This window comes from Pleurodeles waltl, chromosome 1_1 (assembly GCF_031143425.1).
Source record: "Pleurodeles waltl isolate 20211129_DDA chromosome 1_1, aPleWal1.hap1.20221129, whole genome shotgun sequence".
Lineage (NCBI taxonomy): Eukaryota > Metazoa > Chordata > Amphibia > Caudata > Salamandridae > Pleurodeles > Pleurodeles waltl.
Window position 1 is genome coordinate 78,642,525 of NC_090436.1, and position 72,089 is coordinate 78,714,613.

Below are 72,089 nucleotides of genomic sequence, written 5' to 3' on the forward strand. Positions count from 1 at the left end.
TTGACGGCTCAGGAGAAGGACGTGACTATGCAGAGGGTGATGGACCACATGAAGGCTCATTGGCCCCCTATCCGGAACTTGCACGGGGCACTCAGAAGTTTCCAACAGATTAGTCCCGAACTCACCATCGAAGGCGGCTTTGTGAAGAGACACGAGCTGTTTGAACCTCCGGAAAGTTTAAGAGACAAGCTAATCAGGATTGACCATAAAGGCCACCCGGGCAACACCGCTACAAAGAATCTCCTCAAGCAGTACTACTGGTGGCCAGGGATGTGCAGCGATGTCAGCAGATTCATTGACCGGTGTGGACCGTGCTTAAGGGCCGATAAGCACTGGAAGACGACAAAAGGAGAGTTGCAGCTGGTGGACATACCTGCCGGCCCGTGGAACAAGATTGCCATTGATTTTGCGGGCCCATTTACAAGGCTACCTGACGAGTGTAGACATCTCATCGTCCTTACGGATTACTTCTCCAAATGGATTCACTACAAGTTCGTCAGGGAAGTTACCACTGAACGAGTGATCAAGGCATTGACGAAAATTTTCGCGATTGAGGGACAGCCGAAGATCATGGTGTCGGACAACGGCACCCAGCTAGTGTCCAGGCGGATGACGGATTTTCTGTCCAGGTTGGGGATTAAGCAGGAGAAAACCCCGCTGTACAGCCCGAAGAGCAATGGGCAGGTTGAGCGTATGAATAGATTCCTCAAAGAGGGCGTGCAACAGGCGATCGCTTCCAACATGAATGTGAAAACGTTTCTGGTGGACAAGGTGAACACTTTCCATAACACGCCCAGTGAGGTTACTGGACACACTCCGTTTTATTTGATGAGAGGGAGAAGATGCATGAGTGAGCTTACCCCCAAATTCAATAAGTGGTATGACATGAACCGGGAAATTGAGGCAGAATCTGATGAGAGATTGAGAGTCAAAGCAAGAATAGTGGCCAAACAGGAAAACAATAAGAGGTACGCTGACATGGTGAATAGAGCCAAAACTAAAAATATAGCGCAAGGGGATTGGGTATTGGTGAAGAAACCCAACAGGGTGATGAAGGGGGAGTCTGTGTTTCAAACCCCGGTGCGTGTGCAAGGAGTGACAAGAGGGGCAGTCTGTCTGGAAGGAGCGGGGTGGCGGAGCAAGGACGACATAGTTAGGCTCAAGGCTGGGCAAGAGAAAATCATCATGAAAGATGTCCGTGTGGATGGGGCCGAAGGCACGGATGATGTTGACGAGTGGCAGACTCACGAAGCCAGGGATGTAGTCATTGATGAGGAGGAATGTGTGAATACGCCTTCCAGGCCAGGAATAAGTGGACAGGGGAGTGCGGAGCGATGCGAGAAGGCATGGCGTGGCTTGACGGCTGCCTCAGGACAGAATGGTTGTAGGCCCGAATCTGTGGAGAGCGACAGTCACAATGTAATGGGGTCAAGCCTAGAGGATGCGTGCGCCGTCAAGGCGAATTCACTTCAGTATGTTACCCCGAGCAGGCCAATTAGGCGTATCCGAGCACCCAAGAGGTTTGAAGATTTTGTTATGAGGTGAAGTTCCTTAAGTTTCTTGTTCTGTTGAAAAAGGAGATGTCGTACGTGAGTTAACGCACGAGGCCGGAGGGACAGAACTAGTCTGTCCTCTATGTTTAGGCGCCTCATGACGCCACGACCAATCTGTAACGAGGACGGTCGTGACGTCAGGGGGCGGCGCGGCGTTAAGGCAGAGGCGCGAACAAAGCGCGGTGTGGCGGCCGGCCGGCTGCTCGTGGGCCTTATTTCTTGTGGCAAGAATAAAAGATATTAACATGAAATCCGTCTCCCTTGCATCCTTCATACTTGCCACTACAGGCATGTTGTGGATTTAGGTTTAAAATGAACTGCAGCGCGTGTAAAGAGAAAACGTAAATGTGCCCTACAAAGAAGCCAGCTGGCATTGCTATGTTAATTGCCATTTTCTGTGTTCACTGTAGTTTATGTCTACTCTTAGTATCACCTTGTGTAACAGTAAACTCACACCATGTACCTCTGCAGGAGCACTAGCTCAATCAAAGGTACTCTTGGTTTTCCAGTTACTGCAAAGGTCACCAGTTCAGTCGGAGGTGTCTGGTCAGAGCCCAGTCAGTTTGCAGGTACACTCAGCCTTAAAAGAACACAGTCTGCTGAAACACACAGAATGAACAGCAGCAGTGTTGCTCAGTAGGGTAAAACAGATGCAATTATGGAACTCTAGGAATAACCTCCTGCAACCTTTGCAGGTTTGTTGCATTTCCAATAGGGTTGCAGTTTCTGCCCCACATAGCCTGGAACGGGTTGGGGAGTTCTAGGGAGTTATCCTTCATATGTATATAAAGGTGTTGTTTGTATGCAGGTGGGGGTGCTTTACCACTTGGGGGCCTATTTATGAACTAATCACTCAGTGCAGCAAGTCCCCTTGCTGTGCTGCACTGTGTGACAGGGAAAGGGCAGGAATGCACCATATTTAAAGCTATACGCCCCTTCCGTCCTGCCTTGTCCTCTTCGTTGGCACCATTTTGGCAGCCTAGCGCCAATGCAGGCATCCTGGCACCATGGTGCCAGGGTCCCTTCGTTGCACGCATGATTGTTTTTGTTTAGGAAACGACACCTTCCTGCACAAAAACAATCCTGATATGCATATTCCTCTAACTATGTGTGCTGCAGAATGCAGCACACATAGAAAGAGGAAGTAACAGGGAGAAATAATGCTATTTCTCCTCGTTACACCTCTCCTAGGAAGACATATCTTTTAGGCACATTCCCAGGTTTACCAGTTCTGGTAAAAACCATGGGAGTTGCATGGGAATACTCATGCAACACCCATGGAATGCCGTCCCAGGGCAGACTAAGGCAACGCAGCAATTTGAGCTGTGCTGCCTTACTCTAGATTTATGGAGCCGCTCAGGGCCATGCAAAGTGGCCTTGCGTGACTTCATAAATCTGACCAGTTCGTAACTAGGCCCCTTGCCGTACAGCCAGTGATGCTCACGTTAAGTTTAGTCTGGATTCTTTGAACCTCTGGAGTGTTTGTCCTCACTCTTGGGAAGCTGTTTCTACTGTGCTGCACGTTATTGTAAGGTGCGGACCTATTTTCCGATGAGACCAGTGTAACAGCTGACCTCCTCAGTCAACCTGCTGCATTCAGATTTTGAGTGCATCCCACATGGGGATTCCAGATGAACTCCCATGAGAGACCAGGATTGATATATGATGGCAGCGATGTGTGGCTCAGCTGCCTGTGAGCACACTCTATGATGAGAACATCCCAAATAATCACCTCAGGTGAGTGCTGCGCAGTGCCTTGTGCTTTGTTGTCTTAAGGTTCACTCACTAGGTCCACAGAGCAGAGTTTCATTGCCTTCCACAACTGAAAAGGGTCTTTTTCCCCCAGAAAAGGAAAAAATATATGAGATTTGTTAGACCTGACAGCCTTAGGGTAGTCACCCCTAACTTTTTGCCTGCCTCCCTCCACTTTTTGGATACTGTTTTTGCTGGTTTTTAGACTCTGCGCACTTTACCACTGCTAACCAGTGCTAAAGTGCATATGCTCTCTCCCTTAAAACATGGTAACCTTGGATCACACCTGATTGGACTATTAATTTACTTATAAGTCCCTAGTAAGGTGCACTCTCTGTGCATAGGGCTGGTAGATTAAATGCTACTAGTGGGCCTGCAGCACTGGTTGTGCCACCCACTTAAGTAGCCCCTCTTCCTTGTCTCAGGCCTGCCATTGCAAGGCCTGTGTGTGCAGTTTCACTGTCACCTCGACTTGGCATTTAAAAGTACTTGCCAAGCCTAAACCTCCCCTCTCTCCACATATAAGTCACCTCTAATGTGTGCCCTAGGTAACCCCTAGAGCAGGGTGCTGTGTGGGTGAAAGGCAGGACATGTATCTGTGTAGTTACCTGTCCTGGTAGTGTAAAACTCCTAAATTCGTTTTTGCACTACTGTGAGGCCTGCTCCCTTCATAGGTTAACATTGGGGCTGCCCTCATACAGTATTGAAGTGGTAGCTGCTGATCTGAAAGGAGTAGGAAGGTCATATTTAGTATGGCCAGAATGGTAATATAAAATCCTGCTGACTGGTGAAGTTGGATTTAATATTACTATTCTAGAAATGCCACTTTTAGAAAGTGAGCATTTCTTTGCACTTAAATCTTTCTGTGCCTTACAATCCACGTCTGGCTGGGCTTAGTTGACAGCTCCTTGTGCATCCACTCAGACACACCCCAAACACAGGGTACTCAGCCTCACTTGCATACATCTGCATTTTGAATGGGTCTTCCTGGGCTGGGAGGGTGGAGGGCCTGCTCTCACACAAAGGACTGCCACACCCCCTACTGGGACCCTGGCAGACAGGATTGAACTGAAAGGGGACCTGGTGCACTTCTTAGCCACTCTTTGAAGTCTCCCTCACTTCAAAGGCACATTTGGGTATAAAACAGGGCCTCTGCCCTACCTCATCAGAGACACTTGCTGGAGAAGAAACCTGAACCATAAACTACATCCTGCCAAGAAGAACTGCCTGGCTGCTCAAAGGACTCACCGGTCTGCTTTCTACAAAGGACTGCTGCCTTGCTGTTGGCCTGCTGCCTTGCTGAACTCTTGTCTGGCTGTGAAAGTGCTCTCCAAGGGCTTGGATAGAGCTTGCCTCCTGTTCCCTGAAGTCTCAGGACCAAAAAGACTTCTCTTTTTCACTTGGACGCTCCGTGCGCCGAACATTTCGACGCACAGCTTGTTCCGCGGCGAGAAAAACGCCGCACACCGACGCTGATCGACGCGACGCTCTTGGGACGACCGAAAATCCGACGCACGGCTTCGCAAGGACAACGCCGCACGACCTCTAGAGGAGAGATCGATGCGACGCCTGCCGTGAGATCGTAATTTCGACGCGCAGCCCAGCAGAACGACGCGCAGCCGGAAAACAAGCAGGAAAATCCACGCACAGACCCGGGACATCTGGTAATCCCCGAGATCCACAGAAAGAGACTGTCCGCGCGCCGGAAAACGACGCACGACTTCCCCACGTGGAAAATAACAACGCAAGTCCGTGTGTGCTGGGGAGAAATCAACGCACACACCCTTTTTCCACGCACCTCTTCTTTTGTGGCCCCCTGAGGAGATTTTTCCACTCCAAACCAGGTACTTGTGCTTGAAAGAGACTTTGGTGGTCATTCTAACCCTGGCGGTAAAAACCGCCAGGGCGAATGACCGCGGTAGCACCGCCAACAGGCTGGCGGTGCACCGCTGGGCATTCTGACCGCGGCGGTTCAGCCGCGGCCAGAAACAGAAAGTCGGCGGTCTCCCGCCGACTTTCCGCTGCCCTTCAGAATCCTCGCGCTCCGCCGCCATGGGGATTCTGACACCCCCTACCGCCATCCTGTTCCTGGCGGGTCTCCCGCCAGGAACAGGATGGCGGTAGGGGGTGCCGCGGGGCCCCTGGGGGCCACTGCAGTGCCCATGCCAATGGCATGGGCACTGCAGGGGCCCCCGTAAGAGGGCCCCACTTTGTATTTCAGTGTCTGCATTGCAGACACTGAAATACGCGACGGGTGTCACTGCACCCGTCGCACCTTCCCACTCCGCCGGCTCAATTCTGAGCCGGCGTCCTCGTGGGAAGGCTGTTTCCCACTGGGCTGGCGGGCGGCCTTTTGGCGGTCGCCCGCCAGCCCAGTGGGAAACCCAGAATTACCGCTGCGGTCTTTCGACCGCGGTACGGTATTCTGTTGGTTCCCTCCAGGCGGGCGGCTCCCGCCGGCCTCAGAATGAGGCCCTTTGTCTATATTCTAAAGACTTAAGACACTTTATATCACTTTTCAGTGATATCTCTACAATTTCCCATTGCAACTTTATTCTTATTGACCTACAATTATCCTGATAAATATTATATATTTTTCTAAACACTGTGTGGTGTATTTTTGTGGTGCTATATGGTGGTATTGTATGATTTATTGCACAAATACTTTACACATTGCCTTCTAAGTTAAGCCTGACTGCTCGTGCCAAGCTACCAGAGGGTGGGCACAGGATCATCTTGGATTGTGTGTGACTTACCCTGACTAGAGTGAGGGCTTTTGCTTGGACAGGGGGTAACCTGACTGCCAACCAAAAACCCAATTTCTAACATTGGTCATCAGCGGTGAGGATAGGACTTGTATTTGTGCAGTGACATACAGTAGCTAAGTATTTCACTACCTACCCACAGTTGAAGGTCAACTTGGTTTTTATCTCTTTTTGCAAATCTGTTTTTTTTCCTGACAATTTTCAAAAACTAAATCCTCACTCAACATGTCTCTGATTGGGTCTCAGACAGGGGACTTTGACCTAGTCCAGTTGGATACATATACGGTCAAACAACTAAGAGGATTCTGCAGGGCATTGAGGGTACCCACCCAAGGGGCCTCCAGAAAGGAGGACTTTCAAGTGGCGCTGAGGGCCTGGGCAGAAGCCCATTTAGAGGATGATGAGGAAGAGGAGCCAGAAAATGGCCCCTCAGAGGAATTTTCACTATCTGTGGATGGTATTACCACTGCAATTGTGCCCCCTTCCAGACCAGGGAGCAGTGTCTCTGTGCAAAGCCTGACCGCAGAGGAAAGGAGAGAAGAAAGGGAGTTCCAATTGCAAATGGCAAAACTGAAAATTGAGGCTCAACAGGAGGAGAGAAGGGCAGAAAGAGAAGCCAAGCAAGCTGAGGCTAAAAGAGCAGCCAAATAAATTGAAGCTGAAAGAGAAGCCAAACAAGCTGAAGCTGAAAGAGCAACCAAACAGGTGGAGGCTGAGAGAGCTTTGGCTGAAAAGAAACTATTGTTGGCTCATGAACTGAGTCTCAAGGAGCTGGAGATCAAGGCGAGACAGTCTGAATCCAGCAATAATGGTGGCAGCATACTGACAGGACCTGCTGGAGAAAAGAAGGTTCGTATACCCAAAAATGTGGTGCCCAGTTTTGTGGTGGGAGATGACATAGATAAATGGCTAGCTGCTTATGAAGTTGCACTAAGGACTCATGAGGTTCCTGAAGGGCAATGGGGGGTAGCTATGTGGGGTTATGTACCGCCATTGGGGAGGGATACACTCCTCACATTGGATCAACCTGCTCAAAACACATACCCACTTCAGAAAGCCACTTTACTTGCCAAGTTTGGGCTGACCCCTGAGGGATACCGTCAGAGGTTCAGGGACAGCACCAAACAAACCACACAAACATGGGTAGATTTCTTTGACTTCTCCAGTAAGGCACTGAATGGATGGGTGCGGGGCAACAAAGTAGCTGATTATAAAGGTTTATATGACTTGATTCTAAGAGAGCATATGCTTAATACTACTTATACAGAGTTGCGCCAGCACTTAGTGGATAGTAAGCTGACTGATCACAGGAAGCTTGCTGAGGAGGTGGACCTCTGGGTTAGCACCAGAGTGTCCAAGAAGGTACCTGGGGGGGACTCCCACAAAGGTGGTCAGGGTTCCCAACAGAAGAAAGAGGGGGGAGATAAACTTGCAGATAAGGAACTCTCCAAAGGCCCCCAAAAGAATTCCCAGGGAGGGGGTGGCAACCCTTCCTTTTCCAGATTTGGGAAAAAGCCAGGGACATATGACAGGTCAGGGAAATCTAACCCCAAATGCATGGAGTGTTACCAGTATGGTCACTATAAAGACGATCCCCAGTGCCCCAAGAGGGCACCGTCCACTACCGGACAGGCACCTGGGTTGACTAGTGTAGCGCTCGGGGGGGAGATGGACCCAGATAGATTTGGGGAACAGGTAGAGATTTCCCTAGTGTCCCTGGGAGAAGGAGAAATGGTGCCCAAGGCCCACATGCCCAAAAATACTTCCAAGTACCGGCAGTGGGTCACCATTGATGGGCTGAAGGTGGAGGCTCTGCGTGACACAGGAGCCAGTATGACTACTATCAAGAGTCAGCTGGTGTCAACAGAGCAGATAGTCCCTAATACATTCCACCAGGTCATAGTCGCTGACAATCGCGAGAGTCACCTACCGGTGGCTCTGGTTCCCTTTGAGTGGGGGGGGGTCTCTGGTACTCTGAAAGTAGCTGTGAGTCCTGCCATGCCTGTAGATTGTCTGTTAGGCAATGATCTTGAGCATACTGCTTGGAAAGAAGTGGAGCTCAAGTCTCACCTGGAGATGTTAGGGTTACCTGAGTGGGTCTGCATGACCACACGGTCCATGGCTGACCGAGAGGGAAGTCAAGGGCGTCTGGAGCCTGGAACGATGGCCCAGAGAGCTGCCAAGAGGAGGGACCAGGGGCGCGGGAAACCGGCCCCAGAAGTTCCCGCAGTGGCTGACGGGGCTCCTGAGGAGGAGGCTCCCGAGCCAACTGGGGAAGACATTGCCACCCTAGGTGACTTACCTGAGCTTGCTGGCTGGCAAGTTGAGGGTGGACCCACCAGGGAGGAATTCTGCAAGGCGCAGAAAGAATGTCCCACTCTGGAAGGTCTGAGAAAACAAGCCTCAAACCAGGCGGCAGGTGACGCCTCTGGCGATCACCACCTATATTGGGAGAATGATCTCCTATACAGTGAGCTTAAGGTTCCGGCCTTTGGGGCAGCACGTACGCTGGTGGTCCCCCAATGTTACCGAACCTTCCTACGGGGTCTGGCTCACGACATTCCCCTGGCAGGACATTTGGGGCAAGGCAAGACCTTTAACAGGCTTGTCACCCACTTTTATTGGCCCAAAATGAGGACACACTCAGATAAGTTCTGCAGATCTTGTCCTACCTGCCAGGCCAGTGGTAAAGCAGGAAAAAGGGTTAAAACCCCCCTGATTCCACTTCCTGTCGTTGGCACCCCCTTTGGAATGGTGGGCATCGACATTGTTGGTCCCTTGGACCCCAAAACTGCCTTAGGCAACAGGTTCATCCTGGTTTTGGTGGACCATGCCACCCGTTACCCAGAGGCAATCCCTCTGAGGACCGTAACTGCACCGGTGGTTACCAGAACTCTGATGGGGATATTTACCCGTGTGGGATTCCCCAAGGAGATAGTGTCTGACAGAGGCACTAACTTCATGTCTGCATACATGAAGTCTCTGTGGGATGCGTGTGGTGTAACCTACAAGTTCACCACACCCTATCACCCCCAGTCTAATGGTCTTGTGGAGAGATTCAACAAGACCCTGAAAGGCATGATTGGTGGCCTCCCTGAGGCCATGAGGCGTAAGTGGGACGTCCTCTTACCATGCCTTCTCTTTGCTTACAGAGAGGTCCCCCAGAGGGGGGTAGGGTTCAGTCCCTTTGAGCTTCTCTATGGGTACCCTGTCAGGGGACCCTTAAGCATTGTCAAGGAGGGATTGGAGAAAGCTCCAAAGGCACCCCCTCAGGACGTGGTCAGCTACATGTTGGCCCTCCGCAACCAGATGACCCGCTTCTGGAAAGAGGCCCAAAGTAACCTTGAGGCCAGTCAAGAGGTAATGAAACACTGGTATGACCAAAAGGCCACCCTGGTAGAGTTTCAACCTGGAGACAAAGTGTGGGTAATGGAGGCAGTAGAGCCTAGAGCTCTCCAGGACCGCTGGTCTGGCCCATTTGAAATAAAGGAGCGGAAAGGGGAGGCCACTTACCTAGTGGACCTCCAAACCCCTAGGAATCCCCTAAGGGTGCTCCATGTGAACCGACTAAAGGCTCATTTTGAGAGGTCGGAGATCAACATGCTTCTGGTCACAGATGAAGGAATGGAAGAGGAGAGTGAACCTCTCCCGACCTCCTCTCTGCCCAAGAAGGTGATGGGTCAGTAAGCGGGGTCATTCTTTCTGACTCCCTGACTAAACCAGAAAGGAGACTGCTATGAGCTGTTGGAGCAGTTCTCCCCCCTGTTCTCCCTTACTCCTGGACTGACCCACCTCTGTGTTCATGATATTGACACCGGTGACAGTCTCCCTGTGAAGAACAAAATTTACAGGTTGTCGGATAAGGTGAAGGCCAGCATCAAGGAGGAGGTCTCCAAGATGTTGACTCTAGGGGTTATCGAGAAATCCAGTAGTCCCTGGGCCAGCCCAGTGGTGTTGGTCCCTAAGGCTACTGCCCCAGGTGCGAAGCCAGAACTCAGGTTCTGTGTGGACTACCGGGGTCTCAACTCAGTCACACGGACTGATGCTCACCCCATCCCTCGAGCTGATGAGCTCGTTGACAGGCTGGGCGCTGCCAAGTTCCTGAGTACGTTTGATCTTACTTCAGGGTACTGGCAGATCGCCCTGACTGAGGGGGCTAAGGAAAGATCCGCATTTTCAACCCCTGATGGCCATTACCAGTTCCGGGTGATGCGGTTTGGATTGAAAAATGCCCCTGCTACCTTCCAACGGTTGGTTCACGGGGTCCTAGCTGGCAAGGATGCCTTCTGTGCAGCCTACCTGGATGACATAGCTGTCTACAGTTCCAGCTGGGAGGAACACCTGCTTCACCTCAAGGAGGTGCTTCAGGCCCTGCAACAGGCAGGCCTGACCATCAAGGCTAGTAAGTGCCAGATTGGGCAGGATTCCGTGGTGTACTTGGGACACCTAGTGGGTGGTGGCAAGGTGCAGCCACTCCAGGCCAAGATTGAAACTATCAAGGCCTGGCAACCACCTCGAACGCAGACTGAGGTGAGAGCCTTTTTAGGCCTCACAGGATACTACTGCAGATTTGTCAAGGGCTATGGTACCATTGTGTCACCCTTGACAGAACTCACTTCCAAGAAACAACCTTGGTTGGTGAATTGGACAGAGGCTTGTCAGAAAGCCTTTGACGCCCTGAAGGAAGCCATGTGCACGGCCCGTGCTCAAGGCCCCTGACTACTCCCAGGAATTTATCGTGCAGACAGACGCTTTAGAGCATGGCATAGGGGCAGTCCTAGCACAGCTAAATGAGGAGGGCCGAGACCAACCGGTAGTCTTTATTAGCAGAAGGCTATTACCACGGGAACAGAGGTGGAGTGCTATTGAGAGAGAAGCTTTTGCTGTGGTCTGGGCACTGAAGAAGCTAAGACCCTACCTGTTTGGGACTCACTTCCGGGTTCAGACAGACCACAGTCCCCTCAGATGGCTCATGCAGATGAGGGGTGAGAATCCAAAACTCTTGAGGTGGTCCATTTCCCTACAGGGGATGGACTTTACGATGGAACATCGCCCAGGGGTTGACCACGCCAATGCTGATGGTCTCTCCAGGTACTTCCGCCTTAGCGATGAGAGCTCCCAGGAGGTCGGGTAGCTCTCCCCACTTTCAGCTGGGGGACACACATGTTAGACCTGACAGCCTTAGGGTAGTCACCCCAAACTTTTTGCCTGCCTCCCTCCACTTTTTGGACACTGTTTTTGCTGGTTTTTAGACTCTGCGCACTTTACCATTGCTAACCAGTGCTAAAGTGCATATGCTCTCTCCCTTAAAACATGGTAACCTTGGATCACACCTGATTGGACTATTAATTTACTTATAAGTCCCTAGTAAGGTGCACTCTCTGTGCATAGGGCTGGTCGATTAAATGCTACTAGTGGGCCTGCAGCACTGGTTGTGCCACCCACTTAAGTAGCCCCTCTTCCTTGTCTCAGGCCTGCCATTGCAAGGCCTGTGTGTGCAGTTTCACTGTCACCTCGACTTGGCATTTAAAAGTACTTGCCAAGCCTAAACCTCCCCTCTCTCCACATATAAGTCACCTCTAATGTGTGCCCTAGGTAACCCCTAGAGCAGGGTGCTGTGTGGGTGAAAGGCAGGACATGTACCTGTGTAGTTACCTGTCCTGGTAGTGTAAAACTCCTAAATTCGTTTTTGCACTACTGTGAGGCCTGCTCCCTTCATAGGTTAACATTGGGGCTGCCCTCATACAGTATTGAAGTGGTAGCTGCTGATCTGAAAGTAGTAGGAAGGTCATATTTAGTATGGCCAGAATGGTAATATAAAATCCTGCTGACTGGTGAAGTTGGATTTAATATTACTATTCTAGAAATGCCACTTTTAGAAAGTGAGCATTTCTTTGCACTTAAATCTTTCTGTGCCTTACAATCCACGTCTGGCTGGGCATAGTTGACAGCTCCTTGTGCATCCACTCAGACACACCCCAAACACAGGGTACTCAGCCTCACTTGCATACATCTGCATTTTGAATGGGTCTTCCTGGGCTGGGAGGGTGGAGGGCCTGCTCTCACACAAAGGACTGCCACACCCCCTACTGGGACCCTGGCAGACAGGATTGAACTGAAAGGGGACCTGGTGCACTTCTTAGCCACTCTTTGAAGTCTCCCCCACTTCAAAGGCACATTTGGGTATAAACCAGGGCCTCTGCCCTACCTCATCAGAGACACTTGCTGGAGAAGAAACCTGAACCAGAAACTACATCCTTCCAAGAAGAACTGCCTGGCTGCTCAAAGGACTCACCTGTCTGCTTTCTACAAAGGACTGCTGCCTTGCTGTTGGCCTGCTGCCTTGCTGAACTCTTGTCTGGCTGTGAAAGTGCTCTCCAAGGGCTTGGATAGAGCTTGCCTCCTGTTCCCTGAAGTCTCAGGACCAAAAAGACTTCTCTTTTTCACTTGGACGCTCCGTGCGCCGGAAATTTCAACGCACAGCTTGTTCCGCGGCGAGAAAAACGCCGCACACCGACGCTAATCGACGCAACGCTCTTGGGACGACCGAAAATCCGACGCACGGCTTCGCAAGGACAACGCCGCCCGACCTCTAGAGGAGAGATCGACGCGACGCCTGCTGTGAGATCGTAATTTCGACGCGCAGCCCCGCAGAACGACGCGCAGCCGGAAAACAAGCAGGAAAATCCACGCACAGACCCGGGACATCTGGTAATCCCCGCGATCCACAGAAAGAGACTGTCCGCGCGCCGGAAAACGACGCACGACTTCCCCGCGTGGAAAATAACGACGCAAGTCCGTGTGTGCTGGGGAGAAATCGACGCACACACCCTTTTTCCACGCACCTCTTCTTTTGTGGAGGAGATTTTTCCACTCCAAACCAGGTACTTGTGCTTGAAAGAGACTTTGGGGGTCATTCCAACTTTGGCGGGCGGCGGACGCTGCCCACCAAAGTAACCCCGTCGAAAGACCGCTCCGCGGTCAAAAGACCGCAGGGGTCATTTCGACTTTCCCGCTGGGCCGGCGGGCGACCGCCAAAAGATCGCCCGCCGGCCCAGTGGGAAAGCCCCTGCAACAATGAAGCCGGCTCCGAATGGAGCCGGCGGAGTTGCAGGGGTGCGACGGGTGCAGTTGCACCCGTCACGATTTTCACTGTCTGCAAAGCAGACTGTGAAAATCCTGCTGGGGCCCTGTTAGGGGGCCCCTGCACTGCCCATGCCAGTGGCATGGGCAGTGTAGGGGCCCCCAGGGGCCCCACGACACCCGTTCCCGCCATCCTGTTCCTGGCGGGTTTTACCGCCAGGAACAGGATGGCGGGAAGGGGGTCGGAATCCCCATGGCGGCGCTGCAAGCAGCGCCGCCATGGAGGATTCCCCCAGCCGGGGGAAATCCGGCGGGAAACCGCCGGACCCGGCTGGGAGACCGTGGCTTTACAGCCGCGAACAGAATGCCTTATGTAGCACCGCCAGCCTGTTGGCGGTGCTTCAGGCAAACTCCACCCTGGCGGTCATAGACCGCCAGGGTTGGAATGAGGGCCTTTGTCTATATTCTAAAGACTTAAGACACTTTATATCACTTTTCAGTGATATCTCTACAATTTCCCATTGCAACTTTATTCTTTTTGACCTACAATTATCCTGATAAATATATATTTTTCTAAACACTGTGTGGTGTATTTTTGTGGTGCTATATGGTGGTATTGTATGATTTATTGCACAAATACTTTACACATTGCCTTCTAAGTTAAGCCTGACTGATCGTGCCAAGCTACTAGAGGGTGGGCACAGGATAATCTTGGATTGTGTGTGACTTACCCTGACTAGAGTGAGGGCTTTTGCTTGGACAGGGGGTAACCTGACTGCCAACCAAAAACCCCATTTCTAACAAGATTGATCAAAATAAATGAAGGCCCATATTTACACCCAGCATATGAAGTTTCTGTGCTGCATTGCATGAGTGGGAGAGACCAGAACTGCATCATATCTACACAATATTTACAAAGATGTGGCACTGTTCAGCTCTCTCGGTGTGCTGGCCCACTTTGTGTTGTCATGCACCAACGCAGATACCCTTGCACCACTGTGCAAGGGAGTCTGCTATAGTGATCAGCATAGTTTTCTGCAAAAGAAATCCTTTCGTACACAAAAACTATGTTGAAAGACAGTTTCCTTTTAACATTTGGTCTGCAGAATGCGGGTAGGTACAGAATTTGGGCTCAAATCCATGCCTACATGTCTTTATAGATATGAATGTGTGTCAAAATCCATGGGTGGATCCATGGGGACACCCATAGAACACCTCCTGCTCGATGTAAAGTAACACATACCACTGCATGGCACTATTTTGGCTTACAGTCCAACATTTTGTGACAGGTCTGAGTGAAAAAACGTAACACAAACCCAATACAAAGTGTTTGTAAATCGTGCCTAAATGTTCACATAAATTAGATGGCTCAGTAGCATGGAGGGATGTGCATTTTGTCCAGGAAGGGCATGCCGCGCAATATTGCATTCAGCGCGTCCAACATTAAGTGAATTGGGTGATTCAGCCTCATCTAGAGATGTGCAGTTAGTTCCCAAACGTTTGGGAAAGGCACACCTGGAAAAATTGTATACTGGCCATTCAACTTTTGGGGGAAAAAATGAGATCCAAAAATCCTGCAAGCCCTGGGGCATTTAAGCCAGTACCTAGAAGCAATCCAACTACTAGATGGTAATAATGACTTGGGTACAAAAGTGGACACAACTGGTATGTCTTGCACCCAACATAGTGTGTTTTTTAATCACAAGATAATGACATGTCACATGTCTTATGTGAGTCTCATATGTCGAAATGGAAAACATGTAAATTGATTTACAGTCAGGTAAAGTTATGCTCACATGGTATCTTTGAACAAACTGCGGAGGACGATTCTTTGTTAGTTTATCAGCAAAAAGATCATTGCTGTAACAGATCATATTTTGTCATTTTAAAAATGTAACATAACCTTATCAGCTTAGCACTGACCCACTACATGAATATTGTGTTGTCCTTTCTGACCTAATGCCATCAGGGGTTGGTAGAACAAATTGGTTACAACAGAACCATTGTGAAAGAATGTAATACAGGGTGCTAGCAGGAAGGACCTTGAGATGTAGCAAAAGGCTTCCTCTAGCGAGTTCTTCAAGAACAGTATGACATACAAAAAATAAACAATTCACATTTCGCTGCATGTAGTGTCAAGTGAAAATTATAAACACAGAATGAACATCATGATTCAGCATCCATTTTAAACAAGATGGCTTCGATGCCTAGTTAAATCTAAGCCAGGAAAACACACTTTAACACATCATAATTAATATGTTTCAACTGCAATGGCCCCATGTTAATATCCGAGTGTGGATTCAAAGGTAGAGGGACTAATATTAATGTATTTTCAGTGCAATTGTAGAAAGCTTCAGTGAACTGTAGTATTTACAGCCACCCCAAAAGCCAGCCCCAAGCAGAACAAGTCATTGTAGTCAGATACTCAACCAATGGATGCCCAACAACTCAACATTCTAGAGGCATGCTCCCATAGTGAAGTGAATCTGGATACATTGAACCTTTGAGAGTGTTTGTTTTCATTCAGGAAGCTGTCTTCATTGTGCTGCACACTATCGTAAGGCACTGACTTTTATTCCAGTGAGACCTTTGCGACAGCTGAACTAATTACTCATCAACTTGCAGCATTCAGATTCCGAGCACATCCCAGACGAAGTCTTATGAGAGACCAGGATTGATATACAATTGATATACGTCTCTTAAATTGAAATTGGTAACTGTATCTGTTCAGTGAAGTTTTCTTATGTTGATAAATTAACTGGTGTATGAAAGCGGACTATTATTTGAGGTGGGCACAAAATTACAGTTCTTGTCAGGGTGAACCCTAAAAGTCACTTAATTAACTTGAGCTCAACCCCCCGGGAGCTATGGCACAGAACAGACAGGCTTAACTATGGACAATGTGTAAAGTCTTTAGGCAACAGTTATAAAGTCAAAACACCAAGTAGCAAAAATCCCACATGGAGTTAGACTACTAGAGTAAAGTGTAATAAACAAAATTACATAAAAATGGCAAATTTCAAAGAAGGGGAACTGGAGATATGAATTTTTCAGGTTTTTGGCAAAAATTGTGCCTATGACAGCCTATTGAAGCTCTCCAATGAAACCTAGTCATGATTTGAGGCTGACCACGATAGACTCTTGGTCAGATACACCATGTGGACTGGTCAATAAAGTTGGAAAAAGTTTCCAAGTCCCAATACAGAAAGGGAATCTGTTACTTTTTTTGAAGAAAAGCATTAAAATTTCTTCTACATCCCATGCAAAATGGAATGTTGTTTATTGTTTAAGAAGAAAAATCCTCCCCACACGGGTTCCTGCTGAAATGGTAGCCACGCCGTAGAAGCAAAGGCAAGATACCACAAGCAGGTTGGTTCGTACTGGTGCTTTGGAGCTTTGGAGATTTCATACTAAAAATTTGACATTTTCTAACACAGAAGGGGCCTAGCCATTTTTTCAGTACAGTTCAGAGTTGTAAAAGGAGCTTTGAATGGAACTAAGCTGAAATCCAATCCAGCGCTATGGAACTGCCAGTTGGATACTTCATCCTGTGGCTCTCACTGAAGCTCTAGAGGCAAAGTTTTCAAACTTTCTTCTGGTGCCGAAAATATCCATAAAAGAGCAATTTTAGGCTTCCAGGACATCAAGGGAAGTCTATTAAAGTATCTTAGGATGTTAAGTAGAGGCCAACAGTAAAGTCCAGTCCATGTTCAGTTGCCACTGGTCAGCTGAGCACTTCAAGGAAACAACCTTTTGCAGCTTGTTGTGTCCCTGTAGCCACACAGAAGGTCAACCAAGTGAATCCACGTCATCCTACATACAAGTCGGAGCAGGTCCAGTTCCTCAGGAATGCTCCCAGTACACAGGCAGTAGGTCTGGTCTTCTTCTGACCTTTCACAGGTTCAGAAAGTGTTTTGTGATTGGTGCCACATTTATGGCTGCCACGAGCTAGTGGGAACAGGTAACTCCTGGTCACTACCTAACCAATGGGATAAAATTCCTGGTGGAAACCCTACCCACCTTTTAAAAAATCGAAGCTGGGGAACCCTACTCCTCTTGTTCAGAGTCTGTGTGTGTACTCACAGATGTGGCCAGGGAAATGAGCAGTCCTCCCCTCTGTGGCCACTCAAATCCAGTTCTGAGGGTAGCTTTCTTCACGCTGGGTTTGGTCTCAGCCTGGCTATGAGGACAATGGCTGGGGCCTTTATAGGTGTCACCTAACATTTACCTGTAGTAGGGCAAGACACTTTGAAGTTAATTAAGTTGCTGGGCTCACCCCAACTGTTCTTCCTGCCAGTGGTAGAAAACACCTGCCTCTCCCAGGAATTGTCCCTGCTTTGGGAGCAGGGTTCACACCTCTTTCACACCTTATTCAGGCCAAGTACAGGCTGGACAGTGGCTGGAGTGCTACTACAAATTAGCCTCCAACACATTCTGGCCGAGTAAATGTAGCTTTCTAAAAGTTGCATTTCCAATATATTTTAAATTAAACGCTGATTTCACCATTAGATTGGATTTGTATTAGATATAAAATAAATCCTTGGGTGGAGACTGTAGCTGGTACAGGTCAAACGTTATAGATTAAAGTGTATGATTTATACTTTGACTTTACCTATTTGTCACCCACAGCCTGAGAAGTGACAATGTAATTTTGGGCCTAATCACTGAGGGAACATGCCATTTATAATGTCACACATGTTCAACTTTTAAATATTATGGACCTTACCTTGTGGGCAGTAAGGTGTGCTTAGTAATGACTTAATTAATATTTAAATCAGATTTTCATATTTGTCAAAAGGGTTATTTTGATAGCTCTGTGCAGGAAGGTTCACATTGCTGCCGTCAGACTACACATGCTATGACTGAAGCCATGTCTTCCAGACCCACTCTGTGGATGGCACAATTGGTGCTTTAATCCTTGGGTGACAGTTAACTTCCAGGCCGCAGGTATACTTTTCGTACCTGTAACAAGGTACTTACAGGCACGTTAATTAAGTCAGTTAGGCATCTTGTGTGTATAAGTGGTCTGAATTATGTGGGGGCCTGATTCTACTTCCAGAATTTTTTAGAGAGAACAAGATTTGGTCGTAATGAGTTGGCTACTAATCAGTAATCTACACTGATCGGAGAGTACTTCTTTCTCATCGTAGTTTCCACTATACCTCCAGTCAGCTTCAATCATACCTTAAGTTTTAGTGCTTACTGAGTCAGTGGTGAATGAGTATTAACGGTAAGTAATTGAGCCAAGAATGGTACTCCGAGTGGCTTCAAATTATTATTTTTAAAGAAATTATGGAGCCTCTCTTTTACTGTAAGAATTCCAAAAGAGGACAATACATGTCCTGTATGTTAAAAGGCTGAGTTCCCCAGTGAACCATGTCCTTCCTCACTTTCTACCATTCAAACAATTCCAGTCTTCATCTAAATACCCACACATTTGATACCTCTTTGCTGTAATTAAAGATTCCTTCTTGGCAAGTAGGGGTCAGGAAGTCGGTTCACGTAGGTTAGAGGTTGTAGATTTATTTAAAAGGTTATAGGATAAGTTACAAGTTACTTAAACCCTATCAGAAGCAGCATCCTTTCTCCTCAGCCCACTCTCTCTAACTGTCACACCCCTCCAGTCACTCACCAATATTCCATTACACCACACACTGCCTGAGCGGAGCAGAGAACAATGGAGGTGTGCACAGAATGCATCACAAGCATAACAGATTATAATGCATCTCCTTTAGAAAACAAGAAAATGAAACAGGAAACATTAGAAAGTAACAAAATAGAACCAACGAACATAAGAGCTTCCATAAGTCCAATAAATTATGCAGATCCTATAAATTATTCACACAGTGGTCACATCCGACCACCATCCATCCAAAACTAAAAGCACATCCATATACAGGTTCCACTGAATCGTTCACGCACCACCTATTACTCAACCAGGCATAAACATCAAAGGAACCACAAAACCAGAACATGGTATTGTTAGACCCTCACTCAACCCAGAACTAGGCATCTTGTACATAACATAATTGATGTATTTCAACCCTCACTATAGCAGTAGGCAAAGGGTGTCTTTCAACCCTCATTCTAGAAAGTTGCAGTGGGTATCTTTCAACCCTCAACTACAATGTGGCAACAGAGAACCACAAGAAATTTAGTAATGGGTCTCTTTCAACAGTTGCTCATCCCAAAACAACAGGACATCACATGAGTTTAGCAATGGGTCTCTTTCAACCGACACTCATCCCAAAACAAAAGGGCATCTTGTGAATTTAGCAATAGGTCTCTTTCAACCCACACTCATCCCAAACAACAGGACATCTTGTGAATTCAGCAATTGACTAGAACTACACGTTCGCACTATACTGCCAACTCTTGCAGGCTTAGGAACACTAACCTCTACTGTATACTCTCACAGGACCATAGTGACACATACATCTATCATGCGCATGCAAAATGTGGACACCTTTTACTGTGTACCAAGGTCAAATTTCATACACACACCCTCTACTCTGTAACCATACACAGAATCAGGGACACAAAACACGGACTCAACCATAGTCACTTCCACTCACCAAAAATTCTGCACACTCTTACAGGAGCACAAATGCTAAATTAAAAAATAGTTTTGGCAACTGACATCAGTAAAACTTCAGCATATCATTGCACAAAATTGTCACAATACAACAAGACATAATATGTAACAGTTCATCATTACATTTCATGCAACGCATATTTAAAACATTCTCCTGACAACTTCCCTTAAAGTGGCACAAATTAAAACATATATTGTGGCAGCAAAATCAGCATGACATTTGTTTAAAAAATTGGCAACGCCAAAGTCCTTCTCAATAAGTTCCCCACTCTGGTGAGCGACATCTCACCCAAATTATACACAGTACTCTGGGCGTAGACCAAGTACCTAAAGACACATTACAATTACTATGATGCTCAGTTGAATGTCACAAATGTTTGCATCACCTATCCTCGCAAAACAAGCGTTGATCAGCAAAATTATATGACTGGTGCCAGGGCTCACAATAAGTAAATCAGATGTAAACACTCAGTCTAAGTGCTAACAAAAATGAGCTGCATGAGTCACCCTCCCAAATTAGGTGACACTCACGGCACTCCTCTGTTTTACTATTATATAAACTGCCAGTTCACTCACAATTAGAAATGTTCACTGCAAACCACTCCACTCCACAGATTAGATCAACTCTGTATTTTGTCTGAGTGCATTGGAAGTTTGCAGGCCACTTCTTCAGTATTCATAGTTTGTTTAATATCAAACCAACTAAATCCGCATCTGACAATTACTATTAGGCATGGCACGCCTGGCTCATAAACAGTGATTGCTTGACAGCATCTTTGTTCATCTGTGTGCAGTTAAGTAGACCACCCTCTCAGTCTACAGGCTAACTGATGGTTTAAGGGTGTCTGGTGGGGTTCAGAGCATCTACTTTTCCTCTTCTTGTGTCTCCTTTCTTGTCCTGTCCATTCAGTGTTCCTTCACTCCTTTGTTTCATGAGTTTCCTTAAGTGTAGGTTTGTTTCCAGATCGTCACCAGTGTTGTAATCAAAAATTCCTTATTGGTAAGCAGGAGTTCCGTATCCAGGTCCTGTAGGATAGAGGTTGTAGATTTATTTAAAAGGTTTCAGGATAAGTTACAAGTTACTTAATAAGGAAACCCCACCAGGAGCAGCATCCTCTCCGCTCAGCCCACTCTCTCTCACTGTCACACTCCTCCAGTCACTCACCAACAATACATGACATCACACACGGACTGACTCCAGTGATTCTCAATGACCTGCATCTAGGACATTAATAGAAGTCTCTTCTCAGAATTGCTGAACCTCTTCATCCTCCCACTCCGTACCTTCTGTATAAAGAGTTGAATAAAAATTCTGGAAGGCGGCGCGAATAGCCGCAGGATCTGTGACTGGATTCCTCACTTCTTTTATGTGTGACATGATCCCTCACTTGTTTTATGTCTCCCTGAAGCTGCTTTTGGTGGACACAGATAGCGAAAAGGTGACCTACCCATTCACTAAACTCGTAGGACTTCTCTTTCCAAGCTCGGCATTTATCTGCAGCTTTTTTGACTACCACCTCTGTGATTGCACTTTTAGCAATTGCTACCCATGTTGTGCCTCTTGTATATTCTCCTGTTCAATAACCACAGATACTAGATTTTTTTCAGCTATCACCAGTATCTTGTATATATCAGTCATTTATAGTTTCTCCTTCCTTTGGCGATTCAGACTGAAACGCATAGTCTCTCCACAGATGCCAGCTTTGAATGTATCCCAGACAACCCCTTCCGGGGTACTCCCGATATTTTCTTTCATAAAGATGGGTATCCATTTTTAATAGTGTTAATATAATCTTTGTCCAGTAAAACAGCCCACTCAAAGTTCCAGTTCAGAGCCTTTCTTTACCAGCCCTTGACAGTGATTACCAGCATTAGAGGGTTATGATCAGACATAAAGCAGGAAACTTCTCAATTTTGCAGTCCTGAAGAAGAGAATTTGAGACCGCAAAAAAATTGAGTTGTGCATGTTTATGATGTGGGGCAGAATTAGACATGAACCTGGGATCCCAAGGCATTTTTCCCCCCCAGATATCCATCAATCCATGGTTGTGAATGAAGTCACACAAGGAACAGAAAACCCTAGGTTTCTGAACCAAATATTTTCTACCATTACCCCGATACCAGTCTCCCGAGATGTTTATGTTAAAATCCCCACAAATGATGATAGGTGGGGCCCATAGAGCGACTCCTTATTGAGCCACTCAAACACCGTTGGGTTGTCAGAGACAGCACCATACACTGAGCAAAGTGTAAATGCCCCGTTTGAAAGATGACATTCTGTTATGTCCCAACACCCCCAGCTGTCAACTCGTGAGTGTTGAAGCTGAGAAGCTGCCTTCTCGCAAAGACTCTGACTACCTGCGTGCAAGCCCCAAACGAGGTCCGACCAATTAAATGGAACCCGAGAGATTCAAGGATCCCTCACTTGGAGCCTTCGATATGAGTCTCTTGGAGACAGACAAAATCTGCCTTTAATGCCTGGCGCTCTATAGCGCTCCTTTGGTGTTTCTTAACATTGTTTGGCCCGCAGATGTTAACCTTACCTATTCAAACATTGCTAATGATTTGAACCTAAATGAAGAAGGACGGATACCAGACAAACCCCAAAAAGTAAACAGAACCTACAATAGATGCAGAAAGGGAATCTGCCTGGCAAGAGAACATTTAGGGCGTCATTACGACCCAGGCGGGCAGCGGGAGCCGCCCGCCTGGAAGGGAACCGCCAAATGACCGCACCGCGGGCAAAAGACCGCGGTGGTCATTCTGGCTTTCCCGCTGGGCCGGCGGGCGACCGCCAAAAGGCCGCCCGCCGGCCTAGCGGGAAACCCCCCTCAACAATGAAGCCGGCTCCGAATGGAGCCGGCGGAGTTGGGATGGTGCGACGGATGCAGTGGCACCCGTCGCGATTTTCAGTGTCTGCTGAGCAGACACTGAAAATCCTAATGGGGCCCTGTTAGGGGGCCCCTGCAGTGCCCATGCCAATGGCATGGGCACTGCAGGGGCCCCCAGGGGCCCCACGACACCCGTTCCCGCCATCCTGTTCCTGGCGGTAAAAACCGGAAGGGGGTTGGAATCCCCATGGGGGCGCTGCTTGCAGCGCCGCCGTGGAGGATTTCCTGGGGCAGGGGAAAACCGGCGGGAAACCGCCGGTTTCCCTTTTCTGACCGCGGCTTTACCGCCGCGGTCAGATTAGCCCCTGAAGCACCGCCAGCCTGTTGGCGGTGCTTCCGCGGTCGTTGGCCCTGGCGGTCCATGACCGTCAGGGTCAGAATGACCCCCTAAATCTAGCTCTTGTGTTAGCTCTTAGTTCCTCACCCTGACACCTACGACCAACCCCTGCACCCTAAACTCTTTTACCACCTCAACCCACCACTGACCCAACCCCCCAAAACCCTGTCCCCCTCCACCTAAATTGAGCAAACAGGTCTCACAACCTGAAGAGTGACCACCCAATAGCATTCCCATCGCTGACCACAACCTAGCCAATAACCATGAGATAAAAAAGGAAGCAGGTAATAAAGAAAGACGACGAGCGCCAAACAAGCCCCAAAACCATAATCCAAACCAGAACTTTTGTGCTAAGTAGCAATAAATAAAGAGAAGAAAAGACCAGCCCAGTCAAAACTAATCTCCAAATGCAAGGCAATCCCTTCTTACACCGTAGTTCTCCCAGACAAAGAAAGAGAAGATACGAGGGAGAGACAATGGAAGGCAGAAAGCCCCCTACCTGTGAGTGAGTCCTTGAAGTCCCTGCGGAGGCACTGGTTGAGAATTCTTTTAGATATTCCTCAGCTTTAACTTGTGACACGAAAGTCTGAGTTTTTCCCCAATAGTTACTTTGAGGCGTGCGTGACTCAATAGAGACTTCATCCTCCCAGCTTTTTAAATGGATTGAAGAGTTTCCTGAGGTGCCAACGCTGCTCCACCATGGAGTGGCAGAAGTCAGATCTAACAAAGAAAGAATGGCCATTGAACTCTGTACTTGAATTAGGTCAAGCTTTCGTATATATATCGCTTCCCTCAGGAAAAAATTTCCAAACGACACTAAGATAGCTATCGGTTTTCCAGGCGTTGCTTCACGGTGTTTCTTTGGAGTGATAGGAAAGCGTTGCACCAGTCCCATTGTGTAAGCTCAGGAATGCTCCTTTCAAAAGTGTCAACATGAAGGACCAAATATCATTGCCCTCCGCTTCTTCCGCAATCCCAAGGAAGCAGAGGTTATTGCTTTGCTGACGATTTTTGAATTCCTCCAACTTCCACATTACGTCTGTTATCCGAGATTCTTGTGACCCTTGTTGGGCTTCTAACAAACCAATCTCAGACTCGAGGTGGTATTTTTTGGTCGTTTTCAATATGAATGTCCTCCTGCAGTTGCTTTATAGATTGTAGGATAAGAAAAAACAAGGGTTCCTTGGCCTCAGGAAAATCTCTTGAGATGCTGACCGATGGTTGTACCGTCTGCAGAGGAATCGGGCCAATTTGTCCCTCTGGGTACACCTGTTGTGTGGCTGAATATTCCCATTTTAATTCGCAGGCCACATTCTCATCAGAGGCCCCTCCTGTGTCCCCTTCCTTGCCCCCCTTTTTTCCTTCGAGCCCCACTGCCACAAGCACACTTAAACTTAATTGAAGACATTGGTTCACCCGCTACGTTGCTGGAGCTAAAGTCTGAGGCAGTATCTTCTGTGGATGATACTCAGGTGAGATTCGAAAAGTCAGAGTCATCAGTTAGGGAGAAGAATTTGTCGCCAATATTGGGGTGCTCAGCCGCACTTTGTACCTCCCCCTTTCCTGCTCCCGGGAGCAACAACTCGAGGCTTGCCGCGAGGAGTAGCTTAACGCCATACCTCCCTCCAGAAAGCCTCCGGGTGACTCCCATCAGAAAAGCTGGTAACCTGATGACCTCCCCCATAACTAGAAGCATAATGACCGCCGGGTCTGTTGCAGAAGCTCCAGAGGATTGACGGTACTGTCTGCTCTCGGCCTCCTCAGCAGAATGTGCGGGGATTATACTGTAGTATCTAAGCTTTCCTCCGGTATCAGGGGCGCTGTTGCTGTTTCACATGATACTTATGGTGCTGCAGGGAAATCCAGGGAAGACGAAGCAGAAAACATATCCATGATGCGAGGCTGAGAAGACTGGGAGATCTTGCTGACAAGGGTGGGCTACTGGCCCGCTTTCTGTGAATGTTTCTTTACTACCGGGGCTGTGACCCAGGTCTCCTTTTTGTCCATTTCCGTAAGGTCTTATAGATATCAAAGGTAAAGATACAGCCTTTGAGCGATAAGAGGGATTCTGAGAGGGTGACCCCCTGACCTGCTTTGGGCAAGGCGTACACTCAGCTCCACTGGCCTGCCTCCGTGCCTCTCACCCCGCCGTTTGCTGCAAAAGAAGTTTGAGGCCCTCCACCACTCGCAGGCTCCCGCCTGCGCCTCATCCCTGGTTCCTAGTGGTAGGCGTGTCTAGTATACAGTGTATTTCATTTTGTTTTGTTTTGTTTCATTTCAATAGCTCGTATTTCGTTTCTTGTTTTTGTTTTTTCGTTTTCCACACTGTTTTTACCTCAAACTGTGCCCATTTTCTGCTCCACTTTGTATTTGTGCTCCATAATTGTGCCCGTTATATTTTCCTGCTCTCGCCAGTTTCTCTGAGCCAGCCACTGCGTCCCCTGCGGCCCGCCCCCCTCTCACCCCTATTGGACACTTCCTCCTGCCTCCCAGCTGCTCCTCCCTCCCACCTCCCCTTCTTAATGATGGCTGCTACGTGGAGCCTAGTGTGACCCCCTGACCTGCTTTGGGCCAGGAGTACACTCAGCTCCACCAGCCTTCCTCCGTGCCCCCGTCCCCGCCGTTTGCTGCAAAAGAAGTTCGAGGCCCTCCACCACCCGCATGCACCCACCTGCGCCTCATCCCTTGTGCCTAGTGGTAGGCGTGTCTAGTATACCGTGTATTTCATTTCATTTCGTTTCCATAGCTCGTATTTCATTTCTTGTATTAGTTTTTTCGTTTTCCACACTGTTTTTACCTTAAACTGTGCCCATTTTCTGCTCCGCTTTGTATTTACGCTCCCTAATTGTGGCTGTTATCTTTTCCAGCTCTCGCCGGTTTCTCTGACCAAGCCGCTGCGTCCCCTGCGGCCCGCCCCCCTCGCGCCCCCATTGGACACTCCCTCACGCCTCCCAAATACTCCTCCCTCCCACCTCCCCTTCTTAATGGCACACGCTGCGGGGCGCCTAGTGTGACCCCCTGACCTGCTTTGGGCCAGGAGTACACTTGGCTCCACCAGCCTGCCTCTTTGCCCATGACCCCGCCTTATGCTGTAAAAGAAGTTCGCGACCCTCCACCACCCGCAGGCACCCACCTGCGCCTCATCCCTGGTGCCTAGTGGTAGGCGTGACTAGTATACCGTGTATTTCAATTTGTCCCGTTTCGTTTCCATAGCTTGTATTTCGTTTCTTGTATTTATTTTCTCATTTTCCACACAGTTTTTACCTTAAACTGTGCCCATTTTCTGCTCCGCTTTGTATTTGCGCTCTATAATTGTGCCCGTTATCTTTTCCGGCTCTCGCCGGTTTCTCTGACCCAGGTGTTGCGTCCCTTGTGGCCCGCCCCCCTCGTGCCCCCATTGGACACTCCCTCCCGCCTCCCAGATGCTCCTCCCTCCCACCTCCCCTTCTTAATGGCACCCACTGCTCGGTGCCTAGTGTGACCCCCTGACCTGCTTTGGGCCAGGAGTACACTCGGATCCACCAGCCTGCCTCTGTGCCCCTGTCCCCGCCGTTTGCTGCAAAAGGAGTTCAAGGCCCTCCACCACCCGCAGGCACCCACCTGCGCCTCATCCCTGGTGCCTAGTGGTAGGCATGTCTAGTATCCTGTGTAATTCATTTTGTTTCGTTTTATTTCCATAGCTCGTATTTCGTTTCTTGGATTTGTTTTTTCGTTTTCCACACTGTTTTTACCTTAAACTGTGCCCATTTTCTGCTCTGCTTTGTATTTGCGCTCTATAATTGTGCCCGTTATCTTTTCCGTCTCTCGCCGGTTTCTCTGACCCAGCCGCTGAGTCCCCTGCAGCCCCCCTCGCGCACCCATTGGACACTCCCTCCCGCCTCCCAGCTGCTCCTCCCTCCCACCTCCCCTTCTTAATGGCGGCCGCTGCGCGGAGCCTAGTGTGAACCCCTGACCTGCTTTGGGCCAGGAGTACACTCGGCTCCACCAGCCTGCCTCCGTGCCCCTGACACTGCTGTATGCTGCAAAAGAAGTTTGAGGCCCTCCACCACCCACAGGCACCCGCCTGCGCCTCATCCCTGTTGCCTAGTGGCAGGCGTGTCTAGTATACCGTGTATTTCATTTTGTTTAGTTTCATTTCGTTTCCATAGGTCGTACTTTGTTTCTTGTATTTGTTTTTTCGTTTTCCACACTGTTTTTACCTTAAACTGTGCCCATTTTCTGCTCCGCTTTGTATGTACGCTCTATAATTGTGCCCGTTATCTTTTCCGGCTCTCGCCCATTTCTCTGACCCAGCCGCTGCGTCCCCTGAGTCCCCGCCCCCCTCGCGCCCCCATTGGACACTCCCTCCCGCCTCCCGGCTGCTCGTCCCTCCCACCTCCCCTTCTTAATGGCAGCCGCTGTGCGGCCGTGTCGCTGGCGCGCCAGAGGCAAGCCCGTCTGCACCCGTCCATGCCTGGACTACGCCCAGCGCCCATCCCCCTGGTCCACGATCCTCCGGCCCCCCAAGTGCCACTACTCCTCCATAGAACTCCTTGCTCTCAACCCTGGCCAGCACCCCGCCTGCGCCCAGGCCAACCCCAACACACACACACATGCCACTCATTCCATTTCTCCTGCACTCACACCAACACCAGCAACACCAACAAGCACCACAACAGCACCAAACCCCCAGTCACCTCACCTGCATCCTCCTTAACACCCGCTCCGTCCACAAGCACGCCATCGAGCTTTGGGACCTGCTCACCACAAACTCTCCTGACATCGCCTTCCTCACTGAAACATGGATGAACTCCTCATTAGAACCCGACATCGCCATAGCCATCCCAGAAGGTTACAAAATCACCTGTAGAGACCCCACCAACAAACCAGGAGGAGGTATCGCCATAATACACAAAAACTCCATCAAAATTTCCACCAACACCAACAACACCCTAGACAATGACGAACACCTACACTTTCAAGTACACATCAAAGCTAACACCACCCTAAGAGGAACCCTCATCTACAGACCACCAGTACCCCGCCCCCCATTCTGTGACACCATCGCTGATACTATCAGCTCCCACACTCTCACCTCCACAGACTACATACTACTTGGTGAACTTAACTTTCACCTGGAAAACACCCACAACTGTAACTCCACAGCCCTGCTGGACAACCTCGCGAACCTCGGCCTCAAGCAACTGGTCACCTCACCCACCGACTCAGCGGGACACATGCTAGACGCCATCTTCACCTCCAGCAGCCACATCACATTTACTCACACCACCGAACTCCACTGGACTGACCACCACTGCGTCCACTTCTCCTTCCTGAAACATACCACCCACCACCAACAGCACCCTACACCCTACCGCAAGTGGAACAAAATCTCCCAAGAACACCTGATCTCCAACCTTGCAGAAGCTCCACCCCCCATCACCAACGACCCCAACACCGCCGCCCTCAACCTCACACGATGGCTAGACACTTGTGCAGACTCCCTTGCCCCTTTGAATACAAACAACAACACCCGCACCATCAAGACCGTCCCCTGGTTCACCACAGAACTTCAGTCTTCCAAACGAGAATGCCGAAAAATTGAGAAAGCCTGGCGCCAAGAACCCTCAATGAGCAACTTCTCTGCCCTCAAAACAGCCATGCGCAAACACCACCAACTCATCCGGACCACCAAACAGTCCTTCTACAAAGAACGCATAGACAACAACCCGCACAACAGCAAGGAACTTTTTGCCATCATCAAAGAACTCACCAAACCCAAATCCTGCACCATCGACCCTCTACACTCCAAAGACCTCTGAAACTAACTCTCCAACTACTTCCATCACAAAATCACAGACATACACGCCAGCTTCACATCGTCAGCACCCACCATCACCATGACCGATACAACCAACACCACAACACCCTGCCGCACCAACCTACTGGATACCTGGACCCCCACCAACGACGAAGAAATCGGCAAAACCATGAGCTCCATTAACTCAGGCTCTCCAACAGACCCTTGCCCCTACCACATCTTCAACAAGGCCAGCCAAATCATCGCTCCCCAGCTCCGGGCCGTCATCAACAGTTCCTTCGACACCGCAACCTTTCCAGATATTTGGAAACACGCCGAAGTCAACGCTCTTCTCAAAAAACCCAAAGCAGACCCTGAAGACCTCACAAACTACCGACCCATTTCTCTTCTCCCCTTCCCCGCAAAGGTTGTGGAGAAGATAGTAAACATACAACTGTCTCACTTCCTAGAAGACAACAACATACTCAACGTCTCCCAGTCTGGATTCTGCAAAAACCACAGCACGAGACCGCCCTCATCGCCTGCACAGACTACATCAGGACCAGATTGGACAAGGGCGAGACCTTCGCCCTCATCCTCCTAGACCTCTCTGCAGCTTTTGACACTGTATGCCACCAAACCCTCCGCACATGCCTTTTCAACGCCGGAATTCGTCACAAAGCCCGGACTGGCTCACCTCCTTCCTCTTCGAAAGAACCCAAAGAGTTTGCCTCCTTCCTTTCTGGTCTACAGCCACCAAGATCATCTGTGGGGTCCCCCCAAGGATCCTCCCTCAGCCCCACCCTCTTCAACATATACATGGCTCCTCTCGCCAACATCCTCCGCCCCCACGGCATCACCATAATTTCTTACGCTGACGACACCCAGCTCATCATCTCCCTCACTAGGAACCCAGCTACCACCAAGAATAACCTGCACGCCGGACTCCTCGACATCACTAACTGGATGACAGCAAGCCACCTCAAATTGAACTCAGACAAAACAGAGATCATCATCTTCGGCCCCAACAAGGCAGCATTGAACGACTCTTGGTGGCCCATCACCCTCGGACCACCCCCAACACCCAACACCCATGCATGCAACCTTGGCATCATACTGGACTCGTCTCTCTCCATGACCCAGCAAATCACCACCATATCATCCTCCTGCTTCAACACCCTTCGCATGCTACGCAAGACTTTCAAATGGATTCCTTTAGAAACAAGAAGAACAGCCCCCACGCCCTCATAAGCAGCAGACTGGACTATGGCAACACCCTCCACGCAGGGACCACAGCCAAGCTTTAAAGAAAACTCCAGCAAATCCAGAATGCAGCCGCACGTCTCATCCTCAACCTCCCTCACCACGAACACATATCCACCCACCTTAGATCCCTACACTGGCTGCCCATCAACAAAAGGATCATTTTCAAAATCCTTGTCCACGCTCACAAAGCCCTCCACGACACTGGACTGGCCTACCTCAACGAACGAGTCAACTTCCACATGACAACTCTACAGCTCTGCTCCGCCGCCCTCGCTACAGTCTCCCGCATCCAACGCACCACCTCCGGCGGCAGATCCTTCTCCCACCTCGCCTCCAAAACCTGGAACTCCCTCCCCACCAACCTACGCAAGACCCAGGATCTCCTAACCTTCAGAAAGCACCTCAAAACATGACTTTTCAAGCAGTAACCGCACCCTCTACCCCCCCCCCCCCCCCAGCGTCTTGAGTCCCTACCGGGTGAGTAGTGCGCTTAAGAAGTGTATTTGATTGATTGATTGATTGACTCTTACATCACTGTGATGTGTTGTTGTTTAAAGGGGCGGTCTTTAGATGTTTCCTGACCCGAAGCCTACTTGCTTGCTGTTGGTGGATTAAAGTAAGGCCGGGGATACACAATAGGAAAAGCAGAAAAGACTGAGGAATATAAGAAGATGGTCATCGGGTTGGCCCTGGCAACATAGAACACGTAAATTTTACCCTTCTTCCAAACTTTTTGAAGTCATTTTCCTGTCTGGTTTCGGAAGGACGACTTTTATAAGAGGCAGGCCCTAATTGTGGCAGAAATATTTGCCCCGGTCCGTAGCTGGGCGATCTCAGCTCGAGTTCTTTGGGGAAGCGATGCGTGGCCTACCGTACCTATGCGCATCCCTGAATACTGCTGGCCAAGTTTAAAAACAACTGAAGCAATCGCACAAACTTAAAAGAAAAAATAATATGTGTAAATACGCGGCAGCTAATTCATCATCACAAACCACAATTACATTTCCGAAACTGCAAAGTTCGGAAATCGTTAGGGTAATACCTTTGCCAATTTCAAATGTTAGCATCCCAATGTGCGCATATATTATAAAACAACAGTTTAGCAACATTGTCCGCATTTTAAGAATTCACGATTAATCATGTCACCACATCGATTCTCTTAAGGATATGCACTGGAGAAAAAACGTTTTTTTAATTTCTTTCTCCACGTTGTAATTGACAGTTTATAATTGCACTCTGTGGTTTACAGTGTTAGTAGGTTAGGCACTTGTAATGAGTGAAACTCTGTTCTGACTCCCTTCTCTTTCCCCTCCCTCCATCATTCCCTACCTCGTAACCCAGTCATCCCTCACCCACTAGCACGTATTTTTAGGCTCATTGTGCCACGCTCTGTTACTGTCATCAGGGTCCCATAGGCTTCCAAGCGCTAGACAGACAAACTTGAAAAAAATAGGAAACACACAGTATGTCACTCTAATGGGAAGCTTTGCTCCCATTGCATAGACCCTAGAAACATAATTGCAGAGGCTAAAACAAATATCCCGATTTACAAGGGGCTTGGGTCCATAAAGCCTAAAACATGAAGACGCACATGGGCTACGAAATAAACAGTGATAATGTGGTAAATACCCAAAAGAGCTCTTTTTCCAGTGGTAAGAAAGTTCTTTATTGAGCCACAACCCTGTGACACATTAGAGTCAGGTGCCAATGTCCATACTCATTCCAAGTACAACAGGAATGGAATTCAGTGACTCAGACATAGAAATTCCAACAAGTCATAAACACTTTACTGCAAGACTATACAACACATCTCCTTTCCTTGAAAAAAGACTACAAAAAGTCACAGGGCACAAGACCAACATGTGACAAAAGGGAAGTGGACAATACAGATTAGACCAAGGGGCATATTTATACTCTGCTTGCGCCGAATGCGCGTCAAAAATTTTGACGCACATTCAGCGCAAATCCTGCCCCATATTTATACTTTGACGCCCGACCCCGCGGACGTCAAACTCCCACCATGTGCGTCATTTTTTGGAAGGGGGAACCTGCCTTGCGTTAATTATATGCAAGGTAGGCGTTCACTTCCTAAAAATGACTTTAAGGCCTGTGCGCCTTACTTAATAACTCTGGCGTCATTTTGACTCACAGGAGGGGGCGGGCCTTAAAAAACAGCGCCCAGCCTGATGGGCGCCGTTTTTTAACGCCTGGGTTCGGGCAGGCGTTAAGGGACCTGTGGGCTCAGAAGAAGCCCAGAGGTGCCCTCCCATGCCCCCAGGGACACCCCCTGCCACCCTTGCCCACCCCAGGAGGACACCCAAGGATGGAGGGACCCATCCCAGGGAAGGAAAGGTAAGTTCTTTAAGTGGCATAGGGGGGCCTGATTTGGGCCCCCCTACATGCCACTATGCCCAATCACCATCCCCAGGGGACAGAAGTCCCCTGGGCATGGCCATTGGGCAAGGGGGCATGACTCCTGTCTTTGCTATGACAGGAGTCATGTCAATGGAGGTTGGGCGTCAAAAAAAATGGCGCAAGTTCGGTGTGAGGCCTGATTTTTGCCTCAGACCTGATTTGCACCATTTTTTGACGCACAACCCCCATTTTCCCATACGCCGGCGCTGCCTGGTGTAAGTCATTTTTCTTTACGCGTACCAGTCCGCGGCGCCGGCTAATGTAATTCCATAAATAAGGCGCCCGCATGGCGCGTTGGAATGGCGTTAGCCGGCGGTAACATTTTTGACGCACAACTGCATTGGCGCAGTTGTGCGTCAAAAAGTATAAATATGGCCCCAAGTCTCAAACCTGACAAGCCATCAGACATTTACCACACGAAAACTGACACATACACAAACTTACATAAACAAAAATACAGAAGAGAAAAGAGAGAGAGAAACAGAAAATAATTCCAACGGAAGACAGAATAATTTGGAAAACAAGGAGATACAATACTGTTGGGAAAAACCCTTAGATAGAAGCAAAGCCTAAAACATGGGACTTAACTACAGACAAACTCTTCCAGTCCCTACCTACCTACCTCCTAGACACTGGTAGACACTAGGTCCTCCCAAAACCAAAAGAGGCATCTCCCACTTCAGAAAACTTGTTGCCACTCTCTCCTCTTTGAAAATCAGCATCTTCCTTCAGAAACCAGCCACTGCAACGTTCTTCATCATCCTCTCCTGGACAAAACCCCTTTTTAGGTTGACCTCTTGTAAGTATTGTGGGCTTTTAACCATGCCCACCGCATGTTTATCACTTTCATTCGTTTGTGGGCTTGCCTTTCAAAAATACTTTGTTATCATTAGTAAATGCTTTACGTTTGTCACTCCTTGGGGAGGTTTTGTTACCGCCTCGCAGACTGACCCTGTCACATGGATAATTGCACAATTGCCGATATGTTTCTCTGTGAGCAAACTTCTTTTTTCTTTTGTGTCTCTCCTTCACGCTCAAGCCCATGGTGTCCATGGCGATTTGAATCGGCTCGCTTATGTCAACAAATGTTTTACTTTTCATTTTCAATTTATGTGGCAAGAAAAGTCCAGATAGGAATTTACAATGCCAATAACTCTTACTCGAGAAAATGCTAGACCCATTGCATTGCAAATGCTTGTTTAATACACAGCTACTCATCTCACGTTTCGCCAGTCTAATTTAATCCTATTTCCCCCAGTTTTCGTTCACTTCATATGGCCCTTTAAATTTGGATAAACCTTGACCACACTGAGCTGGCTTGACCTTAATCCAATCTCCCTTGATTAATAACCAATCAATTATCTCATCTTTGTGGACTTTGCCATTGGTGTGATCTGTTACATCATTCAACGAGGAAGGCACTAGTTTGGTGCAAGGAAACCTGACCCTCATGAATTTAAAAGATGATATATCAGTAAAAGGATTTACTGTATTGGGGTGAGCCCCACATAGCTTTTACAGCTAGTCCTGACTTAACCTCCAGTTCCATGGTGCCTTTGCCACATTTTTATCCTCTCCATCAAACCGTTCCCATGTAGATTATAAAGTGAAGTACAAACATGTCTAATAACAATACCCTGTAAAATGCACAACTTAATTGAAGTTCACAGGGTACCATTGTCAGTAACCTGGGCTGACATAATTCCTTCCCTGTGAACACATTTCACCAAGCACCAGAGTGGTGGAATGGGTACTAATGTTATACATAAAGAAAACTTTCACCCTGTTAGCAAAGACAACAACCATATCAACAACATATCTTTCCTGTTCAGACAGGTACAAAAACGGTCCAACAAAATCTAAACAGACTTTCTCCCATACCTGTGCCGCACTACTCACATGTTGATCCTGTTCCTGTGTTCCCAAACCCACTCTTAAGTGTTTCTCTGATTTCTTACAGATGTGACAATACTTGACCTGATCTTTAACCTTATCGCCCATGGCTGACCACCAAAAACTTTCTCTCAGCCTATTGCAAGTTATGGTTTGACCGAAATGCCCCTCCTGAGTTGAGATGAGAGTTGAGTTGCAACCTGACCACGAAGGAGTGAACATATTTGTCACCCCTCATCATTTCCTGGTAACCACAAGGACAATTTGTCAACCACTTTCACAAAAGGACAGAGCAACACTTTGTCTGCACACCATCCCCTTAACAAGCCTGACCAACCATTTCAACTTTTCCTCCTTTTTCATGGTGTGGACGTATTTTTCAGCCTTGACAGGAATCAAATGCCAATCGAGGCCGATGGACTTTTGTACCCAGAAAGATGTATGGTGAGCCATTAACAATTACATCAACACCACCCCAATAATTTAGACACCATGGCCAATAGGGTCACGGAAGGAAAACTCAAATCAGGAATATGGTTCAAAGCTTTATTACAAACACAAGCTGCAAGTAAAGTAGACTTTGCACAATCACCAAGGGTTGCCCAAGGAGCCAAATAAAAAAATCAGGTGTACTAACATCAGCAAAACTAAGCATTCAAGAAGAAATATACAGCAAGTCATGAGAAATATCTGTGACACAGTAATAATGTTGCTCAGATTGTGCAATCATTCAGTCAATTCAAATTAAGTTACGTCAATAATCTTTGACTAGGCATAGGTCAACCCTATGGCTAACTAACTTAGGGAAATACATGTGTGAGAGAAACACATGCTGGCAAAATACAAAAAGTATAAAGTAATTTGGAAAAAGGTATAACTCGGGCTACAGGATATTAACTAAAAGTAAAAATAAAATAAACATCAGCATAGTGGAGTTTCTAATTGAAAGAGGCATTTCAAGGGGCAAGGGCAAATGACAGAGCGAAAGATACCTCTCCAAGAGATACAGCATTTAGAGAAGCTTCATCAGCAAAGAGTCTGGTCAGCAAGGCATCTGCAAGCATTAGGAAAGACAGGACTGCTCTGCCCTGGTCTCGGGCTGCTCTCTTCTAAACAAAGTTTGATTAATCATCACTACATTAGTCCACATGAAGTACTCTGCCCAAGATGTTAGTCCATTTTACATTGAAGGTGCGTCATCCAATTACAATCAATCATCAGATTTCAGGTTGTAACAGTTAGACATTTTCCCAAGTGTGTCGTGGGAACATCTCCTCTTCAAATGGGTTGAAACATTTGCATACAACCTCAGTCCATGTTCCTGTACTTTAACATTGTCAAAGACAAACGGGTACATTTCTGCTACAGTTAAACAATAGACTCTTTACAAATGAGAATTGGTTTTTCATGGGAACGAAATCTGAAAGACGACTTCTCATTACGAAAAAATAATTCAATACTTTTACATGACTGCAAAATGCAAGATCTCTAGGCCTCAGTTATACTAATAGAAGAAAACATAAAATGTAGTTGATTTAATACTTGTTATTAAAACATATAGGGGGTCATTACAACATTGGCGGTATAAGGCGCTTACCGCCATGCAGAAGACCGTCAATACACCGCCGTGGCAGACCGCCACAGCTATTATGACACACATCACGGAATCCGCCGAAATTCAGACACCCACACAACCCCGCCACACCAAAGGTCAGCGATAAACATGCGGAAACAAATCCTCCACCTCCACGCCAACAGAAACACGTCCATGCTATTACGACCCACGAATCCACGCGGCGGTCTTTCAACCGCGGTATTCCATTTGCGGTACACACAGCCGCGCTCAAAATACACACACAGCTCCAAAACACCGATACATTGGACAATTCCAAATAAACACACCTGATACACATACACACACCACTCCCACACACCCAACACAATATAAAACACACACACACATCACCCACAAACCCCTACGACCACAAAAATTCTGAGAGAAGGCCAGAGAGAGAGCACAGCTATTGACAACCCCATCACACAGAGGCACACAACATCCACGCACAAAACACCACATACCACTACACTCACCACACTCATCACCACATACACCACCCCACACCTCACACACACCACCCCATGTCACGCCAAAGACACCCCTGCTTCTCCGACGAGGAGCTCAGGGTCATGGTGGAGGAAATCGTCCAGGTAGAGCCACAGCTATTTGGCTCACAGGTACAGCACACATCAATAGCCAGGAAGATGGAGCTATGGCGCAGAATAGTGGACAGGGTGAACGCCGTGGGACAGCACCCAAGAAATAGGGAGGACATCAGGAAGAGGTGGAACGACCTACGGGGGAAGGTGTGTTCCACGGTCTCCAGGCACAACATCGCGGTGCAGCGGAATGGCGGCGGACCCCCACCTCCTCCCCCACAACTAACAACATGGGAGGAGCAAGTCTTGACCATCTTGCATCCTGAGGGCCTCGGAGGAGTCGGTGGAGGATGGGACACTGATAAGTCAAATCTTAACTATCACATCCCCCACCCTACCTGCATGCTATCACACACCCCCACCCTCACACCCTCCCCTATCACCCCAAATCCTCACTAATGTACCCATAACACAAACCACCCATCCCAAAACCAAGCCCTGCATGACACAACTAAGCATGGGCACCCCTCACTAAAGCATGCTCACTGCACATACCCAGAACACCCCCCAACCATCATCACACAAGCCCCCACACAGGAATGCCTGCACTGGGGCTCACGCACACCCACCCATTGCACACCATGAAACACACACATGCAATAATCATGTTCTTATACCCCTGCAGGAACCCGAAGGAACGGCACCACACCACAGGGTCCAGACAACACCAATCCACCCCCAGAAGAGGCCCACAGTGACGACAGCAGCTCCGCCATACTGGATCTTGATGACCAGCCCGGATCATCGTGGGCCTCAGGACAGTCGGTTCCCCTTGCCCAGCCACAGCCCAACACCGAGCTTCCATTCTCTGGTAACACCAGCACAGCACCCACCCAGCGGGCCCAAACCTCCCTACCCAGGACAGGTCAATCAGCGGTGTGTCCACCACTACAGGGCACCCAGGCTAACCCCCACCCCAACAACAACAGGGACCTGGGGGCAGTGGTAGTGGGCACACGGTCCAGGGGACGGAGGCACAGGAACACAGGGGAACTGGGAGGGCTGCTGTGCGACAGAGGGAGGACAGGCCAAGGGAACCAACTTTCCACAAGGCCCTCTCCTCCATCATGACCACCACTCCCAGGAGATGATGGCGACGGTCCTGGACAAGTTGCAGGAGACCCTGCATCTGCAGGAGGAGCAGTATTTGGGGTTCAGGGAGGAGCTCAGGACCATCGGCTCCGCCCTGGGCACCATCGTAGGGGTGCTGACGGACATTCAAAAGACCTTGAGGGACACCGTGGCACTCCAAGGGGCCCCTTACACTAGCCAGGACGATGAACTGCCCACCAACTCCGCCGGCGCTAGTGGACAGGACGCCCCGCCACAGGACCACCACACCAGCACCCCACCCCCTGCAGACGGACAACCACCATGCAAGTGGTCCCTGAGATCCAGGAACAGGACAGAGCAAGATGGCAAGACCCCCGCCAGGAAAGAAGACCACCCTGATTGTCCCCCCACTGTCCCACTTTGTTACCCTGTCCAGATTGGAACTGCCCCAGCTCCACTTCCAATGCCCAGATGGGCAGTGCACCTGTGAGACCAATAGACTGGACTCTGCCATGGACATTCCTCCTCCATCACCCATCACCATTTTACAACCCCCCTTCATTTTTTGAGCACTTAAATAAACACCCTTGAAACACCAAAAAATCTGGAGTCAGTCTATGATTTGGTACTTTGTATTATCAATCACAGTGTCATAATGGGTTACCCATTGTAAGGCTAACATACCTATGTCACACATCACAAGCCCTTGAAGGATGCAAGAAGTTGACACATAGGTTACCACACTTGTGAAACTGAAATGGAAGGGTACAACTCAATTAACAAATAGTGAGTGAAATGTAGGTACAGGATAGAGGTAGACGTGTGAAAGTTAATGTAATGTTAAACCAGAAAATGTTCTCACCTGTGTGTCACTGGAAATATTGCTATATGACTGACTCCCTGTTGTTGTTTTCTTCTTCCTCAGCTTCATCCTCATCACTGTCCACAGGTTCCACAGGCTCCACAGCTGCTACAACACCGTCATCTGGATCATCCTCCTGCAGAAAAGGCACCTGGCGTCGCAATGCCAAATTATGGAGCATGGAGCAGGCGACGATGATGTCGCACACCTTCTTCGGTGAGTAGAATAGGGATCCACCTGTCATATGGAGGCACCTGAACCTGGCCTTAAGGAGGCCGAAGGTGCGTTCGATAACCCTCCTAGTCCGCCCATGGGCATCATTGTACCGTTCCTCTGTCCTGGTCCTGGGATTCCTCACTGGGGTCAATAGTCAGGAAAGGTTGGGGTAACCAGAGTCCCCCAATAGCCATACACGGTGCCTCTGGAGTTGACCCATCATATCAGGGATGCTGCTATTCCGCAGGATGTAGGCGTCATGCACAGAGCCAGGGAACATAGCATTTACCTCCAAGATGTACTGGTCTGCCAAACAGACCATCTGGACGTTCATCGAATGATAACTCTTCCTGTACACCTGTTCACTCCTGCAGGGGGGGGGGACCAGAGCTACATGGGTCCCATCAATGGCACCTATGACGTTGGGGATATGTCCAAGGGCATAGAAGTCACCTTTCACTGTAGGTAAATCCTCCACCTGAGGGAATATGATGTATCTCCTTACGTGTTTCAGCAGGGCAGACAACACTCTGGACAAGACGTTGGAAAACATAGGCTGGGACATCCCTGATGCCATGGCCACTGTTGTCTGAAAAGAGCCACTTGCAAGGAAATGGAGCACTGACAGCACCTGCACGTCAGGGGGGATTCCAGTCGGATGGCGGATCGGTGACATCAGGTCTGGCTCCAACTGGGTACATAGTTCCTGGATTGTGGCACGGTCAAACCTGTAGTTGACGATGACATGTCTTTCTTCCATTGTCAACAGGTCCACCAGCGGTCGGTACACCGGAGGATTCCGCCATCTTCTCATATGTCCCAGCTGACGGTGCCTACGAAGGACAACAGCGAAGAACCAGTCACTATTCCTCCAGGTATGTACCCACAGTTACACACAAGACTACACCAGACACAAAACCCTTCCTGTATGTGTGTTGAGTGTAGGCCTAGCTATGTGTGATGCAGTAGTAAATGAAGCCATGTGGGCCCCTGAAATGGCGGCTGCCTGACCTCTAAACTGGGACAATGGGATTGTGGGGTAACTGCGCTGGCGTTGCACACCGTTGCGGTAGGCGGTCGTAGACCGCGGCACATATGCTGTATTGGTTAACATTGGACGCTATGGGTCCCAGGAGCCAATGAACAGGTGTGCCGGCGGTGATGATGCGCACCGCCGCGGACTTCACCGCCGCGGACGTCACCGCCATTTTCTATCTCTTCAATCACTAGATACCTGACCTTCGACAGGAGAGGACCTACACTGCTAGTGCTGCTGTGACCTCGGTCTGGAAGCGAAGATGGCTGCTGCGTCTGGGGAAAGGGCCCCTCCCTTCACTGCACAGGAGTTGGAGAAACTTGTGGATGGGGTCCTCCCCCAGTACACGCTACTCTACGGTCCTCCAGACCAACAGGTTAGTTCACAGGGAGCACGTTGTATGGGCTAGGCCTGGGTGGAGAGGGCTGGGTGGAACAGGGAAGGGGGCAGATTTCATAGAACATTAATGCATGGGAATTAATGGGCCACATGGCCAGAGTAGGGAGGGGGCCACTCACATTGACGGTGCAGTTGGTAATGACTGTACCTCTTCCCTTGTGCATGTCATGTAGGTCAGCGCCCACCAGAAGAGGGACATTTGGAGTGCCATCGCCAAGGAGGTCCGGACCCTGGGGGCCCACCAGAGACGGGGCACCCACTGCCATAAGAGAAGGGAGGACATTCGCCGCTGCAGCAAGAAGACGGTGGAGGTGCATCTGGGGATGGCCTCCCAACGTGGGAGGGGTGCCCGTCGCACCATGACCCCCCTGATGTTCCGGATCCTGGCGGAGGCCTACCCGGAGTTGGATGGGCGCTTGAGGACATCACATCAGACACAAGGGGGTGAGTACAACCTCATTCTGCGGACTTTGCGTGCAGTGGAGGGGTCTGGGTGGGGGAGGTGGGCTGTGGGTGTCCCTAGGCCAGGGCTAATTCGGTAGGCAAGGCCCCTCCGTAATGTAGGCCATGTGACACTCAACCCCACCTCAGCAGAGTGCCAAGTTGAGGTATAGTTGCCCCTGTGGCATCCATGTGCGCAGATGTCCACCATTGCCATGTAGGCCATATCCCAGAAATTGCATGTGCAGAGGGCAGGAGCACGGCGTTATGCAGGGGGCTGCTGCGTCTGTCTTGTCCGCCAACGGCAGTGGAATGCCATTCACTAAAACTCTCTTTCTTCTGACTCCCCCCTTTTCCTGCTCTCCCTGTCCTTTTGTACATCAGCATCAACAGGCGGAGGTACAGTGGCACCGGAGCACGAGGGAGCTGCATCCCACATGGTCATGGAGGGCCACAACACAGACTCTGAATGCACCAGTGGGACGGAGGGCGAGGGGAGCTTCACGTCGGCCACCGGATCACCAACCAGCGACACGGACTCGTCCGCCGATGGGAGCTCCCCTGTGGTGGAGGCACCATCTGTGCGCCCCACTTCTACAGGTACAGCCGCCACCTCCCCTACCAGCACCGCCCTCCCAGCAGCCCCTCAGCGTTCGCCCCGTGCCCGCTCACCCAGGAGGGTGGGCATCACCTTCGCCCCAGGCACCTCAGGCCCTGCCCCAGTCACCCCAGCTGCCCTCAGTGAGGAGGCCATTGACCTCCTCAGGTCACTCACTGTTGGGCAGTCTACCATTGTGAATGCCATCCAGGGTGTAGAAAGAGAGTTGCAACATGGTAATGCATTCCTGGAGGGCATTCACTCTGGTCAGGCTGTCCTTCAGCGAACCCTGCGATCTCTGGCCTCAGCACTGATGGCAGCCATTGTCCCTGTGTCCAGCCTCCCCCCTCCAACTTCCTCCACCCAGACACAATCCCCTGTACCCCAGCCCATCCCAAGCACACCTACAGACCAGCATGCACACAAGTCACCACACACAAGTAGCTCAAGCAAACATAGGCACCACACACACCACAGGCACTCACGCAAGCCTCACCCACATACAGACACAGCAACATCCACTGTCTCCACTGTGTCCCCCTCCTCCTCTTCTCCCTCCTCCCTCCCAGTCTCGTCTACACACACACCTGCATGCACCACATCTACAGGCACTAGGACTCGCACCAGGACACCCAGCACCACAAGCCGCTCACCTGCACTCACCACCTCCACTGCCATTTACACGTCCCCTGTGTCCTCTCCCAGTGTGTCTGTGACGCCCCCTCCCAAAGTACACAAACGCCGGCAATCACTCACCCAACATCCATCCACCTCACGACAGCTTCCAGTACCTGCACCTGCACCCAAAACACCTAAAGTGACACCTCCTACAACCACCTCCTTTTCCTCCACTCCCAGACCCCCTCCAGCTACCCATCCCAGTGTCCGTCAGAAACTGTCCCTATGTCAAATTGACCTTTTTGCCCCCATCCCCCTCCAATTCATCAGTCCCGTCGTAGCGCCTCAGCCAAAAAGCCTCCAATACCAGTGGTGCCTGTTCAAGGTTTGTGGAGTGCACTGGCCACCAGGGCAGGCAGTAGGACCCGGAGCCAAGGCACTGGCAGCCCACCCCCAGTAAAGGCTCTAAAATTGGAGAGTGGACGACGGGACCGTGCAAAGACCCCTGCTGGGACAACAAGTGACATGGGTTCGAAGGGGATTGATGAGTCAGCTGTAACTCCAACAAAGGTGGGGAAGGTCCAGAGGAAGTCTGCCCAGCCTGTTGTGAGTGTCACGGCGGAGAAGTGTGCCATCATTTCCGGCGGTCCAGACACAACCGGCAGCACCGTCGTCACTGGTCCAGAGACCACCGCCACAGCCCAGGAGGGCCCAAGTATTGTCACTGGTACAGAAACCACCGCCGGAGTCACAGCCCAGGAGGGCACAAGTATCGTCACTGGTCCAGAAACCACCGCCGGAGTCACAGCCCAGGAGGGCCCAAGTATCGTCAATGGTCCAGAAACCACCGCCGGAGTCACAGCCCAGGAGGGCCCAAGTATCGTTACTGGTCAGGAGACCACCGCCGGAGTCAGTGCCCTGGAGGGCCCAAGTATCGTCACTGGTACAGAAACCACTGCCGGAGTCACAGCCCAGGAGGGCCCAAGTATCGTTACTGGTCAGGAGACCACCGCCGGAGTCACAGCCCAGGAGGGCCCAAGTATCGTTACTGGTCCAGAAACCACCGCCGGAGTCACAGCCCAGGAGGGCCCAAGGTTCGTCACTGGTCAGGAGACCACCGCCGGAGTCACAGCCCAGGAGGGCACAAGTATCGTCACTGGTCCAGAAACCACCGCCGGAGTCAGTGCCCAGGAGGGGCCCGGATGCCACAGCCCCGCTGGGCAATGATGGAACGTCATGCCACCTACCAATGCCCATTGTAGAGATCGTCATGCCACACACCAATGCCCAGTGTAGAGATCGTCATGCCACACACCAATGTCTGTATCAGAACCGCCATGGCAAAGCACCGCTGAACAGTCCAGAACCGCCCTGGCAAAGCACTGCTGAACAGTCCATAGACCGCCATGGCAAAGCACCGCTGAACAGGGCAAAGACCACCATGGCAAAGCACCTCTGAACAGGGCAAAGGCCGCCATGGCAAAGCACAGCTGAGCAGTCCAGAACCGCCATGGCAAAGCACCGCTGAACAGTCCATAGACCGCCATGGCAAAGCACCGCTGAACAGGGCAAAGACCGCCATGGCAAAGCACCGCTGAACAGTCCAGAACCGCCATGGCAAAGCACTGCTGAACAGGGCAAAGACCGCCATGGCAAAGCACCGCTGAACAGTCCAGAACCGCCATGGCAAAGCACCGCTAAACAGTCCATAGACCGCCATGGCAAAGCACCGCTGAACAGGGCAAAGACCGCCATGGCAAAGCACAGCCGAACAGTCCATAGACCGCCATGGCAAAGCACCACTGAACAGGGCAAAGACCGCCATGGTAAAGCACCGCTGAACAGGGCAAAGACCGCCATGGCAAAGCACCGCTGAACAGGGCAAGCACCGTGTAGGAATGAAGAGGCCGCCACATCAGGCATCCTTGTCCTATGTGCAGCTGGGACAGTGACAGGACATGAACTTTCACGGGGAGGCTCATCCAGTCTGGGCACCAGTCCCACCCAGTACCAGTAGAGAACTACATCTACTTGAGAGACTGTGGCTTTGCACTCCCCAGGATGGCAGAGTGGGCAAACCACCCACTGTATAGACTTGAGAGACTGTGGCTTTGCACTCCCCAGGATGGCAGAGTGGGCAAACCACCCACTGTAGAGACTTGAGAGACTGTGGCTTTGCACTCCCCAGGATGGCAGAGTGGGCAAACCACCCACTGTAGAGACTTGAGAGACTGTGGCTTTGCACTCCCCAGGATGGCAGAGTGGACAAACCACACACTGTATAGACTTGAGAGACTGTGGCTTTGCACTCCCCAGGATGGCAGAGTGGGCAAACCACCCACTGTAGAGACTTGAGAGTCTGTGGCTTTGCACTCCCCAGGATGGCAGAGTGGGCAAACCACCCACTGTAATGGGCATGGAGCCCCGTTGTGGATCTGGCTTTGCATTCATCTGGCTGAGGTGCCGCCCCTTCCCTTCCCCCTGAGGTGCCTGTAGTGTTTCTATCTGATGCCCCGGCAGTGTTCTCTCCGATTGTGGTCAGGTATAGTTTGTGGGCCTCGCCCATGCATTTTTGGACTGTTGGTGCACGGACATTGTTGTGTACATATCTGCACTACTTCTCGGATTGTATGTGTAAATAAGAGTGATTTTGAGATATATACATATGAACATTTTTGTATGACATGTATATTGGCACATTACAATGTTTGCCCGAATTTCGCATTGTCTATTCATTCTTCCGGGGGGATTGTGGGTTGTTCTTGTGATTTTTGTGACTGCATTGGTGTGTATGTTGTAATATGTGAGGGTGGGGGTGGGGGTGTTTGGTGGGTGTCCCCCTAACTTTTGCATCCCCCCTCCCCGTGTCGTAGGTGCAGTACTCACCGGTGTCTTCGGCGCCTACGTAGCTGTTGGTCGTAGAGGAGCAGAAAGACAAGGGCAGGTAGGATTTATAATTCGGGCTCCATGGTGTCCTCCTTCCTCGTGGAGTATGTTGAAGGGATCGTTTTCCCATAGCAAAAGCTGTTTCCGCCGTGTTTTTATCCACGGTGAATCCGCCCCGGAAAAGGTGGCGGATTGGCGGGTTGTAATAGTGTGGGCGGTACATTGTCTGTCTGTTGGCGGTAACCGCTGCGCTGCTTGTCTGTACCGCCGTGGTGGGCGGTGTGTTAAAGTGGCTGTCTTTGTTGGCGGTTGTTGGTCATAATTCCCTTTTTTTGTCCGCCGCCCTGTTTGCGGTATTTCCGCATCTTTAACACCGTCCGCCAGGGTTGTAATGACCACCATAATATGCAAACTTATAGATCCATCATTAATAATATTTCATCAGTATAAGTAAAACATTTCACTTATATTGAAAAAGCTTTGCTATTGTATTACATTACGAATAATAGAGAAGTCTATTTTTCTTACCTGCACATAATTTCAAAGTCATTCATCTTTCATTACATACAAGAGATTCAAATTGGTTTCTACATTGGCTATTAGTTTTGAGTGCAAATTACATTTTAACATCAACTTTAACCTTCTAATTTGTGATTTAATTGAAAAGGTATTTTTGTGTCAGCACAGCTTTCATTTGCCTTTATGAACTTAGGGCCCGATGTATCAAAGGATTTTTCATTTGCAAACGGTGCGAATGGCAGAATTTGGCCGTTTGCGAATGCAAAAAAGTGGCCTGCGATGCATGAAAGGCATTTATAGGCCAAAAACAAGGAATCGCTAAATTTGCAATTTTTTGCGAAGCGACATGGTTTTGCATGGCGCATTTTGCGTCTCTCAATTTGCAACATGAAATACCGAATCGCTATTAGAATTTTGCAAATTGCGATTCGGAATAGCGATTCGCAAATACAGATTCGGTATTTCACGTTGGAAATTGCGAGATGCAAAATGCGACACGCAAAACTATGTCGCAATTTGATGCATCAAAAATTCGCAAATTGCTAATTTTCACAGAATGACCTTTTGCACATGCAGATTACCACGGAGTGAAAGCAGGTGGTAACCAGGTGCAACCTATATAAAGAGGCCCAGTATGCCTCAGACTCTTTTCAACAATGGCTGCACTCTACTTCATGGCGAGGAGAATGAGAATCCTGGCAGGTTTGAGGAGAGGGAGGAGGAGACAGGAGCGCATTTTCAGAGTGCGCATTACCCTTTTTGACCAGACTGAGGAGGAAATATATGAGAAGTACAGGTTGAACTCAGCCATGATACTTGACCTGATAGCTGAGCTACAACCCATACTGCAGCGCACAACACATAGGACTAATAGCATACCCACCCATGTGCAGGTAGTATACTCCCTGCACCTACTTGCCTCAGGGAGCTATCAAGGGGTCATAGCAGTAGCTGGAGGAGTATCACAGAGTGCCCTCTCTAGATTTTTCAATGCATTTCTTAACGCCATGCTGAGTAGGATACACCAGTACATCAGATTCCCCCACACCCCACAGGAAATACAGCAGGCAAAAATAGATTTCTACCAGATAGCACAGTTCCCCCACGTCCTAGGTGCCATAGATCTGACACGTAGCAATCTGTCCACCATCGGCCACAGAGTTTGTGTACCGCAACTGTAAATACCAACATTCCATGAATATACAAGTGATATGCAATGCCTCCTACATCATAACTGATCTCATGGCCAGGTACCCAGGGAGCACACATGATTCGTACATCTTTTGCCACAGCAGGATTCACACAAGACTGCTAGCTGGGGAGTTTGGTGAAGAATATCTGCTAGGTATTGTCCCCCTGTACACAAGTGCATTGATGGCAACGTGACGTCAGATGGCTCAGCTACTCATTATACCCTCTGTTCCTTCCAGGAGACAGTACCTACGCAGTACATGATGATGCCCTACCTAAATCCTACAACACCAGCAGAATGGAGATACAATTCAGCACACAGGGCAACCCGCAATATGGTGGAGTGCACCTTTGGCCTGCTGAAGAGTCGCTTCCGGTGCATCCAAAAAAGTGGAGGGGCACTACAGTACAGCCCGGACATGACCTGTAGAATAGTGGCCACTTGTGCGATCCCGCACAATATAGCTACCACCATGGGCATACCTTTGGAAATATCAGATCCAGACTCAGATGAGGATGAGGATCCCATACCACCCCTACAGCCAGCAGACAGGACCAGTGCAGCAGAGGGCAGGCAAAGGCGTGCTGACATCACACGCAACCATTTCAGATGTAAGTAATAACAACACAACCTCACTGACATGTGTAACTTCAGTTAACATAAGTGTCACTTGGAAAAAAAAAAAACACATGTGTCATAAAAGAACCATTTACAGTGTCTCACTAATGACTTCATAGTTCACTGTAAAACAACATTTGCAGTCAGTACCCTGTGGCCATCAAAGTCACTTTTTACGGCCACGCATTCCACTTGAGTACGCAGTGGTCTCGCCGGCACCTCTTGTATCTGCCTCAGTGGCAGTGCTGTGCCTCGCACTTCGACACCTAGGATCTGTTGTGGGCACTGCAAGGCTGCTGAGGCTAGATGAGTCCTCAGTCTCCCCTAGTCCAAGTTCACTGGGTGTAGCACTGCGGTTAGCCAGCATAGTATCCAGAACATTTGTAATCTGGACCAGTCCCTGGGCTACATCCCGACTGCTGTTTGCAGCCCCCACCTGTGCGGCCACAGCACGCCTTGATATGAGGGCAGTAGATGTTGCAAGGCAATTGACAGATCTACAAAATCCACTAAACATCCCCATGAATCGCCTTTCATGCCTGCGGTGGCTGACTCTCTCATGCCTGATCTCTATACAGAGTTCCTTCACTGCATTGGGCAGCTGTAATCTGTCCCTCATACAGCTTGCAAATGTTTGTATTAAGGCACTCCAATTGCTTATGCAGCCTTCTCATGTTGGCATTGTGTGCCTGCATCTGCCTGTGCATTGCCCTCATGTTCTTATTTTGCAGGCGCTGCACTTTAAGCATAGATGATTCCAGGCCACCGAAGAATGATGGGCCCTCACCTACTTCCACGTACTGTGTGCTTGCATCCTGAGGCCTCCTGCAGGGTGTTGAGTGATGCTGGGGCTGGGACCGCTGCCTTACTGTGGATCTGGCTTCTGGGGATGGAGTGTGACCTTCATCCCGCATGTCATCTGAGTCCTGTCTCAAATCTGTGAGAGGTACAACCCTTGCCCTGCATCTGATTGGCACAATACTCACTGACTCGCTGGTGTTGGACTCTGATGGAGGCTGTGTTTCAGCATCCCCCATAATGGCACATGCTGATGCTGCTGGGCCTGGGCCATCTGCAACGACAATGTGCAGCATGTAATTTATGTATGTATCACCAAATGTTGCACAGTGTTAATAAATGTACAGTTACATCATATCACTATGTAGTGGGTGTTGTTTTCTTCTGGGTGTCGCTCTACTTATTTACATTCTATGTGCTACTTTCAGCTCTGGGTTGTGGACTACCACTCCCATAAGGCATTGTTGTGCCGCTTCTAAGATGTGGAGTGGACTACTTATCACAATGCTTTGCACTAATTGCTAATTCCTAAGGGGCATTTGTACATACACATATGGGGTTACATTTCATTATTGCACTTACCTTTACTGGTGCTTGGTGTGCTGGACGTGTCTATGTCAGTGACCCCACTGACAGCTTCTGGTAGCAGTGTCAACTCCACCAGGTCTTCCATGGGGGTGGAGGGTGTCTGGGTGGATGGTCCGCCTCCTGTAGTCTGCAGGCCACCCTCTCCTTGGCACGGGAACGCAGGTCGTACCACCTCTTTCTAATCTCCTCCACTGAGCACTGCACAACCCCCACTGCGCAGATTGTGGTCTGTATGTCCGCCCAGAGTTTGCGCTTCTCACTCTCTGGGACCTGGAGTGAGCTCTTCCCAAAAAGCCGGTCATGGCTCCTCACCACCTCCTCAGTGAGCACCTCCAGTTCCTGCTCACTGAACTTCAGTTTTCTCTACCTCTCTCCCTTCTCCTTCCTATTAGCAGCATTGGCCATGGTGATGTAAAGTCCTTGGTTGCTCACAGACTTGTTCCCTGGGGCTGGGCTGTGTCTCTCTCACTGCTCCTTTGGGTGTGGCACCTGGAAACAGCCTGGGCTGACTCACTTCCTGCTTGTGATGTCATCAGGCTGTGACAGGAGTGCGTTTTCGCAATTTGCGATTTTCAAATACCGAATCGCAAATTTTTTTGCGATTCGGTATTTGGGCCTCGCAAATTGCATTAGCTATTTTTAAGAAATCGCTATTTCCGAATCGCAATTTTGTTACATTGCATTTTGCGACTCAGAAATAGCGATTTCTTAAAAATCGCTATTTGCCATTCGCAAAGGTTTTTTTTCATACATCTGGCCCTAAAACTTGCACAGTCTGGGGACTTCAGTGACATGAGGGACAGAGCTAAAGCTACACACTATCAATGGCATGCACCCAATTACTCTTAAAAACACAATTGCACATCCCAACAGTTGTGCCTTCCACTCCTGCAATCTCTCCTGTGTCAAAATCACAACCATCATTCGCACGATCCCTGTCACCAAAATCTGTGGTGAATAAACAAATATACTTTTCTTCCAGTGGTGAGAAAGTTCTTTATTGAGCCCCAACCCTGTGGAACATTAGACCCAGGCACACGGTTCAAACTCACAAGTCCATTCCAACAACAAAAGGAGTGGAATCCACTGACTTAGAAACAGAAATACCAACACGTTTTGTGCATTACATTACTACAAGACCCTGTATCAGACAGCAGTGTAGGCAACAGGCAAACCTCAATAGCGCCAAGCAACTACTGAGGTTGAAAATAGACTTTTCATCCCATTGAGAGGTTATTCTAGATTACATCAACTCTAAAAACTAAGCAACTGTAGAAGTGTCATTACATTGATGTGTTTGTAGAGGCTTACAGAGTCCCTCTAACACCAAGCAACTACCGACTCTGATGATACCTTTGTAGAGGGTTACACAGGCCTAACACCAAGCAACTAATGATGCCCAAACATAAGCAGTGTCAGTATGCTGACACTGTTGTACAAGAGTACATAGATCCTAAAACCAAGCAATAACTAAATCATGTCACTGCTTCAAAACAGGTTTTCAATATTACATAGACCTTAAACACTGTCCAGCGAAGCTAAAATATAATTAGTCTCATTACATTTATAATGGGATATTTGGGAACATTTGGAAAAATAACAATTAAGAAAAACAAGCAGCGTACAGGGTAAAATAAACCTTATCATCACATTGGCGTGGTTAACCAATTGGTACATTGACATGAAGCGATCACACTATATGGAGGGGCATTGGAGAGAAGTATATATTTGAGGTCATTGGTAAGTATGAAGTACATTAAGGGGAGGACTACATACTCTGCTTAAGCGGTTATATTATAAAACCAGGAAAACGCATAATAAAGAATTATCTGAAAAAAAGATTGGACAGTGGCATGATGATGCATTAACGAGCAGTGAGCCAATATGCCATACAGACATAAATGTTGATGGGTGCTGGACCGATGAGGCGAGAGGAGCTAGAATGAAGGTATTGATGATAGTGGCTTAAAAAAGACTGGGACTGAGACTTGGGGCCAGATGTATGAAAGATCTGTTTTGCATTTCTTAAATAGCGAATTTTAAGAAATTGCTATTTAAGAAATGTAAAGTGGCATATATGAAATTTGCGAATCGGTAATAGCGATTTCTTAAAATTCGCGATCGCTATTAACGAATCGCAAATAGAGAATGCAACTCCATTCACAGGTGCGAATGGTTTTGCATTTCCCAATTTTGAATTCCAGTTAGGAATTCACAAATTAGGTAATGCAAACCCCAGGGTGCTGCGGGCCTAGGGCCCCCTCTGATGCACCCCAAAAAAATATGTGCGGACATGTGAAGCACACACATGGCCTAGGGGCATGTGTGCGCTACATGTCATTTTTAAAAATGCATTTGTAATGCATTTTTAAAAATTGCACATGCTTACCACCAAATTGGATTTGGTGGTAATTGCATTTCCTAAATGCCCAATTCGCATTTAGAAAATGCTTGATACATGTGCTTTGGAAATCACAAATAGTAATTCCCTATTTGCGATTTCCTATCTAGAGTATTTCAATTTGCGATTATCTAAATGGGGTCGCAATTTTAAGGAATCGCTATTTTAGCGAGTCCTTAAAATTGCACAGCGAATGCCTTTCATTCATCTTGAAAGGCATTTTTGCATTCGCAAACAGCCGAATTTTGCGATTCGCACCGTTTGCGAATGCAAAATTGCTTGATACATCTGGCCCTGGGCTTTTATCCTGTAGGTGCAACTTTGCTATGAGATGTGGCTTGAAATGATTCAAATCATATAGACCTCTGGGGGAAAGTGGCAAATTAATCCTCGTGCAGGGTACGTGGCAGTGCTGGATAGTGGTCTTGGAAGGTAGACCTGGGGAGGTCTTGAGGCTGTAAGAGTGGACCACAATGGATGCAGAACTTGAAAGAGACAAAGGACACGCCTAATAGATAATAAACTAATATCTGTGTATTGTTGGTGGGGGGGTGAGTGATAGTCACCAAGCAATGATGGCTAGGACAATGCGAGGAAATCTTAGTCAACAAGCATCGGCAATGTCAACGATGGGTCTAGCTTAATATGTTGTGCCCTGCACTCTCACAGACAGGGCCTCTCCTTCCACTCATGTGGGCAGATAATTTTACTTCTGATGTAGTGAGAGTAGGAGCCAGTATCATGATAGAGCGTTTGTCTGCTCTAGTCTGATGGAACATGGGCAAAACTAAGAGTGCATGATAAAATGAAGCATATGAGAGGGCACCTAAGGGTGAAGCTGAAGGCTGAGCCACTAAGGACAAGTGCCTTGTGCACCATGCAAAGTGTTTAAGAAATATCTGTTTATTCATTAGTAACCTATGGAAGAAGTCTAACTGGGATTTAGCAGGAATCAGGACCCCTTGTTTTAGGGTTCTTGCAGATTAACCAAAGTGCAAATCATGTAACATAAGGGAATATAACGTTGGGGGATCATTCTGTATAGTTTTCTCTCATTACTTGTGAGGAATCATGTGCCAATTTGAACACAAGCAGGTTCTAATCATAAAAGCCTCAAATTGCCCCATATGGGCTTATTTGAAAATATAAGATGTTTCACAATCAAAAAGGTTAAATCTACAGACTTTCTCAAGCCATTCACTATATAGAATAAAAAGCCTACTGCTTTTGTCACCGGATTGAAAAATTAATAAGTGAGCATATTGACTTTAACTTGAACATGAACATGCTCATGGGTATTTGCCAAGAGAGAACCATGAAACAATTTAGGCAAACCCACATTATATGGTGACATAAACATTACTTCTCTTTCTGAAGACACCAAGGGGAAGATTTAAGAGCCCCTTCGCCACTTTAGCGGTGCCTTAGTGTCATTTTTTTTTATGCTAGGGCGGTGCTAAGGTGGCCTTTTCCCCGCACCATATTTACAAAGTTGACGCAATGCATGTGTTGCGCCACTTTCTAACCCCTTGCGCCACATTATGCCCGCACCATGTATAATGTATACAAGGGGGGCATACCCTGTTAGGAGGCCTACAAAATGGCGCAGTAGAATTTAAAAGATTTCAATGCGCCATTTTTTTCTGTCATTTTTAATGCCTGCTCAGATCAGGTGTTAAAATGACGGTCCCATAGAAACCAATGGGCCTCTATGCACTTTGCTACACTAGCGTCAACACTTTTGATGCTAGTTTAGCACATCGCCACCATAGCATCAAACATTTTGACACTATTGTTCTAACTACCGCCATGGTGCGCTGTATCTTATATATGGCGCACACATGGTGTCGTTTGGAGGGGCAGGAAAAGTGGCGCTACAGCTAATGCAGCACCACTTTTCTTAAATTCGGTCTCATAACTCCCACATGGTTTCGTATTTATACATTGGTATCCAAGCAACTATTTTATCTAGAGAAGAATTTCTATTTTTTACAAACAAATAAGAATATTTAATTCAATGTTTCGAGCTGTTCGACTCCAGAATATGAGATTTTTAATGCCAATGTGGATATGACAATTTTTCGATTATAAAAGCCCTGGCTGTGTCTAACCAACAGAAATGGCATGTGACATACTAGTAGTAGTTGTAGACTTTATTTGTTTCCAACCATAAAAGTGCATGAATTAAACAGCACCCGCAAATCTCAGAGGGGAGGAGCAGGAGGTGGGGAGGGGGGGAAGTAGGGAATACGGAAGGAAATAAAATAATTGATTTTTAAAACGCAGCTGTTTCTGAACCACTGCCCGCCTCGATCCTCTTTCCTCAATGGTGTTGGTGTCCCAGAAGTCCCTGGGACATCAGCACAGGCTCCCTGGCAATCCTAGCACTTCTATCATGCTACACCTAGCATGAGAGCAGCATCAGGATTGGTCTGAGCGGCTTGGTGGCTTGGTCTGCCACTCAGACAGTGCACTGGGGTCTGTGCAGTTTCTCCACCCCTGCTGTGCAATACAGCCAGGTTGGAGAAACCGAAGTGGACATGTCAGATTGGCCGGCCGTGCACTGCCTCCACTCCCCCTCCTCCTCCCATGGACCAGACCGCCTCTCCTTGCTGGCTGAGTCAGCAGCTGAAAAATAAAACAATATTAAAATCTCATTTTATTTTTCAGCTGCTGGCTCAGCCAGTGGGGCGGTGCTCCTTCGCCATTGCGAAGGAGCTTCCCCTGGAATTCCACAAGAACAAGCTTAACATTACCATTTGTTCCCCACCCCATAAAGTGCATTTATTAAAGAAGGACAAGTTTTTAAAAAACGCCATTTGAGACTTAAAATCACATTTTCGATAAAATTACAGCACTATCCTAAGTAAAATCGATTAAAAGAATGATTCGTTAAGATCCAATCATTATCTGTTCTTTGTAAGCTAATGTCCTGGGCCATGCCCACTATGGCTAGGACTACCGTCTTAATTTTTGATCTTGCACCTTAATTAATTAAGATTGAGCAGACCAGTGCCTGTAAGATGTAATAGCGCCGATGTGGTGAGAAGCAATTAGTTCAAAAGTCATTTGTTTTCAAGGGAGCCATGTTCACCTTTCCTTGATTTGAAGTTTTTAGTGCTGGGCTGCACTTAGGAGTAGGTTGTTTACCAAAGTAAAAAAATGTACACCTCCACATACCAGTGGAATTGACGTGCCATCCAGCCAACTAATAACTGCGCGCCCACAGGTGCATATTTTCAACTCCAAGAATATTGGCTTGAGTAGCGTCTTCCTGCGACCCAAAACCCTTGGGCACAAGCACATTAGATGGCTTATCGATTCTAGTTTGTAGCCACAAAAGCAGCAATTTGCCCTTGTTTCTCACCCTTCCCAAAATGAAAGAGCATGAATCGCTGTTTTATAGCTTGGTAAAAGTGTGCAGCAACATATCTTGTGGTTTCAAGTTAGAGTAGGAATTTAGCACTGGCCATGCATGCCGCCGCTTTGCAAGGATATTCCTGTCTTGCATAAAAGACTGCTTCTTTGATTCAAAATTGCTTATCTTACCAAACGCTGCACGCCCCATCTTACTGACCCATGCTTCTTGTAACTAGTTCTGTCAGAGCTTTCTCGAGGTTAGCGTCCCATAAGTTGGCTTGTTTCTTCTCCATTTGGGCTTTCATCTCAAGCAGTGGAAACTGTTCATAGGCCCATATTTATACTTTTTTAGTGGCGCATTTTGACGCAAAAGCGGCACAAACGTACAAAATACAATTGTATTTTGTAAGTTTGCGCCGCTTTTGCATCAAAAAATGAGGCAAATGTGGAACTAAAAAAGTATGAATATGGGCCATAGTTCTACTTTCTGCAGCACGAGGCCTCCAGCACAGTTTCACAAAGGAATTAAATCATTGGTATTTCCGGTGTTGGAGGCCAAATTCCTAACGTACATGAGCAGGGGAAGATGCTTTGGGAAGACAAAATACAAGGTGCTTGTGACATACTGGTGAACTTAGGGCCTGGTTTATACTTTTTAGAGCTGCATTTGCGTCATTTTTTTACGCAAAAGCGGTGCAAACTTACAAAATATGATTGAATTTTGTACGTTTGCACCACTTTTGTATAAAATAATGACTCAAATGCGGCATTAAAAAAGTATAAATCAAGCCCTTAGTATTTAGGAAATCATATTTTCAAATTTTGCATTATTCTATCTTCAGATCTAAATTTGACCATACTCTATGGTAGAGCTCGTGTGGCCATTCATCGTCATGCACATTTTGTACTATGTACTATATAAGAACGTATTTAGGGACACCTCAAACAGGATTAAATGCACATCATAGCAAAAAACCTTTTCACAATCGGATACGTAATATTGTCTATTATATTTTGAATTAACATTGCTTTTTATTATTTTGGTGAAATATTGTCACAGACCTCAAACTAAACGTCTTATTTAATCAACAAATGTTATTTATTTATACAAGTATGCTGTTTAGCAATTGTTTTGGTTTGAATGGATATGGGACCCATACCATATTTGAGAAAGTAAAGTAATTCAATATAAAGTGCCACTGATAATTGTAAATTCAAAACTTGTGAGGTCAATGCAGCAGAATAAAGTAACAAAACAGGCTCCAACTCTGCCTATCCAGGCAGTCCAGATGTTTGCAGCCAGGTCAGAGCTGGCATGAACTACATCCATGCCACCATCTTTCTTCCTATCTACCAGAACATGTGAAAACCAGTTAGTTGAGTACAATTTCCGGATTCTTACACAACAGATGTCAGGTGGGCTGTTGGGGGTGGATGCTGAATTACCAACAGATTGGTGGTATCTCTGCCTCAGAATGGTAACTGACATTTGACCAGATGCATTCCAAGAACAGAACTTATGTTGGGTGCCAGCAGAAGTGTGATTTCCTCTGGGTGGGAGTATGTTACAGAACTCCAGTCCTGCAAAAAGGACCCCACTGATCTCTTGTCTGGAATTCAGCAGAGTACCCCCCTCCTCCATTATCATACCTATGAGTGCCCCCTTCAAAACCACACTCCACACTTTTAACACATTAAACACTTTTAAGAATAGAAAGACTTGTTTAACCCTCTGCAACCTAAAAACTGTAATTCCAAATGCAGGGCCTGTAGTGAATACCAGTGGTGCTTAGTTGCATCATGGGGCATATTTGTGGCAGACCAAGACCAACAGTATGTTTTCTCAGGTGGTTACACATATGTTTCAGGGAACATTTCTATGAGTGGAATTCATCTGCGCGGATCTCCTAAAATGTATTTGGAAAGGATCTGGAAAAATTATAGACTTTTTTTAAATAGCTTTTTATTCATGTTCCTGCAACACTTTTTAAGGACTTTGTATCGGTGTTGAGGTTTCCTTTTGCCCTGGGTAATTGTTTTACCTCTATTTTGACCTTGGTGGAGGGAGTCAAGCTATTACCAATGTACCACCTATCACCTCCCAGCCATAGACTAAATGCTGGCAGTCAGTTCATCAAGCACTTCGGCCCTGGGAGCAACTTGCAAACCTCTAGTTAAAAAAGAATCAGGTTGTGATATAAGCACAAAAGTAGAAGCATGCAGATTCAATGGGGCTTACCACAGATCCTGGATCTTAAGTTAATGGTGCAGAACCTCCATAAGAAGCAGATGATCTCATAACTATGTATGTACTGCATGTTATGTTGTTGTATAATTGTATAATATTACAAAACGTTAGCTACTGATTTGTTATTTTATACCTTGAAATGCCAAAAAAAATTATCTATAAAAAAGGCACTGGTGGACTAGGAATGTTAAACATGACAAGGATAAATGAAGGATGTATTGTACTGTGCAGTCTGGATCCAATGTGGTCATGCTCTTTTTTTCTTCCAATTCATTTATTTAATAAACTTGCAACACACTGCATAATATGAGAACAGACATGTCAGCTGGTTGCCGATAGTTCCCAACCTTACCTAGAGGCATGCATGCTATCAAAAAACATTTTTGGATGCAGTTAACTGCAGAACATGTCCTTACGAGCCTGGGTGTCTTATGGTACATCTTCCACCCTTCGATACAATCATTCCTGGGACTGTGTACTGATGCAGTCCATAGCAGTGAACCTTCTGAGAATGTGTCTGTTAGACCTGGCATCTTTTGGAGCATTTACCCTGTCTTTTTGCCTTCTGACCCCCTATTTTTATGGTATATTGGACCCTGTTTTTTGCTGGCTTTATTGTCTCTTCACACTTTACCACTGCTGATCAGTGCTAAAGTGCACATGCTCCCTGTTAGAAATGGGGTCTTTGGTTGACAGTCAGGTTACCCCCTGTTCAAGCAAGGACCCTCACTCTAGTCAGGGTAAAAGAGAATCACCCTCAGCTAACCCCTGCTTACCCCCTTGGTAGCTTGGCAGAGCAGTAGGCTTAACCTCAGAGTGCTAGGTGTAAAGTATTTGTACCAACAAACACAGTAACTTAATGAAAACACTACAAAGTGACACAACACCGGTTTAGAAAAATAGGAAATATTTATCTAAACAAAAGAAGACCAAAACTACAAAAATCCGACACACACAAGTCAAGTTATGAATTTTTAAAGATTAAACTCAAAAATAGCGTTTAGAAACAAAAATGCTTCGATGAGATGTTAACACGGCGTCGTGACAGAGGCATTTCCAACAAGCCGACACCAGCGGCGCCGGACACGGAGTTGTGTAGACCCCCAAGTACAGTACCTTTGGTGAAGAGTGAAAACAAGCCGATGCGCGAAGTCGGGAATCGCGGCGTCTGTGTGAAACGTTGAATCCGTGCACTTCGAGCGGCGTCGGTCACGACGTGGTGTGGCGACTTCCACGGAGTCGCGGACTTCAGCGGGGCTGCTGCGGCGTCGGGCCTGCAAAGAGCGTCGCGTTCCAGCGAAGGTCACGGCGTCAGGTGCAGGTGGCGTTACCGGATTCAGCAGCGGCGTCGGTCCTAAGTCGTCCGAAGTCGATTTCCTTGGATTCCACCAGCTTCCCTTTCAAGGGCCCAGGGACTGGATAGGGCACCACTTGTCGGGGCAGGAGTCTCTCCAGAGACTCCAGGTGCTGGCAGAAAGAAGTCTTTGCTGTCCCTGAGACTTCAAACAACAGGAGGCAAGCTCTAACTCAAGCCCTTGGAGATTTCTTCACAAGATGGAAGGCACACAAAGTCCAGTCTTTGCCCTCTTACTCTGGCAGAGGCAGCACTGCAGGAAAGCTCCACAAAGCACAGCCACAGGCAGGGCAGCACTTCTTCCTCAGCTATCAGCTCTTCTCCAGGCAGAGGTTCCTCTTGGTTCCAGAAGTGTTTCTCAAGTCTGTAGATTTGGGTGCCCTTCTTATACCCATTTTAGTCTTTGTTCAAAGGGGACTCACACCTACTTGTGAAATCCTGCCTTGCCCAGGCAAGGCCTCAGACACACACCAGGGGGTTGGAGCCGGCATTGTCAGAGGCAGGCACAGTCCTTTCAGATGAGAGTGACCACTCCACCCCTCCCTCCTAGCAGAGATGGCTAATCAGGAAATGCAGGTTACACCCCAGCCCCCTTTGTGTCACTGTCTAGTGCGAGGTGAAAAACAACCCAACTGTCAAACTGACCCAGACAGGGAATCCACAAACAAGGCAGAGTCACAGAATGGTTTAAGCAAGAAAATGCTCACTTTCTAAAAGTGGCATTTTCAAACGCACAATCTTCAAATCTACGTTACTAAAAGATGTATTTGTTAATTGTGAGTTTAGGGACCCCAAACTCCACATGTCCATCTACTCTCTAGGGGAATCTACACTTTAATCATATTTAAATGTAGCCCCCATATTATCCTATGAGAGAGACAGGCCTTGCAACAGTGAAAAACGAAGTTGGCAGTATTTCACCGTCAGGTCATATAAACCACATTACTGTATGTCCTACCTTATCCATACACTGCACCCTGCCCTTGGGGTGCCTTACATGTAAGAAAAGGGAAGGTTTAGGCCTGGCAAGTGGGTACACTTGCCAAATCGAATTTACAGTGTAAAAATACACACACAGACACTGCAGTGGCAGGTCTGGGACATGATTACAGAGCTACTTATGTGGGTGGCACAACCAGTGCTGCAGGCCCACTAGTAGCATTTGATTTACAGGCCCTGGCACCTCTAGTGCCCCTTACTAGGGACTTACTAGTAAATCAGATACGCCAATCATGGATAAACCAATTACATACAATTTACACGGAGAGCATATGCACTTTAGCACTGGTTAGCAGTGGTAAAGTGTTCAGAGTTGAAAAGCCAACAGCAACAGGTCAGAACAAAATAGGAGGCAGGAGGCAAAAAGACTGGGGATGACCCTGCATAAGCAAAAGTCCAACACAACCCCCTACCAGCGTAAAGCCAGGGGAGAACAATCAATACCTTGATGTACTTCCCTGATTGGGGCGATAGAACAAGGACCCAGGCCCACAACAGCAGGGGCATGTTCCAGTTCTACGCCTTCCTGACTCCAGTTGGATCCCTCTGTCCATACTCTCAGGGCCCACTAAGCTAACCCATGGGGAACCCTTCTCCACATCTACAGACACCATCTGTGCAGCACCTAACTTTACTTTGCTCACAGATGTATTGCAATGGGCAGATAGTACCACCAGGGCCAACACAGTGATGTTGCCCACTCCCTCCCCCAGGGGCAACTCTGTCCACCAGGACAGCAAGCCACAGTGGCCCCAGACAACTGTCAGGGATGAGAGCCCGACCTCAGGCCTCTCCAAGCACTGTGACTGCGGAGAGTGGGGGCAGTAGCCCCAGGTGCCTGACACCCTTTGACCACTCTCCCTTCCACCAGGTCAGAGAAGATAACCTGACCCTGGTCCTCCCCTCTGGGGCTCTGTACCCTCCCTCCAGGAGCGGCACCCCCAGAGTAAAAAATTGTCAGGGTGCTTGTAGAAGCAGTCCTGCACAATTCTTCCACCAGTGCAGGGATGTTAACCTGCAACTGATCCTCCAACCTGGGATCTGTACCTTCAGGTTGGACCAGGGCCAGGGGTGAGGCTTCCCTCCCCCTGCCCTCTCTTCTGGGGTCCTGAACCACCCAACTAGGAGTGGCCCCCCAGAAGACAACATGGTAGGGGCACTGTTAGCAGTAGCCCCTTCCTCCAGGTCGGGGGGACACCCTGAACCTGGCCTTCCAATCCAGGGTCTGTACCCTTCGATTGCTCTGGGGTCAGGGGTGAATCTTTCTCTCCCCTTCCCCTACTCTCAGGGTTCTGCGCCCACCCCTCAGGGAGAGTACCCCTTGAAATCACACCAGGGGGGGTGATTGGGCAAACCGCCCCCCCCTTCAGGTCAGGGTTTATCACCTGCACCTGATCCTCCAGTCCAGGGTCTGTACCCACAGACTGGACCACTGCCTGGCAACCCAGGAATTCCTGGGGGGCATACCTACCCCCCACCAGGTCAGAGTTTACCCTCTGAACCTGGTCATCCAACCCAGGGTCACCACCCTGCGGTTGAACCACTGCCTGGCACACCAGGACTTCCAGGGGGGCACACTTACCCCCCTCAAGGGACACACTGTCCACAAGGGCCACACAAGAGTCTGGCTGGCACAGGTCTCCTGACCTCTGCCCATCTGACAGAGTCTGGATTCCCCCCAACCCAGAAATGGTCTCACCAAGGTCATTCCTGGGGGGCTCTGCTCTCAGAGCTGACCCCTGACCCTCCAGGTTCTCCACTGGGGTCCGCAACCCCCTCTCAACCCTCTGTCTGGACTTCTGCACCCCCTCACTAGGAGTGGTACTGCCAGACAACAGAACTGGTGGGACGCTGGCTACAGCCGCCCCCCCCCCCATGTTCTCCTGACACTGTGGGATCTCCCTCAACAGATGGCCCTATGGTACAGACTAGGCTCCCTTCCTGGTGTTCCCTCATGGAACCCTCCAGGACCTGGGACCGGATCTCGGGCACCTTGGACCTCAGCCCATCCCCATTCCCTCTCCTCAGAGACTGGACATGGGGTCCCTCACCCATCCCACTACACTGGGACCCACCTGGGACAATACAATCCTTCCCTACCTCACCTGGTTGGGAAATACCTAGACCACTCCTCTCAGGAGCCCCCCCAAATGCCTCTTCAGACTCTCTGGTACTCACCAAGAGGTCTGCCTCCATTGTATGCTCCCTGGGGTCAGAGAACTCACACTCCACCTGGTGTTGGCGTAGCTCTGGAAAATAAGGACTAGACATATGCTCTCCAGCAATTACATCACTCAGCCCCTTACATGAATTAACCAAAGTACCCTTCACCTAACCATCCAGTGACTCTGCTTTGGAAAAGCACCCCACATCACCCTCCTGAGACTGGTGAGACAGTACCTGACTGTCCCTGACACTCAACCCACACTCTTCTGGGATGTCTTCACACTCCATAACCAGGACTTCTACCTTGGGGGAACCCCTCTCCCTGTCACTCTCACCTAGAGTCAGTAGAGTGTCCCTCCCACCAGTAGGAATATAACTCCCCATGCCAGTTCCCCAATCCACCTCAGGGACCCTGTGCATCACTGGAGCTACCTCATACCCCTGAACCTCCTGGCGTGTGTTAACTCCCTCCTTCAAGTAGGGCACCACATCTCTGGGCATGTGCACTTCTTCAGCAGTACTGGATACAAGATTTTGGCTGCCACCATCTGAACTGGACTGTAATCCTTTCTTTTTCCAGGACTAAGGCTCTCTTCTCCTCAGCCCTCTCAAGCTCTGCATCTAGCTCTTCCAGACTCCGGATTTGAGCTAGGAGCCAATCATCTCTTTCTGTTCCCTCCTCAGGGCCACTGCCCTCCTCCTCAGAGTAGTCCTCCTCCTCAGAGTAGTTATCCTCCTCAGATTCATTTGGTGGTGTTGCCTGACAACGTTTCAATTCATACTGAAACAGGGTTGACTCAAGATCCTCCCTTCTGGATTTCTTGTTCACAGCCAGTCCCCTTTCCATGCAGAATGCTTTAAGCTGCCACTTTTTATACATAAATAGGTGTCAGAAATTGACTTCCATTCTGCAAAGGCTTCACAACCAAAAACCAAAGTCCAAAAATATTAGCAATACTTCCAGGAGGACATCAGAGAACAAAAAGCAGAATCACAAGAAAAGTAGTATGTGGTCACGTAGTGGTCTGAACTCAAAACAGTAGTGTACACTTAATCACTGTATGTCAAGTACAAATACAAGTCCAAATCCCAACCGCTGATCACCAAACAAGTAGTATGTGGTCATGTAGTGGTCTGCACTCAAAATAGTAGTGTACAATTAATCACTGTATGTCAAGTACAAATACAAGTCCAAATCCCAACCGCTGATCACCAATGTTAGAAATGGGGTCTTTGGTTGACAGTCAGGTTACCCCCTGTTCAAGCAAGGACCCTCACTCTAGTCAGGGTAAAAGAGAATCACCCTCAGCTAACCCCTGCTTACCCCCTTGGTAGCTTGGCAGAGCAGTAGGCTTAACTTCAGAGTGCTAGGTGTAAAGTATTTGTACCAACACACACAGTAACTTAATGAAAACACTACAAAGTGACACAACACCGGTTTAGAAAAATAGGAAATATTTATCTAAACAAAACAAGACCAAAACGACAAAAATCCGACATACACAAGTCAAGTTATGAATTTTTAAAGATTAAACTCAAAAATAGCGTTTAGAAACAAAAATGCTTCGATGAGATGTTAACACGGCATCGTGACGGAGTCGTTCCCAACAAGCCGACACCAGTGGCGCCGGACACAGAGTTGTGTAGACCCCCAAGTACAGTACCTTTGGTGAAGAGTGAAAACAAGCCGATGCGCGAAGTCGGGAATCGCGGCGTCTGTGCGAAACGTTGAATCCGTGCACTTCGAGCGGCATCGGTCACGACATGGTGTGGCGACTTCCACGGAGTCGCGGACTTCAGCGGGGCTGCTGCGGCGTCGGGCCTGCGAAGAGCGTCGCGTTCCAGCGAAGGTCACGGCGTCAGGTGCAGGTGGCGTTACCGGATTCAGCAGCGGCGTCGGTCCGAAGTTGATTTCCTTGGATTCCACCAGCTTTCCTTTCAAGGGCCCAGGGACTGGATAGGGCACCACTTGTCGGGGCAGGAGTCTCTCCAGAGACTCCAGGTGCTGGCAGAAAGAAGTCTTTGCTGTCCCTGAGACTTCAAACAACAGGAGGCAAGCTCTAACTCAAGCCCTTGGAGATTTCTTCACAAGATGGAAGGCACACAAAGTCCAGTCTTTGCCCTCTTAATCTGGCAGAAGCAGCACTGCAGTGAAGCTCCACAAAACACAGTCACAGGCAGGGCAGCACTTCTTCCTCAGCTATCAGCTCTTCTCCAGGCAGAGGTTCCTCTTGGTTCCAGAAGTGTTTCTCAAGTCTGTAGATTTGGGTGCCCTTCTTATACCCATTTTAGTCTTTGAAGTCACCTTTGTTCAAAGGGGACTCACACCTACTTGTGAAATCCTGCCTTGCCCAGGCAAGGCCTCAGACACACACCAGGGGGTTGGAGCCGGCATTGTCAGAGGCAGGCACAGTCCTTTCAGATGAAAGTGACCACTCCACCCCTCCCTCCTAGCAGAGATGGCTAATCAAGAAATGCAGGTTACACCCCAGCCCCCTTTGTGTCACTGTCTAGTGCGAGGTGAAAAACAACCCAACTGTCAAACTGACCCAGACAGGGAATCCACAAACAAGGCAGAGTCACAGAATGGTTTAAGCAAGAAAATGCTCACTTTCTAAAAGTGGCATTTTTAAACGCACAATCTTAAAATCAACTTTACTAAAAGATTTATTTTTTAATTGTGAGTTCAGGGACCCCAAACTCCACATGTCCATCTACTCTCTAGGGGAATCTACACTTTAATCATATTTAAAGGTAGCCCCCATATTATCCTATGAGAGAGACAGGCCTTGCAACAGTGAAAAACGAAGTTGGCAGTATTTCACTGTCAGGACATATAAACCACATTACTATATGTCCTACCTTATCCATACACTGCACCCTGCCCTTGGGGCTACCTAGGGCCTACCTTAGGGGTGCCTTACATGTAAGAAAAGGGAAGGTTTAGGCCTGGCAAGTGGGTACACTTGCCAAGTCGAATTTACAGTGTAAAAATACACACACAGACACGTGGCAGGTCTGGGACATGATTACAGAGCTACTTATGTGGGTGGCACAACCAGTGCTGCAGGCCCACTAGTAGCATTTGATCTACAGGCCCTGGCACCTCTAGTGCCCCTTACTAGGGACTTACTAGTAAATCAAATAACCCAATCATGGATAAACCAATTACATACAATTTACACGGAGAGAATATGCACTTTAGCACTGGTTAGCAGTGGTAAAGTGCTCAGAGTTGAAAAGCCAACAGCAACAGGTCAGAAGAAAATAGGAGGCAGGAGGCAAAAAGACTGGGGATGACCCTGCATAAGCAAAAGTCCAACACTCCCCATGAAAATGGTATACATGATTGGATTTCCATGATTGGCATATTTGATTTACTAGTAACTCCCTAGTAAAGTGCACCACGTGTGCCCAGGGCCTGTAAATCAAATGCTCCTGAAGGAGTAGTTGTGCCACCCACATGAGCAGCCCTGTAACCATGTCTCGGACCTGCCACTGCAGTGTCTGAGTGTGCAGTCTGGCACTGCCAATTCGACCTGGCAAGTATACCCAGTTGCCAGACCCATCCCTTCTGTTTTTGTACATGTAAGGCCCCCTAAGGTGGCCCTAGGTAGCACCCATGGCAGGGTCTAGTGTATGGTAAAAGTAGGACATGTACTGATGTGTTTAACATGTCCTGACAGTGAAATAATGCCAAATTCGTTTTTCACTGTTGCAGGGCCTATCTCTCTCATCGGTTAACATGGGGACTGCCTGGGATTTTTGAACTCACAATTCAAAAATATATCTTTTAGTGAAGTTGGTTTTTAAATTGTCAGTTTGAAAATGAGAAAGTGGGCATTTTCTTGTTTAAACCATTCTGTGCCTCTGCCTGTTTGTGTATTCCACGTCTGGGTCAGACTGACAGTTGGGCTGTTTGTGAATCTCCACCAGACAGTGAGACAGAGGGAGCTGGGGTGTATCCTGCATATCCTGATGAGTCTCCTGGGCTGGAGTGGGGAGGGAGGAGCTGACACTTATACCTGAAAGGGCTGTGCCTGTCCTCACACAATGCAGTCTCTAACCCCCTGGTGTGTGTATGGGGCCAGGCCTGGGCAAGGCAGGATCTTGTCAACAACCGAGACTTTCCTTTGAAGTTTGCCTACTTCAAAGGCAGAAAGGGGTATAAGTAGTGGACCCAAAACCCCAGACTTTTAGAACACTTCTGGATCAAGAGGAAACTCTGTCAAGGAGAAGAGCTGAAGAGTTGGAGAAGAAGTACTGCTCCTTTGCTGTATGTGCTTTGCTGGGTTGGCCTGCGGTTGCTGCTTCTGCCTTAAAGAGGGTAAAGACTGGACTTTGCTGTGTATTGTGCTTGTGAAGTTTCTCCAAGGGCTTGGAGTAGAGCTTGCCTCCTGTTGAAAGTCTCAGGGATATCAAAGGCTTCAGCTTCATCTGCCTACAGCACTGGCAACTGTGTGTTTTGTGCTGCAACAGAAGAAAAACCACTGCACAGTCATCAACGTCGCCGCTGACTGCACCGTGGCCTGACGATGCCACAAGGAGCCGTGCTCCACGTTGCAGTGCAACCCTGGTCTCACCGACGACGCCACCTGATGCCGTCACCAAACCGCTGCTTGCACCGTGACCTGTGGGCCTCGCACTCTGCATTGTCTTGCTCACACCGAAGCCTTGGCATCCCCGCCGCCGCCGCTGCACGCTGACACAATGCTGCTGCCTGCACCGTGGCCTGTGGACACTGCTCTTGAGGTACACGAAGCATCGTCCCGTCCCGCACTACACTGCAGCCCCAGTCCACCGACACCAGTACCATGCTTTTGATTGCTGCTGCAAAGTGACTGGGTGGGTCGGGGTCCATACGTGGGCCCTGCTTTCTGCTTGGTCCAAGACGAGGAGCCCGTCGTCCTGCTCTGATCAATGCAATCCGTTGGGCACCATGTTGCGGTGCACGTCGCTCTCCATGCAGGCCTTTCCAAATTGCTCAAACATTCAGGATCGGGGGTAAGTGCCGGTCTCGGGAGATGTGCCTGTAGGACAGGAGGATCTCCTGTGTCCCAAGTGCCGCACGGGTGTGGTGGGGATTGGTGCCTGTGTGTGGGAGCAATGCCAGGAGTGCGGGGGCCTTGAGGCACTCCCTGCAGTTCCTGACATGCTAGAAAAGATTGACTTTTCTAAAGTAAAAATCATCCAAGTGTGTTTTCTCTACAGTTCCACCTTGAAAAGTTATCTGATGACGACGTTTAAGAAACAATAACATTGGAAAAGTTACAAACTAAAAATTGACTACAAGCCCCACCATTTTGGCTCCACCCCATAAACGTTAGTAGTATGCAACGTCTTCTCCCTATTTTCCCAGGACGATGAGCAGCTTACTAAAAGGACCCCTGAGAATGTTTACCTCCAATTTTGAAGACGTGTTCTTGATGCACAGGAATATGCTCACATAACCCCCAAACAAAGAAACACTTTTTGAGTGGCGTGGGGTTGGGTGGTTGTAGGGGGTAGCCCACAAGGCCTGGCTGCAGGCTAGACCGTGTGGACAATCCCCCATGCACGGGCAAGCAAAAGCCATGTGTTGCACGGGTTTGGGTGGTATGAGGGTAGGCCGCAGGCACTGTGGACAGTCCCTGTTGCCTATGGCCGAAGGCTGTGCTAGGCGCGGGGTTGGTTGGTTAGAGGGGGTTGGCCAAAGGCTGTGCGAAGCGATGGTTGGATAAATGTAAAGTAATTAAAAATACTTAAAGTTAAAAAAAGCTATCACAATTCACTGAAAAAAAACAACGGTTACAGGGACATTATAGTTAGGCTCACATTTCAAATGTACAAAACCATCAAAATTTAGGAGTTAGAGTTATTTCAAATAACTATAGCTCATGCCCTAAGGTAACTATAACTTGCGCCCTCGCCATGCACTGCTAATTACTCCATTTATTACATCAGTCATGAAATCTTCTATGGCATCATTGAAATTATTACTGCAACATTTCCAATAAAGTTAATTCATAAGGAAACTGTGCATGGTGGGAGTGCGAGTTATAGTTACCTTAGGGCACAATCATGGGGTAATTGGTCAGCTCATTTCAGCCACTGACTGACTTTATTGTGATTGATGGCATTCTGCTCTTACAAAATGTGCACTAATATAAGACAAGTAGTTCCCTTTAGTGCCAAGGACTACTTGGCCACTGCCTACTTTTGATGAAATAAAAATGGCTCTTAAAATAAAGTTTTATAAAAACAAAATAACAAAACAAAAAAGCATTGGTAAAACCATAATTTTCTCCGCCAAAGCCAGAACTTTTGGCTTGCCAATGCTTGTTTAAGTGTGACAGCCATGTGTGGGCATATACTAGGTGTGAAGCTTAAGTCAAAAGCAGGCTTGACATCCTGTCACAGTTCAGTTTGCTTGCTAAGGCCTCTACTTTCTAATTGTGTAGGCCACATCCCATCCACAGTAATGTTGGAAACCAGACTAATTTTCCAATGCTGAACTGTGTCTCAGAATTATTTCTTCATGAATATCAAAGAAAGAGCTAACTTTCATGTGTTATGTTATTCGAAGATGGTAGCTGCACTCCCCCAATGCTGAGAATCCAGCTCTGCGAAAGGTGTCCTGCATTAGGGGCCAGATTTACTAATCTTTCATGTAACACAGTGCTGCAAGGCAAGTTGCTGCACTGGATTGCACAAAAGGGAGGGAGCAGAAATGTGCCATATTTCCTAAGATGTGGAGCACTTCTGCTCTCTCATAGCACTGGGGCTATTCAGGCAGCCTAGCACTAAAACAGCCACCCTTTCACCATGGTGCAAGGATGCCTGCATTACAAAGAGAATTGTTTTTGTGCAGGAAGGGATACCTTTCTGCACAAAAACAATCTGTTAAGCCATTTTCCTCTTTCAATGTGTGTTGCATAATGCAAAACACATTGAAAGAGGAAAGAAAGAGGAAACAAATATATACTTCTCCTTGTTACGTCATCTTCTGGGAGGCATAGCGATTTCACACAATCACAGGCTTACAAATATTTTGCAAATCTGGGATTGCATGTGTTAGACCTGACAGCCTTTGGTTCGGCTTCCCCCAACTTTTCGCTTGCCTTCCTCCATTTTTCTGATCTCGTTTTTGATTTTTTTAGGACTCTGCGCTTTTTGCCACTGCTGGCCAGTGCTAAAGTACATGTGCTCTCGCCCCTAAACATGGTGACATTGGCTTCTACCCAATTGGCATTTAATTTGACTATAGGTCCCTAGTAAACTGCACTAAATGTGCCCAGGGCCTTTAAATTAAATGCTACTAGTGGGCCTGCAGCACTGATTGTGCCACCCATAAATGTAGCCCCTCAAACATGTCTCAGGTCTACCATTGAGATGCTTGTGTGTGCAGTTTACTGCCATCTCGACTTGAAATTTAAAACCCATTGCTAAGCCTTGAACTCCCCTTTTATTTCATATAAGTGGTCCCAAAGGTAGACCCTATATGACCCACAGGGCAGGATACAATATATCTGAAAGGCAGGACATGTACTTGTAAGTTTTACATGTACTGGTAGTGAAAACTCCCAGTGTCCTTTTTCACTATTGTGAAGCATGCTCCTCTCATAGGCCAGCATTGGGAATTCCATAAAATACATTTAAGCTGTATTTCCTCATCAGAAAGGTGTAGCTACCTGATGTTTCAGATCTTTGGAATTGTAATGATAAATCCTCTTTACTGGTGAAGCCGAATTTAACATTGCTATTTTAGAAATGCTACATTTAGAAAGTAGGCACGTCTCTGCTCTTACTGCTCTATGTGTGTTACAGCCTGTCTCCAATCCAGGTCTGGTCTGTGCTGGGTGACAGCTCCCCTTGTGTATTCCGTCCAGACATGTCCATAAACACAGGACACTCAACTACATCTGCATTCATCTGCATACTAATGGGTCTCCCTGGGCAGGAAGGGTAGAAAGGATCTCACATACACTTCAAAGGGTAGTGGCCTGACCCCTCACAAAGGACTGATAACCCCCCACAGATCTCCTGGCAGACAGGACTGGACTGAAAGGTGATATGGTGCATTTCAAAACCACTCTTTGAAGTCAAATCAGACACTTTTGGACCCACAAAAGGGCTCTGCCAGAAGGACTTTGGTACTGCTCAAAGGACTCACTGGACTGCATTTCTGGAAGAACTGCTGTTCTGCTTGTTGCCCTGCTGCCTGCTGCTCCGTGACTCTGCTGGAAGGACTATGCCTTAACATAACAGGTGATCTCCAAGGACTTGTTAGCTTGCCTCCTGTTCTCAAGTCTCAGGGACATCAAAGACTTGAACCACATGCACCTGGACTCTAAATGTTCGGAGTCTGCCCTGCCTTGAAGTGGGCATAAGGTGCTTCGTCTTCTGTGGTGTTCATTAGAACTGTCTCAAAGCAACACAAACTCACCGGCTTCAACGCACAGCGATACCAAGCCATGCAAAGCCTCGCTGCACAGCTTCCCAGGATCAACACAATGAGATGCCACGCTCCGCAAAGCCACACCGCACAGCTTCACAGAACCCAAGCCCTGACAACGCAAACCTTGCAAAGCAACGCCGCACAGAGCGCACATGAGGATTTAAGGTACTGTGTTTAGCAGGCCCAAGTGGGTCCCTGGAGCTGGCCCGCACTCCACTGCGGTCAGCCTGAACTTGTGACTTTAATCAGGTGTGGCGCAACCAGCTAACTACAGTTGTCACTTTGCACTTCTATGTGCTATTTTCACCTAAATCTTTAAAATTGAATATCCCAGGATCTACGCATTGGAATTTTATTATATTGGTCTTTTTTTATTTATAAACCCTGAATCTGTTTTTCTAACCTGGTGTGGACTCTTTCTGTGGTGTTTTCAGTGTGTTACTTTATGAGTAATTGCACAAATACTTTACACATTGCCCTTTAAATTAAGCCTGCCTGCTCTGTGCCAAGCTACCGGAGGATGAGCACATTATAATTCAGGTTGTGTAGTGGCACACCTTGACTAGGATTGTAGTACCTACTTTGACAGGGTACATAACTCTGCCAAGTAGAGACCTAGGCCCATATTTATACTTTTTTAGCACCACATTTGCGTCATTTTTAGACGCAAAAGCAGCGCAAACACAAAATAAAATTGTATTTTGTAAGTTTGCGCCGATTTTGCATCAAAAAAAGACGCAAATGCGGCGCTAAAAAAGTATAAATATGGGACCTAATTTCTAACAGCATGGGTACACGAAAAAACCCCAGGCCCAACCCCTGCCTCTCAGAATGAAATGTAACCCAATGAAGCACAAGCGACTGCGTTACATTTCTTTGCAAAGCCACGCAAGGCGGCGCAAATGGGCCCTTGCGTGGCTTTGTGAATATCTACAAGCATGTAAGTAAATCTGGTCCTAAAAGTTCACATTTGGTAACAAATAAATCCCTTGGGTTCCTCGCACGACAGTAGACGCTGAATTTCCCTCTGCAGCTTGCTTTTAACGACCCAGTGTTTAGGTTTCTGCAAAACAAAACATTATTCTGTAGCTCGAAGGACAGTTGCAAATTATAATGAAACGACCTTGAGCTGTGGTGAAATCACTCCTTGTGGCAGAACAGGACGTCTTCTGCATGCAGATTTGATAACAGTCCTGCTTTCCCGGAAGAAAGTTTCAGAAACTTCAAGGTACTTCCGGTCACAGACTGTTCGCCTCTAATAGATTCTTCAAATGTCTGCACATCGCAACCTTCCATTATCAAACGGAAGGGAGGGGGGAGAGGGTTAATTATCAGATGAAGGTTTGGATTCAAAAGGCAGGAAGGCCCCTGCAGAAATTCCAGTTGCCTGGAAAAAGTTAATTCTCTAGAGCTTCAGATTTCTAAGAATATTTTCTGCAGATGGAAACGCTGATTATAGTTGCGAGGAGAAGAAAAAACGCCATTGGGGAATGAAAGGATTCTGGCAATTAACAATTTAGATAAGGAATGAAGGAGATGCAGTCAGACAGCGGCCTCACAAAAGTATCTCAGAACATTATTATTCATGGGGTCCGGAACGAGGCGCTGCTCATTATGTATCACAGGGTTCAATTAACATTTTGCTTTGAAATTATGGACAGGGCCATCTTCTCAAGATTATCATCTGAATCTGCGAGTGCCAGCACATTCTAATGAAATGTTCAATTATTATTATTATTTTTTTTCCACGTCACCATAGTAATCCGAACTCTTTTTTTGATTGGCCATATCACGGAACGTATAGGTCAAGCGTATGCCATCCATGTGTGGATTTTGATAATTTTGCCAGGTCTAAATCAGGTGTCTCCTTGATCTTCCTGAGAGATTGAGGGGCATGTTTATGAACCCCTGGGATCCCGAGAGGTCACTTATGTGGCGCTCTGGCACAGACTACAAAATCTTTCTATGAGGCCACACAGAGCCACTTTGTGTGCAAGGCAAGGCAAATCCCTGTGTTGCCTTAGTCTGGGTTCAGGAGGCGTTCCATGGGTGTTGCCGTGGGTGTCCCCATGCATCACCAATAGATTTTGATGCTTCCCCTGATTTACAAAACCATGTAAACCTAAGATTGCGGCAAAACCTTACGCCTCCAGGGGTGAGGTGTAACAAGGAGAAATATACACCTTCCTTTGGAAGCTTACCTCCCCAGCCCCTCCAATCCACCCTCTGTCAGCTTGTTTGCCCATCACCTCCTGTCCACCTTCCCTCGTCAACTTGCAGTACCTTCCCCTCATACTCACCCTACATTATAAGTTTGCTGCGCTAGTCCCTTGTCCACCCTCCATTTTCATCCCCCTTCCCAATCTCCGCTGACAGCTTACTCCCCAGCTCCTGCTGCCTTTCCTATATCAGCTTGCTCTGCCAGACCCTACCCACCCTCGGTGGTCACCATGCCGCCGTCTGCCCTCTACTATCAGTTTGCCCTCCTAGACTGTCTCGCTCACCCTCCATTGTCAAGTTTGATTTTCCAGTCCCTCACGCACACCTGCCATCATCCGCATGCTTCCTCAGCCACTCCTGCCCACCCTCCGTGGCCCATGGGGTTGGTGTGTTTGTGCCTACCCTCTATCGTCCGTGTGCCTCCGGAGTCCCTACCATCCACACTCTATTATCAACATGTTTCTCCATGCTTTCTTGTCCACCCTCTGTGTGAGAAAGTAGCCTCTTTCTAGCCTTGTTACCCCCACTTTTGGC